Below are 71634 nucleotides of genomic sequence, written 5' to 3' on the forward strand. Positions count from 1 at the left end.
CCCGTATTCTACATCGGTACTATTCCAACATACGCTCCAAAGACTACTGTTACATACGATCCAAAGCTTACTGTTTGCTTCATTCCCGCTACAGTGAACAGTGCAAAGTTCCAGATGTTACTGTGCACTTAAATCTCCGCTACAGTAAACAGTTTAAAAAATTTTGTATAAAAACCGAGAGGAAGACTTAGACTCCTCAGGTTTTTCATTTCTCTTCTTCTCTCCCTTCTCTCTAAAAAAAAAAAAAAAACTTCTCTCTTCTTCTTCTTCTCTCTCTCTCTCTGGGAATAGGAATCTAGAATCCGAAGACAAAAAGGAATTTCTCCTGTCTTCAGATTAATTTCCCATTATTTCCCTTTCTTCTCTACAAAGAAAACCATTCGATGGTGGTTTTATTTTGAAGTTTTGTTTTTGTGGTGAATTTTTACTGGTTGTAAGTCCCGTTTTAGGATAAGGATTCCGCTGAGGGCTGTAAATCCATACCTGTAGCCATTCTAACCAAACCAAAAATAGACCATAGGGTCTTGACCATGAACCCTCTACTCGGTAGAATATCGTCCTTTTCTAGCTCTTCTTCCGGGAAGACTAGTGATTCAAAGCATGTTGTGAGTTCAGAAGAATTCGTTATTGAGAACTTTGATAAAGCAATTGATTGTTGGGAACTTCCAAAAATTTCCAAAGAAAAGATTTACAAAACAAAAATGCTTGATATTTTAAAACATGATTATATTATAAAGACTGAAGAACGTGACATAACTCTTTCAGAGCCTTTTGAAACAATTTATTTGTTTTCAGAAAAATCTTTAAAGAAATTAAAAGAAAAGAATTTCAAATACATTCACATCGGTCTTATCCAAGTCGGAATAAAGCCTTTAACAAAAGAAGGTCTTGACACTTCCATTTTAGCTGTCTTAAGAGATGGACGATTCATCTCTTTCGATGATTCATTGCTAAGTAGCATCGAATCTAGTCTCTGTAAAGGTCCAATTTCTTTTGATTGTTATCGTAATATAACAATTTCTCTTAAAGACAAAAATATTTTAAAAAGCATGATTTTACAAATCAAAACCCATAATTATAATATGGTCAAAGGATCTATCCCAGTTGCTTTAATTTTTAAAATTTCATACAAAGCTATGGTCTCTGCGTTTAGTACGCAACACAAATTCCAGTCAAAAAGAGATGAAACACTCCTCTTGCAGACTGACTTGTCTAAAGCAAATACTGTAATTCCGAAGCCAATCCAATGGAAAGATGTCAATCTTCCAGAGGAATGGATTCTTGAAGGAGCCGCCCTACCGGCGATTCCAAAACAACTTGAGCCCAATACAGAGTTGCAGAATGTAACTCAGTATTCCGATGGTAAAGTCAAACTATCATTCAGAAGGTCTACCTCATCCAGATTTTCTGATAAAGAGTCGTGTTCAAGCATTCCTTCACTAGAAAGGAAATTCACGAAAATACCCTCTGTTATAAATCTCCCTTTTCAAAATACAAAGAGTCAACCTAGGTTTTCTACTTCAGATATACCTAGTACCTCCATTCGATCAGTTGATTATACCACTAGCGTTCCTCATCCGATCTACACTAGTAATCAACATGTACAAAGTCAGGAAGAGAAGGAACCTTCTCCTCCAACATCACCTACGTTTTCTGCAGTTACAGAGAATGTCATTAATGTCATTGAAAAGGAATTTGAATTGGATAAAACTCTTCGGCATAACGATTTTTATTCTGATTTGAACAAAGAAAAAAGAATTTGGTTCTTCAAACATTTTTTAAATCAAAGAAAAGAAATCCAACAAACTTATTATGAATTTGTGAATCTTCATAAAGTTCATATATTGTTTTTTGATTGGTTCGAAATATATTCTTCTGATAACAACATCAATTACCCTTTTAAAGAATCAAATCCTATTACAATTAGGAAGAAAATTCCTGAATGGAAACTTCTTGATAGTGATAGGACTATAGAGTCAGAACACCCACCTCTTCGGAGTGTAACCGTTGACTACGGTGAACCTCCTGTCCAAATTCGAGCTTCACCTTACAAAATTCCAAAACCAAATGATTCTGAGGCAAATTTAAGTAGTATTATCCAACAGAATAATTTCTGTAATACTAACTTAAATACAATTGGAAAGCAGTTGACTATGATAGAAAACCAAATCCAGAAGTCAACCATTACTGTTCCATCAATTTCTCATATTCTAACAAAATCGGATTCTGACAAAAAGCTTAAGGAACCTATTTTCAAACCCTTTCAGGTTTCGAAAACTAGTCAAAAGCTTATTCAAGAGTCAAAATCAGATTTTGCTAAAGCCATTAGAGAACAATTAGATAGGATAGAAGCTGCTTCTTCCTCATCTAGCAAAGTTCAGATAGCCCCTGATACTCCTCAATCTAGCAAGATTGGAGTATTAGAACAAGACCAAATGTCTATAGCCTCTTCTGATATAGAAGCTTTCAAAGAAGAACCACCTACTCCCAAAGCAAACAAAATTCATTGGGAATTAGCCCTTCCCACTGTCAAGACTCCACCAGATCTAGCAATAGATAATAGACCAAGTGTATTAAATCAATCCCGATACAATGCATCTTCAGTCTATGAGTGGAATATTGACGGTATGTCCGAATACAATATCCTAGGATTGTTGCAACAAATGACAATGGCAGCCAATGCCTATAAAACCCAAGCAGGAACTTCTGATCGTGCTATATCAGAGATCCTCATTGCAGGTTTTACTGGTCAATTAAAAGGTTGGTGGGATCATCTTCTCACTAATCAGCAACAATTAGACATTCTAAATTCCATTCAAGTCGATGAAAATGGAGCCCCTATTTTTGATGAGTTCAACAATCTAATTCAGGATGCTGTTGCTACTCTAATTTTAACCATTTCCCTCCATTTCATTGGTGACCCTTCACACCTTCGTGATAAAAACGCTGAGTTACTACATAATTTAAAATGTAGGAAACTTAGTGAATTTCAAAGCTACAAAACCTCATTTTTTACCAGATTATTTTTAAGAGATGATGCAAATCATACTACTTGGAAAGAAAAATTTCTTGCTGGATTACCTACCCTTCTAGGTGAAAAAGTAAGAAATTCTATTAAAGCCTTTTATAATAACCGTATTCCTTATGACGAGCTTACCTACGGTGAACTTGTCAGTTTCGTCAATAAAGAAGGTTTAAAGATTTGTCAAGATTTGAAGTTACAGAAACGTCTTAAGTGGGAACTTAAGAAGTCTAAACAAGAGTTAGGCGGTTTCTGTAAACAATTGAATTATGGCCCCTTTAAAACTCCTATCTCCAAAGATTGTAATGGTGAGTGTTCTACTAAACCTCGCAGGAAACATTATAAATCTAAAAATTTTAGGAAATCCTTTCGTAATTTTAGAGAACTTCCTTATAAGAAACCTTCGAGGCCTTATAAGAAACTCAAATTCTCTAAAAAAGAGTTTAAAGCCAAACCAAAGACTCCTTTCAATTACAAAGAAGCTATATGTCATAAGTGTGGCATGAAAGGTCATACTGCAAATTACTGTAGGATGAACAAAAAGCTTCATGAGCTTGACCTCGATGATGAGATCCTTTCCAAAATAGCCCCCCTTCTTGTCGAATATTCTGATTCAGAGTCTTCTATGTCAGGAGACAGTGATCCATATCAAGTTGATGAGCTATTTGACTCAGATGACTCTGCATCTAGCAGTAGTGAATCTAAATCTGATTCATTTTTAAAGAAAATCAATGTTTTGACTAAAGACAAAGAAACCTTTATTGAACTTGTAAAGCATATTTCTGATCCGAATCTTCAAAAAAAAATATCTTGATAAACTTTTGAAAACTTTAGATTTTAATAAAGCCGAGACTTCTAAAATCCCAATTGTTAAAAAGAATTCTTATGATCTTACTCAGATTTTGGATAAAAAGAAAACAAAAAAGTCAACACCCACAATTCAGGATATTCAAAAAGAAATCAGAGACATTACTCTTTTCTGGTTTAATACACATATATATATATATATATATATATATATATATATATATATATGTTTATTTGTTTGTTTGTTTGTTGCTGAAGCAGTAGACTCAGTTGATCATAGAATCTCTTGATTAAAGTATTGCATACAAGTTGGGATGTCTTATCTTGTTTTGATTTGTATGAACATTGTTAGAATTTGTGTTATAATATGATTAATACTACTAGTTGTTTATTTATTTTTTAATTTACTTGTTGATGTCATTTTTGTAGAATTTTATTATTAGAGTTTATGTTCTCATTTATTAAGAAATAATGATTTTCATGATTAATCTTTATTTTAATTTTCTAGTAATCTTTAATTTAAAGATGAAGTTATTGAAAATCTATTATTTATAATTTTTTATCCCCTATATCTTTTTCATGTTTTAATATTAATTTAATAATTATTATAATTTTGATATAATTAAATTTATCAAAATAAAAAAATATTTTAATCATAAAATTCAAATCAAACCCAAATGGGTTGGTTTAGGTTGAGTTAAAAATATTTGGCTTGACCCAAACTTTTATGGTTTAGTTTGAATTGACTTAAAACCTAGACCAAATCGACTCATGCCTACCCCTAAACTGAATGTTGATGTTATTAATGGGTGAGTGGTTGAGCATAATCACAAGGGTAAGATAATGGTGTTGGGTATTGACAAAAGGATTTATTTGGATAATGTGGTTTACGGTGAGACTTAAACCATACGTTCTGGCTTACAATTCGTCTGTGAGATTGAGTTATCGCTGTTGATAATAGAGTTAGATTCTTTACATATTGTAAAATTAGTTTTAAGTCAGACTAATACTTGTAATTTTAATTTATTATTGAGATTACACTTATTTATGCTGAAGTAAGATTTTTGAATTTATTTTGTTTCAAGTGTTTGTAATTAGACAACTAATATTTTAGCAAAATGACTTCTATTATATTTAGCTTGTAATCTTTCAGATTTGATGCTCTGTTTCCTTTTTTGGGAAAAAAAGTTAAAATAGTCTCTCACCCACGAATTAAAGTCGTTTTTAGGTGTTTTTAATTAAATACCTTTTAATAGTTATAAAATTATTTAAATACCCCTTCCTTTTTTTAATTTTCATAGATACCCTAACAAATGCGTATAAAGTCTGAAATGCTCTTAATGAATACATCAAATTCACTCAATTTCACTGTCTTTATAATTCTTTCACTCAAATCTCTTCTTACAGAAATTCTCTCAAAATCTCTCATAACTTCTTACACAAATACAAGTATGTATTCACTTCTTTAACTCCCACTCTTTTTTTAATTGAATGAGGTGCATTGCTCATTAAATAACCCAATAAGGTATGTTAATGTTGTTAGGTTTTAAGTTTTTTATTTTTTAGGAAAATTTAGAAATTTTCCTCACATTATAATGTTTCATTTTCAATTATTTTCACCATTTTTCCTTATATGTAGAAATATATGCAATGTAGGTTGTTTAATTATTTTTTTCAACAATATAATTTATTTATGGCGAAAATATTTTACGCCGTGCATTCATTTTGACATCGTGTATGTCATGTAGTCAGTCGTATAGATCATGTAGTCATGTAGGTCGTGTAGGTCATATAGGTTATGTAAGTATTGTAGTCATGTAAGTCGTGCAGGTCGTGCAGTTACTTGTATATGAAATTTGATATTGTTATTTTTATTGTATCAACAAATATGGTTTTGGTACGTGTGTATATTCTCTTCAATGGTGAATGGATTGAACAAAATGACAAGTAAAGTTCAAAAGTTCTAAGACTAAAGGGATAATGATATCACAATCGACAAAATATGCCGAACTTGTGGAGAAAATAACTCAAATTATTGATATAGATACTTCAGAATTGGAAATCAGAATTACCCTCATTTTCAATAAAGAGAAAGCAAACTTAAGTGATTTCATTTAAAATGCTTCTCTTTTTAGTCAGTTTACAAGTTCTAGTTTTGGGCAAGCATGTAGACATTTCTTAGTTCTTGAGTTTCACCCTAATTAAGAATAATTTCAACTGTCTAGCAAAATTATATCAAAGGAAACATTTGCAATCATCAAAGAATAAACTGATCATGTATGAATAAATTAATAAATTGATTATTAATGAGTTAGTGTATAGTGTTGCGACTTGGATTTAACAAAAACTATATAAATATATGGTATTTTATTTTGGTAAGTATGACTTGTAATGGAATCTAACAAGAACCTCAGCTGTACTCATGGTTAATTAAAAATATGTGCCTACACTAACCCATTAATTATATATGGCTTACCATGGCTTATATTTTTCCAGTCACCCCAATTGTACATGAAATGAAATCTAAAATTGCAACAAGTTCACAAAATTTACATATCTAACATTTCTAGAAATGATTAGAGTAATTAGTATAAACAAACAAAGTTCACTTGAGATTTTTCAATATCTTGATAGGATACACTAATGAACATAGCATTTAAAAAGATTACAACCATTTTATTCTTTTTTTATTTTGAAAGTGCTTTCTTCCTCTGCCCAAGCATATATGTATACATATGAGGACTGCCTGCATTTGATAATTCCATGAAATCAATTAGGAAAAATGCATATCAATGAGAGGTAAAAAGCATATCAATGAGAGGAAATTGATTAGAATAATACATGAAGGTCGTGAAAATCGTGTAATACATGAAGGTTGTGTAATCATGCAATACATAAAGGTCGTGTAATAAACAACTGAAGGTCCTATAATACATGATTGAAAGTCGTGTAATATTACAAAAAGTCGTGTCATATACAACTGAGGGTCGTGTATTACATGAACTCGTGTAGTGCACAACCTTGAATTCTCTGTTATATGACCTTACACAATCAAATTGTGTGTTACACAACCAAATCGTGTGTAATATGATCAAATTATAATCGGCACAATCCATTAATTTTTCACAATGTGCATGCAGCAAAACAGCTAGAAATTTATTTTTGAATATGTTATGAGAAACCCACAACTAATTAATCTATTTTTTCAATATAAAACCCTAAATTTTTTATTTTTCCCTAAATATTAACAAGAAAACTAATTACAAAGAATTATTCACCTCAAATAGTTAGATTATGGCAAACTAGGCTCAGTTGTGACAGCTTCCCCTTCTTAGGCTTGATTTGCTCGTGTTGATGTTCGACTTAGTATGTATGGAGTGTGAGTGTTTGTTTGAGGAGAGTAGTTATGTTTGAGTTGAAGTGTTTTAAAGTGAGGATAATTTAGTAATTTTATATCAAATTTTAAAGGGTATTGGTAAAAAATTTGGCAAATTCAGTTTTTAGGGTATGAGATAATTTTCAAAGTACCACGGTGCTGCAATTTCCTCAATTAAAGTATCGTTCAAAAACTGTCTAAAATCTGTTTATTTGCTGAAACGATGTCACTTCGGTTCTCGTGCTCATACGCCGCCAACGAAGACTGAGAAGAAGATGGGGAGTGAAGAGACGAAGAAAAACCCTAAAACCCATTTACAACTCAATCCCAACTGGGCTCAACTTCAACTAGTAAGTTGTACTCTCTTTCTTTATCAGTGTCAATACATTCTTTTTCTCTTTAACTTCATTAATTACTTGTTTTTATTTTTATTTTTAATTGTAATTCGTTTTGCAGAAGGTGAAAAGCAATGGCCTTAACAAGTCTTCAAAGCACACAAAAAACCCAGAATCGGAAACCCATAACTCGATATTGGGTAACTATAATCCTGCTTGCTTAGTCACTTTTGATGCTTTCACAGGTGAAAGAGAAACAAAATCCTTTTGCAGTTATAATATTAGCTTTCAAGTGCAAAAGTTCAGCTATTGAGTGGTCTTCTTGTGCCCCATATACTGCTTGATTATTATTTTGGAGTTCGAACTTTGAACACACTTTCTTGTTTTGGGAAAGTAGGATAAGTATTTTCTGTTATATTCTCGTATTCTCTGTTTCTACGCTGGTGAGCTTTGTTATGGATTTGGCATGATTCTTTAGCATTTTGGAGGGAATTTTTTCTGTTTCTATGGGCTGAAACTAATGTGCCTTTTCTCTGCAATATTTGGGACTGTTGAAAGAGAATTGCTTTCAATAGGTTGATCGAAGTACAATGCTTCAATTTGTTTGTTTTGTGTTAGCTCTTTAGCATACTAGCATTGTCTGATTTTGAGTGGGATGTTTCTTCCATACAGGAAAGCGAAAAGAGAGGCTTGAGGCAGAGTCTGATGGTTCTAAACCTAGTCCTTTGACACCAATAAATGATGATTTCAGGTACTTCTTTCAAGTCTATATTTTCATTCGCTATTTGGTGGCATTTGTGGTTGTCAGGGACTTGATATTTTTCATCACTTGTCTCCTACTGTAGGGAGCATAATAATCAAATTGTACATATGAAAAGGAAAGACCTAACACTATCAAGTTAGCATTTTTCATCATTTGGGTAGCAGGAAAAATTAGATTTTAGGTATTAAAAAAATGTTATATTTGAAGCTTTACTTGAGCTTTAATGTGATAATGTTGCAAATTGTAGTCTTTTCATTCTTTTGTTCATTATAAATTTTCAGCTACCAAATGGTGCTTCAGAATTCTGCAAATCAACCTGTTAGATTATGAAGTAAATAATTTGGATTTAGATTTTCTTTTTCCACAATATAGCAAACTTCCTGGTTTAAAAGTTCTAAAGGGGTTCCATAAACAAAGTCTTCCTCCTTTTAGGAACCCACAGTGATAAGTGATGAACAAATTATAAAGAATATTATTTGTTCATAATCTATCTTAGGTGTGATGGTGCTAGTTGAGTCAGAAAAATTTGAACATTTTGAATTGAAATAATTTTTTTTTTTTCAAAAAGGAAAAGAAAAGGAACTTCAGATACAAGGCCTCCATCTTGGTTTATGTGGTTTTGCTAGGATAAAACAGGATTTTACCTATCCTATAAACTAAAACAAAAAAAAAAAAACCTACCTTAATATATTATGTAGTTGTCTGCAGAGCTATAGAGATAAACCATGGAGTTAAGAGATCAGCAACAATTGTCAGATCTAATAAATTTCATATTACTTCGTGGTGTGTTTAGTATGGTCATTTTCTTGTGTTATTGGCACAACAGCAGAGCTTCATCTCGCAGCCTCGTAGTTCATAACACTTTGTTATGGTTGTCCATTTTCTATTTTTTTTACCTTTTATCTGAATGCAACAAAGCCTAACAAATTATTGATTTGACAGTTTGACAGATGTGGTAGCTATGGATTGTGAGATGGTTGGCATCAGTCAGGGAAATAAAAGTGCTCTTGGAAGAGTTTCACTGGTATTTACCTATTCCTGCACTAAAATTCTTAATTGTTTACCTATGCACTGTGAAATGGTTGTCCTTCTGATACTATAGAGATCTTTTGGCGTTGACTTTTGGCATTCAATGGTTGGATGATTTCATGTTAAGGAGAACTATGGCGTCTTCTTATAAAAGGATCTTTTAATGTAGCAACTTTTGGTATGTGGCAGCTAGCTGGTTTTCAGGTCTAGGTTGATTTTCAAGTGAGCAAATCTTTCTCTAGTTCCCTCTATGATGCAGTTTTTATGAGATTTATGTGTTCAAGAATCAAGTAGACATAAAGAGTTCTCTATATTTTGCAACGGAGATTTCATCCATGATTTATAAAACTTCAAATTTTTTGACTGCAAGTTTACATTTATATATATTTCTCTTTGGAGGTCATTGATCACTCAAGTATTAAATTATGACAGGTAAATATGTGGGGAAATCTGATATATGATGAGTTTGTGCGCCCACTGGAACGTGTTGTTGACTTCCGTACAAGAATAAGCGGTATTCGACCCAGAGACCTGAGGAAAGGTCAATATTATCTTTGCTTATGCTTTTTCTTGAACTTCTATACATTTGAGTGCACTGCATGCGCTGTGGGCCATTTTCAGGTTCCGAACTAGTAGTTCACAATCACAGAAGGCATATTTGTTTTGTGTTAGCCTCCACTTTTTGATGGCATATTTTATTGCTGAAATATTCTGAAAAATTGAAATTCTTGTTGTCATTAGACAGTATGAGTTAGTGTCTTAAATGCTAATTTTGAAGCTATCATATTTGAAAGTGCATTGACAGTCTTAGAAAATTTTTTGCATGCTTTAATGTGTCTGCAGCAAAAGATTTCCCAACAGTTCAGAAGAAAGTGGCAGAGTTGATTGAAGGAAGGATTCTTGTTGGCCATGCCTTGCACAATGATCTTAAGGTTTTGCTTATCAAGTTTTTCTTTTTGTTGGTTGTTTGGAGCATAAACACAAGGTTTTTAAGCAAGTTGTCTTCTTGACAGGCATTACTTCTAACACATTCAAAGAAGGACTTGCGAGATACCTCAGAGTATCAACCATTCTTAAAGTAGCGGTTACCCTTCTAGCTGAATTTGGGACTAAATTTTGCAGTTTCATTAATTTTATTATTCATACTTATGATGTGTCCAACTAACTATACTGGTGAAAAGCAGGAATGGCCGTAGTAAGGCGCTTCGGCATCTTGCAGCAGAAATTCTTGCTGTTGAGATCCAGAATGGGGAGCACTGTCCTGTGAGTTATTTTTTACTTTATTGGTGGATTGTTTCTGTGAGTTGTTTTACTTTATTGCTGGATTATTTCTGTGACGTTCATTTCAGATTCATAGCATAGTCTTTACTGACATACAATAACTAGAGACAGATAGTTATGGGGGTAAGGCTATTGGTCATGACTCGGAGTCTAGACATTGATAACTGACAGGCTTCCGTTGTAGTTGATGGTGTTATCTCAAATTTATAAAAGCTACATTTTCTGGAAAATACTATGTCTGGCATTTTAACCATTATGATAGGAGTTGCTGTGCCATTTTCTTGATGATTGAGATGCTACGGGAGCTCTCACGTCATCCCGACTGATGATAATATGTTAAAACTCAATAGTCACTGAAAATTTGAGAAAATGTTAAGGATAGGGTCTCCTGCTCTCCCTCTTATCTTGTTTCTAATTTTGATTTTGGAGTATTTTTTACTGCAACTTCAATTCACTTCCCCCAGAAACTCCTATATTATCTCTGTTTGTCTGTTAGTTTTATTTCATCTCTCAATTCTTTTGTAGTCTCCTTTTTTTTTGGGGGGGGGGGGGGGGGGGAAGGGGAGGGGTGGGGAAACAGAACATGGACTGTCTAAACTCTTATATATATATATATATATTTTTTTTTTTGATAAGCTCAACTCTTATATTTTATTACAGATAGATGATGCTCGCGCTGCAATGCTGCTGTATATGAAAAACAGAAAACAATGGGAGAAAAGTGTCAAGGATCAAACAAGGCTTGAACAGAAGCAGAAGAATCGAAAGCCAAAAAAGAAACCAAAATTGAAAGATGCTGCGATTGTCAAAGCTGCTGTAACCGCATCATAGCAACACTTTTGCTCGTATATCTGTTGAAGTTCTTTGGGAGCTACCATACAGGAAAAATCAGGCAAAATAACATACTACTCATTTGGAGAGTTGCTCTCGACGGTAAAATGAAGAAGCAGACAATCAACATATGGGTAATTGCTTTAGCCGGTGATCTCATGTTAAGATGATTCCTCCTTTCTCGTTGCAGAAAGGAACTGCATTACTGCATTTTGTCGGCCATCCGGCAAAAGTGCCTCCGGAAATTGGTATTGAATTGAACCATTCTTTGTATTTACCATTCTTTTGGAAGGCATTGATAAACCCAAAAACAGGATTTGTTCAATATTTTGAACATGCCCTTTTCTTGCTCTTGTATCCATGTATAATGGAGTTTGGCACTAACAAAACTTCAAAACTTGAGAGTGATTTTAACGTGCACTAGTGCTACGAGATTTCACTTATTATTGATGTCTCTCTGAATTTTTTTTTTTTTTTTTTTAGCCAAACTATTAGCACGATTCCAAAATCCTCTTGAAATCGCTTTTTCAATTATAATCCATCTAATGCCAAAAATACCTTTTTTTGCAAATAAACACTTTTTTTCATTTATAAATCTTGCAATTTCTAATAACTTTCTCATTTTTTAGTATTAATAATTGTATTCTTTTCTTCAAACTTTCATTATTATTTAATTTTAAAAAAAAATATCTTAAAAAAATAAGAAAAACCTTAAAAAATAATAAATATTTTATGGGTTTAATATGATTTTATCGTGCCTATAAACTTTGTGTGCAACAATTAGTTGAGAATCTTTAAAAAATTACTTGTAGTGAGATGAATTTTTTTTAAATTTATTTTCTCACTATGTTGTATCCTAATTTTGTTACTATATATATTACAAGAATATTATTTTGACTTAGATGATTACTTCTTAAATTTGGATTATTTTAATGATAATAAAAAAAATTATATTGTGCAAGTAAAATAAAATTGAAGAGAGAAAGAAAATATAAATGGGGTTAATCCTATTTATATTTGCTCTTAAATGTAATTGTAATATAACAAGAGTTTTATAAGATTAATGAAGGGGTACTAATAGTCCAGATCTTTTTTTTTTTTTTTATATGTTTGTTATACTTAATATCCTCATTAAATTTCTTGTCTTTTTGGACCCATTGATAGTTTGAGATATTTTTTTTTGAAATTCTTTCCACTTTTATTCCTTCTTTTCCTTTTAATTAACATTATTTTGTTTTTATTTTTTAAATATTAGGGAGATACTAACCGGACCATAGTACAGTTGAAAACATTAATTAAAAAAAATTATGTTACTCCATTAAAAAAATTAAGGTATTTATTTTGACATTTTAAATTTTAGTTTATTAATTTTTAGATGTCAAAATTTTGAATAAATATGAATTTGAAAAAATAAAAAGAGATTTTAACAGCATAGAAATTTATGGAAAATATCTGTTATCACAATTTTCAATAAATTTGAAAGAAGTTTCAAAATTGTTCAAATTCATCCAGACTTGAGGCTCCTATAGCGCAATCCACGTGCGGAGGAGATGCCACGTGTGGATCGGACCGTTCAAAATATAGTGAATATTAAGCGCGGCAAATCGCTTTTATGTAGCGGACGTTGCTCAATTTCCCAAAACCAAACGCATCCTTCTTCAATCACGAATTCTCTCTCGATCTTGATTCTTGAAGCCGTCGTGATTCAATTTGGTAAGCTTCTTCATATTCTCAAAAGAAAAATCTTTACAGAATCATTTTCCTTTTTTTAGTTATTACTCGGTTTGAAAAAATGATTAATCTTTGCGACCTTCTGAGTTTTTTCAGGGTTTTGCTTTTGCTTTTTGAAAAAATTACCAAAATCTTGGTCCTTCCGGTCTCTCTCTCTCTCTCTCTTCATATCAACTGTTTGATTCAGGTATGGTTTCGATTATTTACATTGCTAATCCTGTTGTTATCATCATTGTTTTTCATTTTCTTCTGATTAATTGATGTCTAGGGTTTCAATTGTACTCGTTATTTATTTATTTATTTTTTTTGCGGGATTTGTCTGTATGGATACGTTGAGTTGGTATAAATTTTGATTTGATTTGGTTCATGATTAGAAGTGAAATAAAAGTACAAGTGAAACACAATTAATTGCAAGGAAATAGGAATTGAAAGTGAAACAGCCCCCCCTTGAGAAATGTTTTACACGTTCTGATTTGTTTGCCATGTTCTTTTTGGTTGAGGAAGTAGAAGAGAGAAGAAGATAGGGAAGATTAGGAAGTAGAAGAGAGAAGAAGATAGGGAAGATTAGGAAGTAAAGAATAAAAATTACAAATGGGAGATTCCGAGGGAGGCAATTTGTGTTTTATTCTACTTATATTTGCAAATTCAACTTACAGTTGCTAAATCTCATGCAATTTAGTGAAAAGTGAGAAATCATTTGTGTTTTCCTTTCCTTTCCTACCTGTCAACCAAATGGATCAAAGGAAGGAGTTGGTCTCTTTCCTGTCTCCTTCCCCCTTTTCCTTTGCTTTTTCCATGGTGTTATATTTGAAAGTTTTAATTTTAGTTGAGCTTATCAAAACGAGTAAGAATGCTTGTTACTTGAGGAGACATTTTTTATTGAAGAATCCAGTCTAACTTTTATTTGCATGCTAATATCATATTTATTATTGGTCAAAGCCTGGAGTGGGTCTTTTTATTTTGTCATCCTGGTGCAATGCCCTCAAATGTGGCTTATTTTAGTACTTATTGTCATGATGAACTAATGAAGTTGAAATTTTTATGTGAGACAGGCTTGAGTTGACAAATGGGGAAAGAGGAAGTCAAGGGCAAAGCCAGCCGCTAAGAAGCGAACAGATAAACTTGACACTGTTTTCAGTTGTCGATTCTGCAACCATGAATAAGTGTTGAATGTCGTATGTAAATTCCTTTGGTCTCCTCTCCTTTATCTTTGTATATGTGCTTGGATGAAACATAAAAATTCAGTTGAGATGGCATCGTCTAATGAACCTAAACAAATGGTGCTGTTACGTAACAACTTCACAGTTGTTGTAATGCATGCACATCATTTCCTTACTCAAACTGAGTGACAATTACAAAACTAACGTTAATGGTCGCTTACCCTTGTACTGTTGTTTACATTCACAATACGAAAGTGCTGATATATTTAAGTTTCGATTTCTTTGTACTGCCATGGATGTCTAGAATTATTTGATTAAAAATTTTGAAATTGTTATTGTGGCATGCTTTCCTTGATATCATGTGCCTCTTCCCAAAATGAACTAAATGAAGAACTGGTACAAGTTTTTTCATGATTTAGTTTGATCTTTAAACTAGTGAGGATGGTAAATTAGTTTACCTCCCATCCTTTGTTCCTCGCTTTAAGTGGTTTAAGTCTGGAACTAACAGGAGTGAAATATTTGGTTGTAGTGACATGAAGAACTTGATTGGTGAGCAATATGTGGGATTTGCGGGGAGAGTTTTAGTACAACCATCACAGCTATGTGTTAGTTTGTTGTTTTGAATTGGTATTTTATGAACTATCGATTGTAGGGCTTCAGCATTTCAATTTTCAGACTTTAAAGGTTTTTTCAGATTGCAATAATAGGAATTGCATTCTATATGAACATGTTTATCTATCTCTACATGACATTCTCAAGTTGTACATTTTCTTGGTGAAGTCTTTTATCATAATCAGAGTTGAACTACTGTTTTTCGTGTTGTGTTTTGCAGCTTTAACTGAAGCAATCAACTTGTAGTTATAAATGGATAGCCCCGAGTCCCCCATTAAATAGCTTTTTTCTAAATATATGAGCCCCCCCCCCCCCCCCAAGTGTAATCTTCTGACTTCTGCATTTCAATTTGTCCACAAAAATTTTATTATTGAGCTAATAAATTCCAATTTCTTTCCTTTTTTTAATTTAAATGCATTGTTATCATGTTGTTGATATATAATCAATAAGTTTTCCTTTGAACTGTCTCTAATAGATGACATGTAGTAACGAAACTGCAAAATGAAATGAATTTATTCACCATAGAGGGATTGTTTGTTTGGCTTATAATAATACTACTGAGTAAATTTTTGGCTCCTGCTAAATATAGGTAAGAGCTAACAGAATTAGAATCTGTTTGGTAGATGGCTGATATAAATTGAATAGTAGGTGCAAAATAAAAATAAAAAATTAAATTTTTGTAGTATTTTTGATGAGGTAAACCATTTCTAGCCCTCTGTGGATTCTTGCTAGTTGCTATCAAATTCGTGTGGGTCCAAAAGTTTTAGAGCTCCACAAAGAAACAATAATCAATATGCTACAATGAATATTGAATTTGGTCAACCAGTTAGATGCAAGATTTACTATTTTTGAGGCTTGATAAACTTTTTAGTAATCAGGAGAGCCCGATGTTTTCATTTGTAGTGCCTCGACGTGACATGAGCACCTTCATCTAGAAATTATTTTATAAAAATATATTTCTACAAGGGTATTTGTGTAATACGACATAATACAAATTGAGATTGCCCTTCGTCGGTGTAAACTCATGCCGTCGCCAATCCAATGCTCAAGGAATTAGTGTTTTTTTATTATTTTTTCTTAATATTTTGGTACAAGTGGCATTTTATTTGTTTTTATAAATAAGAAAATCTTAAACATGATTATTTGATATTTATATCGGTGTAAATCAAAATAAGAAAAGGGATTAGGTTTTATAGTTTAGGAAATAAGTATATTTAATATAGATATTTTAAAGATATAATATTTACTTCTCATTCACACAAAAATTTCATTTTTTCTATTCGGATGTAATGTTTGATAATCAGACTGAGTTAAAAAACAAGCAAATTTTGAAAAAAATCTAAAATTAATAAAAGTATACACTTCAAACGTTTAACAAACAAGCTCCAAACAAGCTCTTAGGCTGGACAACTTATAATTTTATTTTTTTACTTAAATTTAGACATCGAAATCTGGCCGTTCATTTACTTCAAATCTGAAGGTTAAGATAGCTGTTTATTTGGCATTAAAACCCTATTAAATATGTAACAAAAAAAATGAGGTAGAATATTAAAACTTAAAAAGATAAAGAGAGAGAGAGAGAGTCATGATGGGTTGATAAGCTCCCATTTATCACTTGTCCGTGCCCTTGAACCATTTGTTCAGCATTAAGCTAATCGATTGAATAATTGGTCCTTAAGATGTTAAATTGTCCTAATGATACTAAAAGCATGGTAAAGATAAATAAAACACAAGGTTTCACAGAATTCCTACAGAAAATAAGAATTTTATTCAAAAGGTTGATCAAACATGTCATACAAACACTTAGTTTATATAGTGCAAACCTTCTTGTCTATGTAATCTTAAATGTAGAAAAAAGATCCTACTTAAATAAGAAAATAAAGACTCAATTTTTATAGTAAATATGACTTTAATAAAAAGGACTCCTTAAAATAATTAAACTTCATAATTTTGTCCTACATCTGTCTCCTCCACTTGAAGAAAAATCACCTTCAAGTTTTCTTTGACGAGATCATGGATTATCAGTAAGAACAAACTTGATAATAGTACGTCCACCTTCAATTTCTTTGTATGAATCAACCTTTGCTGGAATTCTATAGATAGCTGTAAGAACCTATCTCTCAACACAATTACAGGAAATGACATCCCTAGTTGAGCACAATAGGGGTGGACTTCATTGGACCGATATCGACTGGGAAGAGCTAAATAAAATATATTATGGTGGTTGTCGATTTGTTTTACCAAATGGATTGAAGTTGAGTGATCAAAAAATTAACTAAGAAATAAACAACAATTTATCATTAGTAATGAAATCCATTTTAACAATGACAATTTCATGAAGTCTTAGGATCAACTTAGGCATAGAAATTTGATTCAATTCACCTTCTCGTCCAAAGGTAAATGGATAAGTGGAAATATCAAGAAAGACTATAAATTAGGTATTGAAGAAACGCATATGTGAGCAAAAGGGAGCTTAGGTGGATGAGCTCCTAGAAGTGTTGTAGGCCTATAAAACAATTTTAAAAACATCAACAAGGATGACTTTATTTTCGTTAGTCTTCGAACAGGACAAAGTATGATGAGAAAGTTAATGACAAATTACTTGATGCGAAAGTTGATAATGATAAGCCGACTTTGGATGATGGCATATGTTCGATTGTTTATCATTCTCCCATTTTTTGGACTGTTTGCAAGTCTTTGTATCCTGCCTTGTAATCTTCTGTCAACTTCCTTCTTTTGGTATGTATCATCTCTAGCCACTCTATCTTTTGGTATGTATCATCTCTAGCCACTCTATCTTGCTCATTTAAGGAATGTCTAAGGTTACTTTCATCCAATTCTTTCCTAGAGCTCGTTCTAAAGGAGCCAAAATAAATTAAATTACCACCACATAAGTTCTTATTTTCCTCATATTGAGCTTAGAATTAATTTCACATTATAATGAAGTTAAGCTAACTAATTGACTTGTTATTGAAGTCAAAGAACACGAAGTTCTCCTTGGTATCTGATATGGCAATGTGGGTTCAGTTAAGGATTTGGAGGAGGATAGATATGCACCGTGTCATCATCGTCCGAATCTCGTTGTCATCTCTTTCACCAAAAGAAAACTTTCTCATCAACTGTAGAACTTTCATAATTCATCTCAAAGTTATAATACTCACGGTTTGCATTTATGCTTGCGATAGGGGTTTCAAGACTTTTAGTCAGAAGTCATTATAGACAACGTCAATTTATTGGTACAAATTCTCTTAGTTGAACAATGATGAATTTTTCCTTTAGGCTGATCATAATGGGCCTTTGATTTTCAAGCCTAGTGGTGCTCCTTTAAGTTTTATCCTAAGAGTAAATACCCACTTAGATTTGACAAAGATGAGTTTGCTTTGATAATGCCCTACAAAGATAAGAAAATGATCAAAGGACCAGCTTTCTTCGTGAAAATTACCAATGGTCGAGGCAGTCACCAGATTTTTAAAGAGTAAAGTTTAGAGTAGGTAAACTTAGACAGAGAAAGTCATCATTTCCCTTTTGAATATTTTTACTTCCTTTGAACAAGAATGAAGAGCTTATATATAGATGACCTTATTTTACTTGAGTCCTATTTTGTTTGATGACAAATGTCATTGTTTTTGTGCCACTTAGCAACACTTGTCTTCTTATGCCTATGTTGAGTGATACTTTGATATGCAATCTTGTCAAATGCGGAAGTGTCTCTATCCTTTTCTTTTGATGCATTTCTTCTATCCATGCATCCTTGTAAGCAGTGTTCATGTCATTGCTATCCACTGCATAAGCTGAATCTTTTAAATTTGCTACTTAAGCAAAATTCTCATTTCTAAGCAGTGCTTGTGTCACTTCTATCTACTGCATAAGCTGAAACTTTTAAATTTGCTACTTAAGCAAAATTCTCATTTCTAAGTAGTGTTTGGGTCACTTCTATCTACTAAAACAGCCACCACAAGCAGCTCGCCAGTGATTGTCTATTTCCATGGTGGAGGCTTCATTCTTTTGGCTACAAACTCAAAACGCTTCGATGATCACTATCGAAGGCTCGCCAAGGAGATCCCCGCAGTCGTCATCTCTGTCAATTACCGTCTTGCTCCTGAGAATCAATACCCGAGTCAATATGACGATGGGATTGATATGTTAAAATTCATCGACAGTAAAATCTCAACAGTCGAGCATTTCCCAGCTTGTACTAACCTCAAACGTTGTTTTGTCACTGGCGATAGTGCCGGCGAGAACTTGGCGCATAACGTGGCAGTGCGAGCTAATGAGTGTAAATTTTCCATGCTGATGCTCCTTCGAGTGGTACTGATTCAGCCATTTTTCGGAGGAGAGGAGAGGACTCAGTCGGAGGAAGATCTTAATGATATAACTCCATTGGTTTCATTGAAGCGTACTGACTGGATGTGGAAAGCTTTTTGGCCGGAAGGGTCTGATCGCGACCAATCAAAGTTTGTTTTGTTGTACTGAGTTGTTTGGTTTCTGAGAAAATGATAAAGAAAGCTCAAGAAAATTTACTGAAGAAAAACTCTTATTCAACATATTTGAGAATGAGATTACATTGCTTTCTATACAAGTATCTAGAATCATCTGCACACACAATGCACGAGTGAAGAATAAGAAACAAACTACAACAAACTAACAAATTCTAAAAGCAAAGCTTAATAACCCTTTAACAGCTTTTGCTGACTCAGCATCCAGCTCAGCATAACAAACTTAACTATCAATTACCTTAACATCCCCCCTCAAGCTTAAGGTCGTGGGACGACATTAAGCTTGCTGCAGAGATAAGCAAATTGGTCAAAAGAAAGAGGCTTGGTAAGAATGTATGCAATCTGCTCAGAGCTAGAAACATGACTCACAGTGAGTTGTTTTTGAGCAACATGCTCCCGAATAAAGTGAAGATCTAATTCAATGTGCTTGGTACGAGAATGATACTTAGGATCACTAGCTAAAGCTTCAGTAATTTGATTATCACAATACAAAATTGGAGCTTGGATAAAGGATACTTTGATCTCCTGCAACAGATAAGTGATCCAAAGAACTTCTGATGTAGTTAAGGCCAGAGCTCCATATTCAGACTCTGCGGAGGACTTTGAAACAATATGCTGCTTTTTGGAAGACCAAGAGACAAGATTATTGCCCAAATAGACACAATATCCTCCAATGGATTTCCGATCATTAGGGTTAGAACCCCAATCAGCATCAGAAAAAGCAATGAGAGATTGTGACCCTGTGTTGAAGAATTGGATAACAAATGTGCTGTACATTACAGATACCTGAGAGCCCTTTTACATGCCTGCCAATGATGAACTGTTAGAGCTGCTAAAAACTGACTCAACTTATTGACAATGAAAGCAATATCATGTCTGGTGATAAGTACATATTGTAGAGATCTTATAATACTTCTGTATAATGAAGGTTTGTCAAAGACAACCCTTTTATCCTTATGAAGTTTATCATAAATATTCATAGGTGTGTTGTAACCCTTGCTATCAAGCATATTATCTTTTCTAAGAATATCACCTATGTATTTAGTCTGAGACAAATGCAGCCCTTCCAAAGTAGGAGTAACTTCAATACCAAGGAAGTAATTGAATTCCCCTAAATCTTTCAGTGCAAATTCAGAATTTAAATTCTGAATAACAGACTCAATGTGCTTAGAATGAGATCCAGTGATTAAAATATCATCAACATATATAAGGACAAGCAAAATATCCTCACCAATATATTGAATGAAGAGTGATGTATCAGATTTGGATGCCTAAAATCCCCAGTGATCAAAGAGTTCTTCAATCTATCATACCATGCTCTTGGAGCTTGCTTTAGACCATACAAGACTTTGTTGAGTTTACAGACGTATGATGGATGTATAGAATCTAAGAAACCCTCTGGCTGATGCGTGAATACATTCTCTTGAAGCAAGCCATTAAGAAAAACATTATTTACATCAAGCTGTCTGATTGGCCAATGCTTCATCACTGCCGAACTTAAAACTATTATGATTATACATGGCTTCACAACTGGACAAAAGGTCTCAAAGAAGTCAATCCATTATGTTTGATGATACCCATGTGCTACTAAACGTGCTTTATATTTGGAGATGCTACCATCAGGATGATATTTCACTCTGTAAACCCATTTATTCTCGACAATTTTTGAAGCTGTTTCAAGTGGGACTAATGTCCAAGTGTGATTTCTCTGTAAAGCTTCAAATTCCTCCTTCATAGCCAGGAACCACTTAGGATCTTGTAGAGCAACTTTAACACTAGCTAGTTCTAAATGCTTTGTAACAGCAAGATAGGTTTTGAGTTTAAAAATACCAGCTTTTGCTCTTGTGATCATAGGATGGATTGGCTGAGGATTTGAGGTAGAATAGGAAGGAAGAGTAGAGGATGATGTAGAAGAAGGAAGCTGTGCTAATCCAAACTTGATGTTGAAGACAAAACTGGTACAAGAGGATTAGCTGAAGGCCCTTCATTGCTACTGTCAATGGAAGAGAATTTGTGAAAGAAGACAACTTGGTCTGGTGTTGAGTTATTGACATCAGAAACTTTAGAACAGCACTGTGTAGGAAATAATTCTGGGTAAGGAAATTCAGACTCATGAAAAGCAACATGTCTAGCAACAAATACCTTGCCAGACTTATCTATACACTTATACCCTTTATGAAGAGGGCTATAACCAATAAGAACACATTTTTTAGTATGGAAATCGAGCTTATACTGATTATAAGGCCTGAGTAGGGGAAAACAGGCACAACAAAAAACTCTCGAAAATGTATAGTCTGGTAAATGATGATGCAATTTCTGAAATGGAGACAAGTTATTTAGAATTGGAGTAGGCATTCTATTAATTAGAAAAGATGCTGTGTGGAATGCTTCCCACTAAAAAGAAAGAGGTAATTTGGACTGAGCTAGAAGTGTCAAGCCTGACTCCACAATGTGTCGGTGTTTCCTTTTAACTACACCATTTTGGTGATGTGTGCATGGACAACTGTATCTAAGTAAGATACCTTCTTTTTTAAGATAAGATTTGAAAGCTAAAACCCCCCACGTCTGATTGTATAGCTTTGATAGGAAAAGAAAATTGTTTTTCAACAAGAAGTTTAAAATGTTTGAAGGTTTCAAGGGCTTCAAATTTGAGAGTAAGGGAAAACATCCAACAGTATCTAGTAAAGTCATCTACAAATGAGATGTAATATTTATATTCATCCATAGAGTGTTTAGAAGCCGGTCCCCATAGATCAGTGTGTAAGAGTTCAAGTTGAGCTTTTGACTTAATTTCAGTTGATGCATTTTCCCACATTGACAAGCATCACAAAAATTAACAGATTACTTAGGAATAGAATTCAAAGTAAGATTCCTGAGAATTATTTGTAAAGCATGTTTGTTTGGATGACCAAACCTATTATGCAACAACTTAATTGACTCACTTCTAGAAGTAAGAAAACTTGCTAAGACAGAACTTTGATAAGTTTGATCAACAAACATTTGATTATTTGACTCTTGAGAAGAGTTTACATCTTTATTTTTTAAAAGAACTGACAACATAGAGCTTGGTTTTGAGATATAGACAGCAAACTGAAGAGAGGAGTCAGAATGAAGAGAGGAGTGATCTAATGGCAGTAGCTTATAAAGGCCTCCTTCAACAATCCCTTGTGCCAGCAGAGTTCTCTTCATCTTGTCCTTTACAAAGCACATATTGGAAGAAAATTCATTGTTGTCTAAAAGAAGTTGAGATATGCTAATAAGGTTCTTTGTAATGCTGGGTACACACAAGACATTATTTAGATTTAGATGAGTTCATAAGGATGTGTAAAAACAAATAGAACGTGTGTGTGTAATTGTGAGTCCTTGACCATTTCCAACCAGCAATAACTGTGATACCAAATAAGGCTTACCTTCAGTTAGAGTTTGCACATTATTTGTAAGATGATGGGTAGCCCCACTGTCCAGGTACCAGCCTTGATCAGCAACTCCCTCAGAAGCCATCACATATGCAACCTTAGATGCTTGATTCTGCATAAGAAAGTTGGGAACAAAATTCCTGTTAAACTTGTCCCTGCAATCAGTAGCAGAATGATTTCGTTTGAAACAAATTTGGCAGATTATATTTCTTTTACCACCTCCTCTGCCACCATTACCAGAAAAACTACCATTGCCTTGAAATCCATTTCCAGATAAACCATTGTTACCACTAAATCTATCACCAAAGCCATTTCCATTGAATCCACTGCCATAAAAGCCATTATTACCATTAAATCTGCCACCAGAACCATTGCCAGTAGATCAATTTCCATTATTATTAAATCCACCAGAAAAATCATCTCTACCTTTATTACCATTCCAACCTCTTCCTGAATTTTGCCATATAAAACCACCTCTACCAAAACTATATCCTCCCTTATTGTTATAGTTATCATTCCAATTTCCATTTCCATTTTTACTCACAGAATTTTCATTCCAATTTCCTTGAGCATTGTTATTCCATCCAGCAATATTTCCTAACTTCTTTTAATTGTTACCAGATTGAGCAATGTTTGCCATATAGTTTGACTTAGCATCTTTATTAGCATTAGATTGAGCATTTTCCAGCCTAGCTTCATAAGTCAACAACATAGAATATGCTTCATTGATGCTCATCTTAAGAACATTTGCCTCAATATACACTACCACAGGGTAATAAGGTTGATCTAATCCAAAAATTAAGTGTGTAATGAAATCAAGAGAACAAACTGGACTACCAGCTACTGCCAATTCATCAATAACAAATCTTAACTTGCTAAAGTACTCTGTGATTGACATAGATCCTTTCTTAAGATTGTTTAATAACATCTTTAAGTGAAATTTCTTAGCTGCAGTTTCAGATCCAAATTGTTGTTCTAAGCTAATCCAGAGTTCATGAGAAGTTTTAGAGTTTACCACAAGGCTTAGAATCTCAACACGAATGGATGTTAAAAGCCAGCTCAACGACATCTGATCTTACTTCTTCCAAACAGCATAAGCAGGATTCTCTAACGTCACAACACCAATACCTCCTGATTCATCTGAAGGAAATTGATCAGGACAGATTCGTGATCCATCCAGCAAGCTTTCAAGATCATTTGCTCTAACAGAGGAGAGGATCTGTGATTTCTAGATCGTATAGTTTGACCTATCAAGTTTGATCGGTGTTGTAAATGTAAAAGTTGAAATTGAAGAAGAAACATTGATATTGGAACTCGAGGAAGCCATAAGCATTAAGATTCGATGGCTCTGATACCAAAACAAAGTTTGTTTTGTTGTACTGAGTTGTTTGGTTTCTGATAAAAGGATAAAGAAAGCTCAAGAAAATTTACTAAAGAAAAACTCTTATTCAATATATTTGAGAATGAGATTACACTGCTTTATAACCCTTTAAAGCTACAACACGAGTGAAGAATAAGAAACAAACTACAACAAACTAACAGATTCTATAAGCAAAGCTTAATAACCCTTTAACAACTTTTGTTGACTCAGCATCCAGCTCAGCATAACGAACTTAACTATCAATTACCTTAACACGACCATCCAGCGGCGAATACTTTTGGGAAGAATGCCTTTGATATTTCTAGAGTGGACATTCCAGCGACGATTGTAATTGTTGGTGGGTTTGATCCTTTAAAACATTAGTAGAAGAGGCACTATGAGGGATTGAAGAGACATGGCAAAGAAGCTTATTTGATTGAGTATCCGAATGCAGTTCACAGTTTCTACGTTTTCCCTGAGCTACACAAGGGATCTTTCATTGATGACGTCGGGAATTTTATATGAGATCAATCTGCTAAATCATGAATGAAGGAAAATTAATCACTCTTACACTCTTTGTTTAATTAAGTAATTAGCATTCAAATTGTAATCACATGTGTGTACACTTTTCTTTTCTAATTGTTGTAAAATTTTCATGCTTTTAGCTATAAATGAGTGAGTTATCTCTTTCTCAAGTTGTTTGAGGTACAGAGCCATGAAATTAAACAATAAATAGTCAATGAGATATCGAATTCAAAATTTTTGTAGTTTTGCCTTTTGGGGAAGAAATAAGAAAAAAAAAAGTGGAGCCTATTTCCACAAATATCGGTCTTGAATTGTGTGAACCATTTTGATTTTCTAAAATGATACTTGCCTATGTCGTTTTTGTGGCCTATGTTTTGTGAAATTGGAAAAGATCAGTACGGGTGCGATTTTTGTGGTCCTCTTGTGCCTTTTATGGGTAAATATCATTGACGGTTTAATTCAAGAGTCCAACTGTTGTGCAGTGGCCATTAGTTGTAAAGTGCAGCTGTCACAAGTGTTTTGTTTTTTGTAATAAACATTTGATTATGGGTGGGGTTATTTGCACTCTAAAATTTAATAAACAATTTGTTGGAGAAAAATCAGTTTTTCTAATTTTTTATAAAACTTTTTAAGATCGCTCTCATACAATATATAAAAATTTATAATCTAGAATTCGTACTTTGAAAATCTGATTTAGTTTTTTCTGCTGAAGTGATTTAAGCTCCCAGATCACGATCCGTCACCACCACTCCTGTTAGATCACGATCCGCCACCAAATAATCTTTCAAATTATAACATAAGTTTGATCTACACTTGACGTATGGGCGCCTTTATCACCACTAAAGCAACTAGTACGGGAAAATTTTTCTCTCAACAATAGAGAGAAAAATATTTTTCTCTGATCTATACAAAGTGGCTGCTCCATTTTTCTTTAAAGAAATTAAGTCTTTTTATCTCTCCCTTTAATGAAAACCCTAGACTCCAAATAATAAAAATCAAAAATCACGTTACTTGCTTTTTCTATAAGGGACCCACCTTGTAAAATAATATAAGGCCCCTTACACACAAGCAAATTAAATGGAGCCTCCCACTAAATGATATATTTAGGCTTTTGACCCAAATAGCTAGTTATCTTACTTATTAATTTAGTATTGGTGCAGTCAATTAAATGAGCTAACCCGGGGATCATTTGGGAACATACAATAGTGGCTACAACAATTAATCATGTAATTAAATAAGTCTAATCATTTAATTCCAACTCTACTCCACTATAAGATTGGAACTGACCTCCATAATTGTATGTTTGAATAATAATTAGTCTCAAGCCACATTGATTTCTTTACTGCATAATCCTTTGTACCACATCATTAATTAAATCGAAATCTCAACTGTCCAATCGATTTAATTACATCTTATTCCTTGAAACTTACTGATTTTCTCTAATAATCATTTTCAACATACTAAATATGTTGACACACTCTGCCCAGAGAATTTTATGATCAAGTGTCAAAAACCCATCAAGAGATGTGTTGTACAAATTCTATATTGTTAATCTATAACTTCAATACTCATAATTGCTCCCACCAAGATATCGGGTAATCTTGACCACGATTGTGTGTTATGCCCATCGGTAACTCAAATAGAATAACAATTAGAATCATGAAATTATAACTAACTCAAGATTAAGATTACAGTAAAATCAATGCCTATTAGATTTAATAAGTCTGACAATCATTTCAAGGTTAATTAAATCTCATATGTGATCTAGCTCAATGTAGTCAAACTACATCAGTAAATTCATACATGATTAAGATAAATCATTCAATGAATTTACTACAGTCTAAACATAAATAAAGCGCTCAACTCTATTTATCAACTGTGAACTTATTTTATTTAATTATAAGATAACTTGTATTTATGTCTTCTGTGAATCCACATGATGATCACATAAATACATATAATATAATTAAACGGATTTTATTCAAAATATTTATGCAATTGAAAATATCTCTAATATTTTATTAATTAGAAAATAAATTAATATACTTTAAAAGAGCATATAATCCCAACAATCTCCCACTAGCTCTTAAAGCATATATGGTATATTGCACATGCTCTAGGGCTCTAAGTGTATGTTATAAAGGTTTCCCACTAATGGTCATTGTAACAAGATCTGCCATTTAGCATCTAATATCATTTGAGGTACTGTCATATAACATTTCTACACTATTCCCTTATAAGATGATACTTTCTCTCAATTTGTTTTGTTTTTTGTGGTTCCTCGGTTCCTTAGATTGAGCTACCACACCACCATAATCACAAAATAGTTTAAGGAGTGCAATTATAACAGGTACCACCTCAAGATTTGTAGGAACTTGCGGAGTCATATAGCTTCTTTTGCAGCTTCAGTTGTGAAGTCTGTGATACAAGATTGTTTCACACTCATCCAACTAATAGCTCCACTTCCTAATGTAAATACATAGCCGGAAGTTGATTTTCTAGAATCTTTATCTGACAGAAGATCACAATTAGTATAACCTACTGAAATAAGTTCATCACCAAAATACACAAACATATAATTTTTAGTTCTTTTCAGATATTTTATAATATGCTTGACTGCAGTCCAGTATTCAGGTTCAGGATTAGATTGATATCTGCTAACCATCCCTACCGCAAAACAGATTTGATCTTTTTCAATATTATTAGAACCTATGACTCGAATTTTAAGAAGGCTCCTCCTAACCATGAATCTAGATCTTGACAAATTTCTTAATTGTACGGTAAATTTATATATCTAGTTTTCATTAGAGTCTAGATTTATATTGTAATATATATATATATAAATTCTGCTCCGTATTCTCCCAATTTCAAGAATTTCAGCCATATTTCCACACTGCTAACGGTAATTTGGTGCACTAAGAACTCATGCAAGATCCGATAGCCAATTAACATGTGCTTTGGTCTCTCAAAAAACATGTTAACTAGTCGAAGCCAATTTTTTTTTTTTTTTGGCAACAATTTTTTTGGAAAATGTGCCCCAGGTTAAATAAAAAAATTTAAAATTTTAAGTAATTATATTTAACTAACAACTCATATTAAAATTATGAGAAAGAGGTAAAGATTTGAAAAATTGGTTAGAATTTCATAGATCTCTCCATCCTAAATTTATATTGTATATTCTTCTACATACATTAACTGCAAAATTAAAAAATAATTTTTTTAATACGACATAATTCCTAATACAAACTGAAAATTTGAAAATTAATTGATAACACAGCATTCCTGATCAAACTTCTTTAACTTTCGTAGTTGTTAACAATAAATAATGGATAAATATAATTTTTCAAAAAAAAAAAAGAGAATAAAAGTATGGACGCGTTGCCCAAGTAGCTTAAGACCCCACGATGCGACACCACTTTCCTTTGGTTCCTTCTTTGATTTTACAGTTACAAGTTACTTTCCCTCCTTCACAATCATGTACCCTTTTCCAGGAAGTAGTTTGCTCGGATTGGATGGTGAGATTCCAGTGTTCCACATATGATCGAGTACGAACCCAGCAAGAACTAAAGGACAGAAAAACTTAAACCAATTATCTTGACCTTATGCTACACAGAGATGCTGGGTACAGACCAAATGGAGTATCCAATTAGTCTAAACAACAATTTCGTTAGTATGTAACGAGTCTCAAAGATTACTAGACAACATCACATTATCAATAATAATAGAAGTTTCCTCCTAAGAGGATTTCATGGTTGTTTACAATGCTGCTTAAGATTACAATACTTTCCTTCTAAGAGGATTTCATAATTGTCTACATGCTGCTTAAGATTACAGTACTTTCCTCCTAAGAGGATTTTTCATAGTTTTTTACGTGCTACTTAAGATTACAAAGCACAGAGTACAATAAAACGGAGTGAAGCATTATCACCCATAATGATATGGTAAATTTAACAATATTACTTCTAAGAAGATTTTATAGTTGTTTTAAATTTTGCTACTTAAGGGAAATCCTCCACTAGTTGTTTTATCCATGCATCGTTGTAAGCTGTGTTTCTGCCACTGCTATCCTCTGCACCAGCTGAAGCTTCTCCATCCGACTTTGATAGGTTAAAGTCAGGGGTAAGGGTTTGTTCAGTCTCTTTTCGAGAGTTTTTATCCGGAAAAGCCCTTGGGAAATTGATCGGGTGATTTACCTGCTCATCACCGTAAATTTGACTGTCAGTAAAATGACAATTATCAAAAGAACTATTAGAAAATATTAATTCTTGTTCTTGAGAAATTGGCGTCTGCACTGCAGAAAAAGAGGCGTCATTTAGCCCATTGTGGCCATCGTATGACTTGAGTTCTCCAACTAGCAGACATTGATCGTTGTCAAGCAGTTCTTTCGCCCATGCATCGTTGTCAGTAGTGTTTGTCTCACTGCCATCCTCTGCATAAGCTGAAGCTTCTCCATCTGATTTTGATGGATTAAAGTCAGGGATAAGGGTTTGTCCAGTTTCTTTACGAGAGTTTACATCCTGGAAAGCCCTCAGGGAATCGATGGGGTAATTTACCTGCTCGTCGCTGTCAATTTGACAATCAGAAAAATCACAATTATCAAAAGAACTATTAGAATACATTAATTTTTCTTCTTGAGAAATTGGTGTCAGCATTGCAGAAAAAGAGGCATCATTTTGCCAATTGGAGCTACCGTATGCGTTCAGTTCTCCAATTGGCGGAAGTTGCTCCTGAAAATTATTTTCTGCAAAATTAGGTTGATCTAGTGGTAGCTGCCGCTCCAAATCGCTATTTGGTGGTGGCAGGGGGTTTGTGGCACTATCTTCTCCACTATAATTTATTGCAGTAATAAAATGGTCACTTGGTAACTGAGTAGGTGGATAATTATTCGCAAGAGAGTACATCTTTTGTTCACCATGATTTCCCAGACAAGAAATTGAATTGTGATTTGGTAGTTGCCCGAATTGTGATTTGGTCGTTGCTGTGGACAGTGGCGGATCCAAAAACTAAAATGAGGGGGGGCTTAGCTCAAAAAATTTTATTTAACTTAGATTTTTTTAACGTTCACTTGAATACATATTAAGTATTATAAACTCAAATTTTATTACTTTTTTAAATTTTAAATAATAATAGTAATAAATTATTATTTTTAAATGCGTAAAAATATCATTTTTCGAAGTAGTATTTTAAATGCGTGAAAATATCATTTTCCGAAGTAGTTTCCACAAAATATTTTAAAAAAATAAAATAATGTGGCTAATAGAATTTGAACTAAGGTTTTGAAACTATTAAATAACACTCTTACCATTAAACTATAAGTCTTTTAATGTATAAAAAATGTGTCAAAACTTTTTTATCCAACTTTTTCAGAAGGGACTTGGGGTACATTTAAAAGAAAATTTAATGGTCCAGGGGGAGCTGAAGCCCCTCCTGGACCTTAATTGGGTCCGCCCATGGCTGTGGGTATTTGAGAGTAGTTTCTTCACTATGATTTAGTGGTAGCGGCTGGTGTGTGTGAATATTTTCACCATTACTTGGTGATAGCTGAGTTGGGGGGTCATTTGTTATTGACTGAGGATAATAAATGGAATTGTGATTTTGTGATTGCTGCGGAGGGATGGTGGGAGTGTTTTTTTCACTATGAATTCCATTCGAAATCGAACGGTCACTAGGTGATTGGTGAGGAGGAAAAACCAGTTGTTGACTTGATTCCCCTTCATCAATTGTCGAAATACCACTCTTCTTCTTCTTATTCCATTTTCGTTTTATGCAACACAGAACAAATTCCCTCTGCATAAATTAAAGGCAAAACCAAAATAAGGAATAATGCACTATCAATTAATTTTCAGATATTTGTTAGCACTGCCAGAATTGCTACTCACCAAACAACAACAGATTCATTCATCAAGTCATGCAAATGCTTTCGGACACTTATTTGTAGTTGCATTTTAAATACCGTCACAATTTCTTTCATCGTGATACGAGGATCCTACCCATTAACGTTTAAGTAATAGGCAACAAAGATGTACACCTTAAGACGGCCCGGTTAACTAATCCTATTATATATCTCCAATAGACACAATAATCTGGCATGCTTCACCAATTAATCACGTCAATCATCAAGAAGAGCTAGCCTTATTATACATCCAAAGATTTAACAGTGCATAAAAGAAATGAACTTTCAAGTGAGTCACAAAAACAAATTAGGCTCATACCTTATAACTGGCGTCGTTCTTGATATGGTACTCATGCATACCCCAGTCGGTTATGAATTCCTTACGAGGAAGACCACGACGGTAGAAGGTCAAAAACTTTTTGGTACCAGTAAGGCCATTTGTAGCTTCGATTTGGGAATCTTTACTAGTTATATGCCAGTAGCCTGCATTGGTTCTTCTGTGGGCGCCGTTTAACACAGGGGCGTTTGAAATATTTGGTAATCAAGTTATACCAAGTGCAGCTCAAGTTCTTACATTAATTAAGTGAGCAGAATTTCTGTGCAGAAGGGACATCTTTGGGAATTAAACTGTACTGTATGAGATTGAATTAATTTTCGAGCCATACATCATTGAAAAGATATTTCTGTTAGCTTTCCAATGAATTTTACTAATCTAAATTTGGAGTTTTCTACAGTAAATTATGATCAGTTAAGTGCAGACTGTTCAGTTTTGAGTAAAGAAGAATATTTCGGACTTGGATTTTTTTTAATGCTCTTTGCTGTGTTTTAAGCATACCAATGTTTTATTAATGTCTAGCTTTAATGTTGGTCTTTGAAGTCAAGTCATTTGAAGGGTTCTTTGTAGTAAATCTATGCTTGGAGAATTGTTCCAAGAAAGTTATTTAAGCTTATGTAGTTGTAACCAAAGGATAGAGATTAATTTTGGGAATTAGATGAACTTTGAGTTATTATCAAACTATGTATCTCTTTGGTGGATTCCATTGAGTGGTGAGTATTTTTAAGCCATGTATCCTTAGCTTAACAACTTTAGATGGTGAATTTTTCTGTATCTTTTTGTTGTTTGCTATGGTGGTGAGCTTGTGATTTCTTGAGTGTGTGACATTGTGTTTTCTCATCTATTGTGTCCGGTGTCAAATTTGGTATCAAAGCATTGGGTTCTGAAAATTTATGGCTCAACGACGTTGACGTAATGCAAGAGTTGCAGAGCCTCGTGTTCGTGAGAGGGACTTGGGTGATATAGAAAGGGATGATCTTAGAAGACAAGTAGAACAACTTCATCAACGATTACAACACCTTGAAGGAACTCGAGAAGCTGCTCCTAATGGTAGTTCGGAAGAAGAAGGCTCAATCAATGACGGGGTAGATTATAATCCCTTCTATCAAGAACAAAGCTCCAATAGTGAATTTTCTTCTCGTTCTCGAATTCATAGGCGTCACGATTCTTATCAGCCTTTCGACTTCAAGGTCGAAGTTCCTGAATTTGAAGGAAGAATGCAACCAGAAGAGTTTGTTGATTGGCTTAATACTGTTGAACGCATTTTTGAATACAAAGATGTGCCTAAAGATCGCAAAGTGAAAGTCATTGCCATTAAACTTAAAAAGTATGCTTCTTTATGGTGGGAAAATCTTAAGAGGCAAAGGGAACGAGACGGACGGAGGAAAATTGTTAATTGGGAGAAAATGAAAAAAGAGCTTAAGAGAAAGTTTTTGCCCGATAACTACAGGCAAGATATCTACCTTAAGTTCCACAACTTCAAACAAAAGGAATTGTCAATGGAAGACTATACAGCAGAGTTCGACAACCTAATGATGAAGTGTGATTTGGTAGAGGCGGAAGAGCACACGATCGCACGCTATCTGGGTGGTTTAAAACCTGAGATTGGTAATGTGGTCCAACTCCAACCATATTGGACTTATAGTGATGTATGCAGGCTTGCTCTTAAGGTAGAAAAGCAACAAAAGGATGCTCGTGGTGGGGGTATTCGGTTCACAGTTCGTGATGTCAATCGAGGGAGTGACTCCGTTTCTAAGCATAATTCTGGTTTGAATTCTACTGCAAAGAAAATTACGAGGAATGATATCGGGGAAGGATCTAAACAGCGAGCAAGTGATTCGAATGCTAGGGGATAAGGATTTCATAAAAAAGAATGAAGATTACCATCTTCCAACCACTTTAAATGGTTCTCTCTAAACTCCAAGTGATTTCTCCTGGCGGTCTCTGCAATTTCCTCAGTGTACAGACCTATCTTCACCATTGTTAGCAGAACCCGACTGTAACGTGAGCTTAAGATCTGTTCAGAAGAAGCAACCAATTTAAAACATAGGTGCTCAGGGAAAGGGTTCCGCGTTGAATCTTCTCTTAGAACAGGGTAGAAATACACAAGCCTGCCACCCATTACTAGAATCCTACCAGCAAGGTCAAGCAAATCATGCACACACTCAGATAAGCAGTATGGAGCTGTTGATGGTATGTGGCCAACTCTCTTGTCATCAGGAACAGTGTAAGGATCCAGGACTCCCTTTAGCAATTTACGTCCACCAGATTTACGTCCACTAGCCCGCACTCCATAAGGAGGGTCACAGATTATGGCATCAAAGACCTAATCAACATAATATAACTTTAAATGAAAATATAAGATCCAGAAAAATAACAGCAATAATCAATTTATGTAACTTAAGAGTTCCAATCAATGATTAAACTTTTACCAAATGTCACCATAAGGTTCTTAGGCAACCATCTTTCTTCTTATTTGTACAGCATTGGGTAAATTGCAGTCAACAACAGTTGAACAGACAAAAATTCATTTCTATCTGGTAAGTTCAGGCTTTTTAAAAATAAAACTGTCAATAAGCACCATCCGATACACAAATTAAAAAAAAAATTTAGTTCAACGATTTGATACTTCAAATTTAGTAAAAGTTTCATTTTTTAGTCAATAACATCAAAAAGGATATGGATGTTATGTTGTTAAGAACGCAACATTACTGCCATAAAATCCTAAAGAATTCGTCATTGCATAATGCCTCAAATTAGTAAACACGCACCAGTAAAATTTGCTTCAATTTAGTGCATTTTACTTTCATTTAAAATTTTTGGGATTCTATTGTGAGATGATGTAATATTTTCTTAACTGTCAGTAGCAAAATTACTGGCACATCATAATTGTTAAGAAATCAATTGAAAAATTAAGTAATAAAATCTACCAGAGTACAGAGAAAAGGAACCACTTATTACACAGTACACACTGCAAGAGTAAAAATCTCCCATAAATACCTCTTTCAAACCAGGACGCCAAGGTGGAAGGTTATTATCTGCCTTAGCAAACCAATAGGCATTTGTAATCCATACTGCAGAAATATGAGAACGAGTACAGTGTCATGCAATTCTGATACAATTATACAAACCATGGCCCACATTAACTTTTCAAACCTAAAGAATCAAGAATGAGCTATTAATATAAAAGGAGTATAAGTTAAAAATGTCAAATGAGTTCACAATTGCATATTAATGACAATTCATCACTGCTTTTTGTGGTGTGGATAGCCAAGTGTTTAAAGTACGTCTTAAAATAAAATATTCCATTAAAAAAAAAAAGAAATGAAAGGAAATGTTATCACACAGAATATTCACCTGCTTAAAATTGCTCCAAACATTAGTATCTGGGCCACGCCCATCGCGGACAACTCTAATGTCAATATCTGCAACCTGACATATTAAAAACTGTTAACCAATAACTAAACCAGTTTATAACAAGCACATAGTTCATAAAAACTCTGAAACAGAACTACCAAGTGCAATGTATTTCTAAGTAAATAATAGAGTAACAAGTGCTAACCATTGTCATTGTACCGAAGTGAGCTGCAGCAACAAGAATACTCCCAGTGCCGACAAAAGGGTCATAGACAAGTTTCCCAGGTTCAACCAATGCCTGGTTGGCCAGAAAGCCACTTCTGCATCCATTGCTGTGGGGCCAAGATAATTGCGGCTTTTTAACTGATATGTTGGTATTAGTTTCCTATCAGCAGCACCTATTTCTCTACCGAAAAAGATTCTCCTTTCTGCCACTGGTGGGAGCCCATTATTCACTCCATAGTCATCAGTTTCTATAAGCCAAAACTTGTGATCTGGATTTTTCAAATTAACTCGACCCTGCAACATATTGATTACTCCTTTACTTTAGAGATGATAAAGAATACATAAATTGATTGCCATTAGAACTTAGTGACATAACCTATAATCCATCCATTCTAGAACTTTTGCCTAATTTTGACTGACCAGTAGAAACTTTGAGATATTTAGAAAATCTTGAATTTTTAAATATCTGGGCTGTTAAAACTAAATAAAATAAATTATTCTTAGCACCCACTCAAAATACATTTTTTATTTTAATTTTTAAGATACCAATTATATCATTTAAAAGATGGAACTTATAAGAATGGAAAAATATCCTCTACTTTGTTGCTGCCTGTAGTGGATTAAATTTTTATTTCTTATTTTTTGTTTTTTTTATAATTATTATTTTTAGAAGCAGCAAACTCTACCACTTCAGAAAAACCATGCAGTTTACTGCCCCAAAAAGAAATTGTTGATGTAAAAAAGGGAACAACAAAATTTTGAAAAGAAAAATTAGCAACAAGCTGTTGCGCCTGTGAGATGGTCATCCTAATTGTGAGAGACTATAATGGAGACAAGTTAATCCTAGAGGCAGTAGCAGGTCTTTTCCAAGATTTTGGGAATCTATCATGGTCGTATGGAGGTAGCGAGAGAAAAAAGGCTGAACAATATCTTAAGATAGCATAAGAAAAAAGATGATTTGAAAGTACAAGAAGGTTCATATGTTCTAAATGCGTTTAACTGATGTAATGATTGCTAAGTCATATATTTTGAAGTTGAAATCAATAGAGGTGAAAAAAAAAAAAGCGCACAGCAGCTTCAGACATTATACAACCAAGAAGTGCTCAGAATGCATCATAGATGTAAATGACTAACAAAACAGAAACACGGCATGGTGTGTGTCCAAAGAAACAGAACAGAAACAGAGCACACAATCAATCACAATCATACCACCTCTTCTAAATAAGTAGAAAGATACCCAATTTGTGAAAAAAGGGAAAATAATATGCTATATGTCACCAATTGTGAAAAAAGGGAAAATAGTATTGCTATATGTCACTAACATTATTGCTTCATTAAAACACACAATGAGCAAATGGTAAGATGCAAAACAACGGACCTTGAAAGGAATATACGAAAGTCCTTTAATTCGATCATTTTGCTCCTGGAAGCTGAAGACTTTACCAAAGCTATCAACAGTAATCTTGAAAGTGGTATCAGAGCTCAAATACGGGAGCAGCTGGTCTTCTGGGTAACTTCTAATAGCCTCCTCCAATTCTTCATAACTACTTCCTTCTCGCCAAACTTCATACATCCCCTTCACCAGTATACCTATAAGACATAATTAAATTACAATTAAGTTTAAAAAAATAATAATTATTAAAAAAAAATAAGAAACTCACTTCGATTGGCAATGCTGCGAGCGATATCTTCAGAGGGAAGATTGACGAAATGGAAAGGAGAGTCAGGGTGGTGGTGTTTTGGAAGCTTCCATTCTAAAGCATCATTGACACCGAAGAGGTAAGCTAATGATTCAACTTCTGGCTTTCTGTAATCTAACACTCTGTGGAAAAACACGCACAGGTACCACATTTTTTTTTTTTTTTGGTTTTGGGTTTACTGTTTCTGTTGATCTTTCTCTTTGATATTTTTGTGCACGCCAACTGTTTGAAAGAAAGGTTGACTGAGAGAGTGACTGACTTGCCTATGTGACGGCCGGAAGAAAGACGGGGTTTCCAAGTCTTTCAACTTTGGTTGGTTAGCTTAGCGCCACTTACGCTTTGCGTTTTAGTTGCTCGTTGGCCGTCGCCTTGTTTAGGAGACCAAAACCACGTCGGTTTGAGTATTTGTGATTTGAAAATTGAAAACAGTTTAAAAATTAAGATATAATGCACAATTTTGATTTTTTTTTCTTAATACTTTTAATTTTCTTTAATGTCTTTGATATAATATTCATAAATTTTTTTATTTAAAAATATGCTTTCCAGAAAACTAATTACAAAGGAAAAGATAAATTAGAAATCCAAGTACATGTTTTTTAATATGAATGATGCAAAATTTTATTAATCAAAATTTTATTGATCATTATGTAGAATTCAATTAAAATATTGTATAAAGGTATGATTTCTTCAATTCTTGCATGAGAATAGAATTTTTTTTTTAATTGGCTCAATTTCAAATAATTTTTTTTTAATCTACCTTACATTTCTTTTCCCTTCATTTTTATCAATAAGATATTAGTAACTCAGAATACAATTATATCTAGAAAAAAAATGTTTGTTAAGAGTAGATAAATACAACTATCAAAAACTTAAACCAGTATTTAGTGATTTAGTGAGACCCATGAGTATATTATTTCGACATTTTAAAAAAATATATAATTGTTAAATTTTGTACCAATTATTCCCGTTCTTTTGGCATTGAAGTTACACAATGAGCTGAGATATGCAGATTTGAAGAAATACATTTACAAATGTTACTGAGAATTGTTCCCGTTTTTATCCTAGATTTTAACCTAAGAGATTTGTTCGAGAATGTTTTTCTTAATATATTTGTCCTAGGAGATTTTTCTTATATGTTTTTTTTGTCCTAGGAGATTTTTCTTACATAACTTGTTCTAGGAAGTTCTATCCTAAATGATTTGTTTTAGAATTCTAAGAGATTTATCCTAAATAGTTTGTCCTACGATATTCGGAGGTTTATCTCATGTCATTTATCCTAAAATCCTAAAACTTTTATCACAATTCACAAGTGATTTGTCCTAGGATCTTAGGAGATTTATCTTCAGTAGTTTATCATAAGATCCTATGATAGTTTATCTTAGGTTGTTCTATTTAAAAGATTTATCTTAAATAGTTTGTCCTAGGATTATAAGAGGCTTTCCCAAGAACTTTCATCAATTTTTTTTCTTGAAAATTTATTTATAAAAAAAAAAGGGATTGTGTGAGCTTGAGCCTGACCTTTACTAATCAAAACCTATCATTTGATAAGTCTGACGAGTCCCACAATTAAAACCTTTGGGACTTTATAATATTTAAAATAAAATTTGAAAGGATCTCTAGGTGCACTAGTTTCACATAAGCATTTCTTTCAAGGAAAGATCCATAAGAAGAGCAACATAGACACTAGCCCATCATTATTGTTTAGACATATTTATCCTTAGTAGAAGTGATTTAGAAGTAAAATATGCAGTACATTAATAATTAGTTAATCAAGCATATTGAATCCAATGTATATGCATTGATAATGGAGATAGATATAATTTTAAAAATTAATATATATATATATATATTTGTAATACACAGATAATTATTATTATATGGAAATAATTTCAGTGAGACAAATCTAAAATTGTACTATATTAAAAAAGCTATTAGTCAATAACACAAGAGCAACACAATATAAAGAGTAAAATGAGATAACAATTAGGAATGACAATTATATCCGGATCCGGATATGGAAATTTGGGATCCGCACTAATCCGGATCTGGATGCAAGTGCATCCAGAAAACTGGATATCCAGATATGGATAAATTTTATTTTAAATTAAAAATACATATTAAAAATTAAAAAATAAATTTTATTTGTGGATTTATGATGTTGTATATTATTCATGTTGAATTATTAATTGTTGGATTATGATTGAATTTTATTTGATATTATTAGGTAAATTATTGAATTTTATTTTAAATTAAAAATACATATTAAAAATTAAATTTTACTTGTAGATTTATGAGATCATTGTATGTTATTCATGTTGAATTATTAATTTTTGAATTATGATTGGATTTTATTTGATATTATCAGGTAAATTATTGAATTTTTAAATTATATATTAAATTATTAAATTATTAAATTTTAATTTTTAAGGATTTGGATATCCGAAATATCCGCCTACATCTGGATCCACATCTTTTTTTGCGAATCTGGATTTTGCCAACCCTAAGAACAATATATTATTAGGTGATTTGATTCATTCCAAGTGTGTACAAAACAAAGAAATGAGCTCTCATTTTATAGTTACATAATCACTCCATAAAATTAATGGAAACATTATGGATTATAATTTCTTATGAGATAGTGGGAGTTATAGAGAAGTCAAGAGTTACTAGTGGGAGATAGTGATAAGACCAAGAGATGTATGTTATGAACATTCATATTTATTTTAATAAATTCATAACACTCTTCCTTGGATGTTCATTACAAAAGAATATGCCTCATTAAAACCTTTGCTTAAAAAACCATTATTGGAAAAAAAATTAGTAAAGGAAAAAGAGTACATTATTCATTGATCCTTGAAACAAATAATTTTGGAGATATACCTCATTAAAACCTTACTAGGAAAAACCCTATGGGATAAAAAAAATAGTGAGGAAAAAGAATACAACATATAAAATTGGCTCCAAAATAAATTATTTTCCCCAACAAGTATACTCCCCCTCATTTTGACATAAATTCTTTAAGATTTAGAAAAAAAAAATCTTTGAGTTGACGCATCCCAATTTTGTGTACCAATTTTTTTAATGTCACGGTTGGTAGGAATTTTGTAAATAAATCTACAAGATTGTCACTTGAGTGTATTTGCTAAATATCTATATCGCCATTCTTTTAAAGCTCTTGTATATAAAAGAATTTTGGTGAAATATGCTTCGTCCTAACACCTTTTATATAACCATTTTTAATTCATCAATGCATTCTGCATTATCCTCATATAATATTGTGGGTTATTTTTAATTGATGACAATCTACATATTTCTCGAATATGTTATATCATTGATCTTAACTAAATACACTCATGACTTGCTTCATGAATAGTAAGTAATTTTGAATGATTTGAAGATGTTGCCACCATTGTTTGTTTCATTGATCGCCATGATACAACAATATTACTAGAATTAAATAAATAACCCATTTGAGATTGGGCTTTATGTGGATTATAGAGATATCTAGCATCTACATATCCAATTAGTGGTGATTTTGATCCATTTAGATTAAATAAACTCATGTCAATTGTTCCACGGAGATAGCAAAATACATGCTTTACATCATTCCAATGCCTATGAGTTGGTGTAGAACGATATCTTGCCAATAAATTAATTAAAAATACAATATTAGGTCAAGTATAATTTGAAAATACATGAATGCACCAATTGTACTTAAATATGGTACTTCAGGACTGAAAATTGCTTTGCCATCATCTTTAGGATGAAATAAATCTTTTTCCACATCAAGTGATTGCACCACCATTGGAATACTTTATGGATAGGCTTCATCTATATAAAAATGCTTAAGAACTTTTTTAGTGTATGTTGACTGATGTAAGAGTATTCCACTAGGCAAATACTCAATATGTAAGCCAAGATAAATTTTTTTTTTCCAAGATCTTTTATTTTAAACTCTTTTTTTTTATAAGAAGAAGTTGTTTTTGAAAGCTCTTCAAAAATTCCAATGAGATTTAAATCATCAACATATATTGCAACTACTGCAAATTCAATTTCAGATTTTAATAAAAACACAAGGACAAATTAGATTATTTATATATCATTCTTTCAATAAAATAGTTTCTTAAACAATTGTACCACATACGCCTAGACTATTTTAATCCATACAAGGATCGTTATAGTTTCAAAGAATATAAACTACGATGTTTAAATTTTTTTACTTTCGGTATTTTAAATTCTTTGAGGATTTTCATATAAATATATTTATCAAGCCCTTCAGAGGCTACGAGATTAACTAGAAATCGAAATGTAATTGCATCCGTAACGAAAGAATATGTCTCCTCATAATCAATGCCAAGTCTTTGACAAAAACCTTGTGCTACCAACCTTACTTTATGTCTCACAATTTCAATTTTTCATTTCGTTTTTTAATTAGTACCCACTTATAACTAACAGGCTTGACATCTTCAGGTGTTAGGACCATTGGTCCAAATACTTTACATTTTGCAAGTGAATTCAGCTCTGCTTGAATAGTATCTTTTCATTTTGGGCAATCATTTCTTTGTCAAATTCTTCCACATTTTTTGGATCATGATTCTCATCATCATTTGTGATATTAAGACCGACTGTAAATGAAAAAATATGATCAATAATTATTTCATTTTGAAACCAAGATTTTTCTATACTAACAAAACCAATCATAATTTTATCATTTTGTTTCTCTTCAAGATAAATTGATACTTCTTCAGTTGTTGGCAAATTTTATTCTTCTGGGTCAATGTGATGAATACTATTTGATTGATTAATCTCTATTATTTGATTAGTGGGCAATGACTCTTCAGGAGTGCTAATTCTATTTTATAACTTTTCTTGTGTTTTCTTCTTCTGGGGAATTTTGTCTTTTGATTTAATTGGCTTTCCACGTTTTAAACATACTTTACTTTCATTAGTTTTGTAATGTTATGCTTCAAGGATCCCAACATGTGTTGGGGCATGTTTAGCTAGAATATGTGATTCTATTATTTTTCTTGAATCAGCAAATACATCAGGAATTTGATTTGCAATATTTTGCAAATGAATGATCCTTTGAACTTCAAGTTTACATTGATTTGTACAAGGATCGAAATGAGATGATGATGCATGCTATGTAAGTTCACGCCATTCATTTATTTTTATCTTTTTTCCCCTAATAACAGGAAAACTTGTTCATCAAAATGGAAATCCGCAAATCGTGTGGTAAGATGATCTCTTGTTAAACATTCAAGATACCTAATTATTAATGAAGAATCGAAACCAACATAAATTTCAAGTTTTCTTTGCAAACCCATTTTATTTCTTTATGGGGGAGCAGCTGGGACATAAACAACAAACCCAAAAATTTTTAAATGAGAAATATCTAGTTGTTGGTAAAAAACAAGTTATAAAGGTGAATATATATGATAAGAACTTGGTCGAATGCAAATTAATAATGCAACATGTAGTGTTGCATGTCCCCAACATGAAAAATGCAAATTTGATCTAATAATTAATGGTTTTGCAATTAATTGTAAATGCTTAATCAAAGATTCAACTAAACCATTTTGTGTTTGAGAGTGTGCAACAAAATGCTCAACATCAATTCCAACAGACATGCAACAATAATCAAAATATTTACATGTGAATTCACCAGTGTTATCAAGTCTAATTTTTTAAATATGACAATCAAGAAATTTTGCTCTTAATCTAATGGTTTGAGCAAGAAATCTAGGGAATGTAATACCACAACTAGAAAGTAAAGAGACATCTGACCGTCTAATTGATGCATCTATTAAGACCAAGAAATAATGAAACGGTCCACAACTTAAATGTATAAGGTCATATCTATCCCATTGGATTCTTTCTAAAAATTTAAGAAATTCAAGACTTACTTTCATTAGAGATGGCCCAATTATTAATCATATATATCCCCTTGGATTTTTTTCTAAAAATTTAAGAAATTCAAGACTTACTTTCATTAGAAATGACCGAATTATTAATTTTCCTTGAGAATAAGTAGTACATGGACTTTCAGTTGGTAAAAGAATTTCTTGGTTCTTTAATTGATGTCCATGTAAATTTTTTATAATACAATGCATCATGATTGATCCAAGATGCCCAAGTTGTTCACGCCAAAGTTTAACAAATTTTAGATCAAAGAACTTCTGGTTCATTGTAAAGTTTATTTTTATTGTTCTTATAATTGTATGATACAACCCAAAAGAAAAAGAAGGTAGTTTTTCTAGTACATGCTTCTAGCATAAAATATTTGAAGTAATGCAAAGAAATTTAAAATTACCTTCACTAGGTTTTTCAATGTGGTATCCGTTTTGACGAATATCCTTGAAACTAAGCAGATTTTTGTTGAATCTACTGGAGTATAAAACATCATTTATTTGTAATTTTGTACCATTTAGTAACATAATATTAGCTCTTCTGGTGCCTTTAATTAAATTAGGAAGACTAGATAAGCCTTTAATTAGATTAGCAAGACTAGATATTATATTAACATTAGCCTTAGCTAATGATTATGAAAATATTTTTTATTTCGCAGAACTATGTACGTTGTCACAATATCCACCAAACATCCATCTTCATTATTCACCAAGTGATTGTTAAAATTCATTATATAACTTCACACATGGATATAAAATAAGTCAATTGAATATAAAGAATATTCAAGTAGTATAAATAAAACATTACGGAAAATGTTTTATTAAAGAAATTGAAAAGTTACACACCAAATTCTCATAATACACACAAAACAATAAACACTCTTACAATATAAACTTAAAACACACTATAACTGTAAAGAAATACACCAAAATTTAAACACTCTAATACTTGTTTTAGAATTTAAACACACCAAATTTAAAAAATAACACACTTTAAAGTGTAGCATTCTTAATCGGTCTTCACATGTCCTTCACCAATTAAATAGTCAATTTTACCATTTGGATCATCAAAAAAATTCTAAAACATCCAAATGAGTTATATCAATTAGATTTTCATGATCAATGAAATTTGTCTTAATTTCTTTTCCTTTTGCCTTTTTTGGATACTTGATAAAGATCATCTAAATATTTTGGTGTACGAAAAACATGAGACTAGTGTCCTTTCACACCACATCTGAAGCAAACATTTTCATGATCCTTTGGAGATTTCTCTTGTGGATCTTTTTCTTGTTTCTCATTACCATTATTTCACTTTGAGTGGTTTGATTGACATTTCTTGTTATAGCCACCACGGCCTCAATTATTTTTGCATCCACAGCCTCGGCCACGACCTTGATTAGCACTACGATTATTGATTGAAATACCATTCGCTTTAGGGATAGGTACAAATCCAGTCGGATGAGACTGATGGTTTCTCAACAAAAGTTCATCATTTTTTTCAGCTACTAAAAGACATGAGATTAATTCAGAATACTTTCTAAATCTCCGCTCTCAATATTACTGCTGCAAGAGTAAATTCGAAGCAGGAAAAATAGAAAATGTCTTTTCCAACAAATCTATATCAGTAATCTCCATTTTATATAATTTTAATTGAGAAACAATTTTAAATAATGTAGAGTTGTACTGACTGATATATTTAAAATCTTGTTATCGTAAGTGTATCCAATCATAATGAGCTTTTGAAAGTATAGCGGTTTTTTGGTGATTAAATCTTTCATTAAGACATTTCTAGAGGACATATGATTTTTTGATCGTAAGATACTCACTTTTCAATTATTCATGAAGATGGTGGCGAAATAAAATCATCGCCTTGGCACAATCATGGGTTGATGCATCATTTTTTTCTTTAATAGTATCTCCAAGATTCATTACATCATCAAGATCGATTTCAGCATCCGAGACCCATGATATATAATTATCACCAGGGATATCAAGTGTCACAAATTTAAATTTCTTGAGATTCGATATTTTCAGATAGCTATAAAACAATACTAAACAAAGATAACTAATTGATTCATTATTAACAAGTAAATATTAGATATGTCGTATAATCACTCATGGTAATATAATAATAGAGTTCTAATAATCACATATTAAACTATTCACGTCATAAATTTTACTTCAAATCTTATGCCATCAATTATGTGTATTTCAAGAGACACAATGAAGACAAGTAATAGACGTGCATTCTTTAGAAGTTAATCTTATTACAAATACAAACATGATAATAATAGCTAATATGATATGTTACTAGTGATGAACAATTATAGTTATATAATAATTAAAATTGCTAGATATAAGAAACAAAAGAATTAATACTTGATCAAAGTCCTGTGCTGATAACGTATTAGAAAAGCTATTAATCAACAACACAAAATAAAAGAACAACACAAAATAAAGAGTAAAATGAGAGAGCAAAGCTATTATAAAATGATTTTATTTATGACAAGTGTGTACAAAACAAAGAGACAACTTTCGTTTTATAGTTATATAATCAAATGGAAACATTATGAATTATAATTTTTTGTGAGATATTGAAAGTTATAGAAAAGACAAGGGTTATTAGTGGGAGTTAGTAGAGAGTTCAAAAGATGTATGTTATAAATATACACATTTATTACGATATATTCATAAGGTAATCATAATTTTTTTTTATTAAATAGAGATTGCTCATATTTAAAATATAACTGTACATAAGTTTCATAGACTTTAGAACTTAACCATCGTGGTCAAAGACAAAATAAATAGGTTTAATTATACGGAAAAGAGTAAAAAAGAGAGAGAAGGTGATTGGTGGTTGATTTAAAATTAAACGAGGGCATCCCATCCCAAGTCCGACACTAATTGGTTCATATATTCAGATCAAAAATCCAAAGTCACAGCACGGGATTCACCTGACTGTCTGATTCATCCATTCGGCTGTTTTTGTTTTTAAGACAAAATCAACTTGAATCAGATTTTTTTTTTTTAAAAAAAAAATATATATCCCTTGGGTTCAACAGCACGCACTTGCCACTTGCCAAAAACATTATTAACTTTCTCTTTTTTTTCTTTTTCCCCACTTATTCGATTACAAATTTCTTTTTCAAGTGCTTTTCTCTCCTTCTGATAGTTTCACGAGATAGAGAAACAGGGAGATGGGTCGTCCTCCGAGTAATGGAGGCCCTGCCTTTCGCTTCAATCCTGCTGAGGTTCAAAACTTTTCCCTCCATTTATTTTGTATTGGAGATATTATTGCATTTGCATGTTCAATTTCTTATATTACTGTTGTAAATATTTATTGGGTCGATTATTTTATTTTATTTTCTCCTTTTTTGCGTTCCTATGTTATTTTAAAATGTGCTGCATGTATGTTGAGACTTTTTGTGTTTTGGTTAGATTTTAGGTTTTATTTTAACGACTTAGTTTTCTGGGTTTTGATTGTAGTTTGTGATAGCTTTGCTGTGTTTTTTTCTACTGAAAGTTGCATATCTAATACTATGTCATTAAAATTGTTCAGTAATATACTTTAATTTGAGGGATTTCTTATTTGAGGATTTTGGTATGCAATTGTTGCTAAAGCTGGTTTAGTTGGCATTTAGTTTGGATTTTTAAGTTTAAGTGGTTTAGGTGTCTTATATCTCACACTTTTAAGATAGTGTTGCTAATTTTGAAGGTGAAATGGCAAACAAAATTGAGGGTGTTCTATTTGTGTTGGCTTGTTCTATTTGTGGTGGCTTGTTTCTCCTGAACATAAATCTCAAAATGGAAGCTGGAAACAATTATCTAATGATCCTGCTTGTTGGAACTTGAATTGTTGGCTGTTAGAGGGTAGTTTTGCGGAAAGAAGTTTTTAAATAAACTTCTCGCACCACTTTTATCCCTTATGTCAACGCTTTTATAGGATCTCTGTACACCTCTTTATTTTATTTTTTTTTTTTAAAAAGAAGGAAATCTAAACTATCTGATTGATTCAGTTGTATCTTAACATTTTATTCCTTTTTCTGACAATTGTAATCCTGGAAAATTCCTCAGGTTCCTGATATTTTTACGTAGGCTCTGGGTTGTGAGTTTATAATTTTATTGTGAATGCCATGCACAGAGACATCTTATGGTTCAATTGTATTTCTTTAAAAGTACTTATTTCATCTGTGAATTCCAAATGCGATGCAAAGGCATTGGAAGTTTTTTTAGAGCTGCAATGCTTATCAATCTTAAATGATTTGTGCAGTCAATGAGTTTCTTGATGTTGCTGTCGGTGGAAAATGCAAATGTGTGTTAATGAAACTTTGCTTTGTTAAAGTTAATTTATTCATTTCATAATCTGATTGGTGGCTTCTCATATTTTATTTAGCTTAATAGGCAAAATGTTATCTGTGAAATAGAAAAGAAAACTACTTTTGCAGCTGTTATGGTGTTCAACTTATTTGTTGCTCTCAATAATAAATTTTACAAGTGCATCTTTATTAAGGTCACAGAGATGGAAGGTATTCTGCAAGAGCACCATAATGCAATGCCATCTCGGGAAATCCTTGTGGCTCTTGCGGAGAAGTTCAGGTGTGCCTTTTTCCTTTTGAGAGTTCAATATATTATATAATTATTATTCTTGGTAGTTAGATTGGAATTGAATTGTTACGATGCTGACTGTAGTGAGTCTCCAGAACGAAAAGGGAAGATTATGGTGCAGATGAAGCAAGTAAGTCTATTTTACTGCCCTTTTGAACAATGAGGATTCATTCCAAATTAGTTTGTTAATAATTTTATTATAGGTTTGGAACTGGTTCCAAAATAGGCGGTATGCAATTAGGGCAAAATCAATTAAATCTCCTGGGAAGTTAAATGTAACACCTTTGGCTCGAGATGATTCCACTCCGGGGAGAAATGTTCCTCAACCTGTGGCTGCTCCAATTCCTATTCCTATGTCTGCTTCTGTGCCCCCAACCATGCCTGCTTCTGCGAATGTTCCCTCAGGTAGAATGGGCTCTGTTCTAGGTTTACAGTGTTTGAACCGCTTGTTTCCTTGTTTTTTCCTTATTCTTATTTTTATCTTTTAATTTTGTGTTATAATTACTGGCATTTGCTGGTTTCTGTCCAAGTGTCATCTGTCTGGTATGCATTCTTATTTACACTTGTGCCTAGACTACTGTTGCTGCATGGTTGAATATGTTTCTCAATTACTCATGTCATATACATCTTTTGAAAATACCTGAAGTTATTGGCTAGTGTAAGCTTGGTGTCCGTATGCTAATGGGCACTTGGGTCAGAGTTCGGTGTTTGATTTTTTTTCTCTTAATTTTTTTGAGAACTCAATGTTTAGAATTTTGTTGAATTGGCGAAAAGTCATTTATACAAAGCATTCCCTTTTTAATTGACACCTGAAGTCCTGAGAAGTCATTTAGAAGCCTCACTAGTCAGGATTTAGAACAGAGCTGATGCAACAAGTTGCTTGTTTGAATGCACCTTTCTTTCCTATGCCTCATATTCATATTATGCTTCTTTTCATTACATAACCTTAGGAATTATTTTACCCATATTTTTTTCCCTATATTTTGCCAGTTTCTACTGCAGGGAGGGCTGCATCGGAAAGTACTTTTATGGAGTTTGAAGCTAAATCTGCAAGGGATGGTGCATGGTAAGTCTACCCAGCCACTCACATCTGGAATCCTGATGGCTCTCTTCTGTGCTTCCTCTCGTCCTACTTGATAATTATCAGTAAATAGTCTTAATACTTGGTCCTATGGACTCAGGTACGATGTTTCTGCCTTTCTGGCCCAGAGGAACTTCGACACAGCTGATCCAGTAAGATTTTGAATTTGTGTTTCTGCATCTGTCAATACAGGCCTAGTTATTCAACCAAGTTATTTTCTACCCAGTTTACCTAAATTCACACTTACAATTATCAATATATCATATGTGAATAAAGTACAATATCTAAGGTTTTATTTTGCCCTCATTTTTTTTACCAGTATCAAACACTTGTTTCTAAACTTAATTGGTGTTACAATTTTACTTCTTTCTCGTAAACAGAAATTAAGTTATGTGTTTGTAGTTTGTCTGACTTTAAACTCTTTCAAGATCTAGCTCCAGCAGTAAGGAGCAGCCATTCTAGAACTTAGTTTCTGAGTTCGAACTCCAATGGGTGCATGAGTTATTAATTAAAAAAAAAGTTTAAATATAATTTGCCAGATCTATCATCAAATTATAGATCCCACCTTACTTGACAAAATTGATCTATGCTCCTAAAGACATGTATACTGCTTGGTTTTTCGCCCTATTGTTAGTATTTAGGATGAACTATCAATTGTCCTCACTGAGATTTCACGGAAGAAAATGAGGACGAATGGGCTGTGATGGTCACTAGATAGAATACGTTATAAATCAAATTTCAATTTACTTAATGTATTCATCAAATGCTACTCTGAATTTTTGTAAAATTCTGATGGTATTTCTGAAGCATTACTTAGTAGTAATGATGCTCTCAATTATTTCATTTGGATTTCTAGTTGAAATATTGCTGGGTGTTTCAGGAAGTACAGGTGAGGTTTGCTGGTTTTGGAGCTGAGGAGGATGAGTGGGTTAACATAAAAAGGCATGTCAGGCAGCGTTCTCTCCCTTGTGAAGCATCAGAATGTGTTGCGGTTCTTCCAGGAGATCTCATACTCTGTTTTCAGGTGGGAATTTCCACATGTATAAGGCAAATAAAAGAATGCCTTTTATCAATCTGTTATAGAAGTTAATTGTGATTGGGTCTGTGTGCATTCTCCATTTCTAATGCATGTGGAATTCTCAGGAAGGTAAAGATCAGGCTCTTTACTTTGATGCCCATGTTCTTGATGCCCAACGGCGAAGGCATGATGTAAGAGGTTGTCGTTGTAGGTTTTTAGTACGCTATGACCACGATCAGTCTGAGGTATAAGTTGTCTGTTCCTTTTCTGGTTTTTGATTTTTAATTTTTACATAATTAATTAATTCTATAAGGTGCGACTTCTGTTGAGAGAGATTAATACAATTTGCATGGTTAGTATGATGATAGGTTGCTTATTTGCAACGGATCTCATTGGGGTCGTTACTCAATTGTAGATGGTTGACTTTTCTTTATTGTTTTTAAACCTTTCGTTTTATTTTTTAGTTTACATGTAAATTACTTGTTATGGTGGCTTTGGCCATTGTGCTGTATTTTTATTTTTCTCTGCAAATTCTCTCTTTCTTCAATAGCTGCTGCTATCATGTGCTGTTTTGTGCCTATTGCAAAGCGGGAAAAGAGAAGAAAAACCCTAGGTTTAGGTTGGGTCTGGGTGTTGGCTGTGAGATTTAGTCAAAGGTCCTGTGGATAGTTACAATCTTTTGGTGCATGTGCTTATTTTGGCAATGGGCAGAAGTGGTGAAGATGATGTTCCCTTGTCTCCTAAAGAGATCTGTTAGAAAGCATTTAGACAGTGACAATCTATTAGCCCATGTGCTTTTTTTTTTGCAATGAGTAGAAGTGGAGATGATTTTTGCTTGTCTTTGAAGGAAATCCTATTTTATATAAGCATTTAATATGATGAATTTGGCAACGGTTTCCTTTTAGACTACTTTTAAGCCTTTTGATTTAGACTAACTTAAACAATTAGGTGATCACAGAACCATGAGCTTTCGGTTACGTAATGGTTCCTACCGGAGCAAAAGCAAACATATTTTAATGTGCATAATTTTCATGGGTTTGTACATGTTATCTGTCAAATGTAAACTTGAAATGGATTTTGTCCACAATGCTATACATTTTATGATTGTAAATGCATTCATAATTTGCAGCTGAAATACACATAGTTCAACCTGCTTGTTTACTGAAAAACAATTCAGTTATGATTCATTGATAAGAAATATAATGCATTGTGTATTTCATGTTCTGCTTTGTGCTTTGTTCTTTGTGTGGTTGATCGTTATTGCATCGGTTGAATCAATCATTTTTTGGGCGGGCTTTATGATTTGTGCATGTGTTTGGTTCTTAACTTCATTCAGGAAATTGTGCCTCTTAGAAAGGTTTGCCGTCGGCCTGAAACTGATTACAGGTTGCAACAACTTCATGCTATGAATGACTCAGTAATGGTAGACCATCAGAAAACCAGTGCGGATCTTTCTGCATCTACAGCTACTAGGGTGACTGTTTCTTCTGCCGAAATGATGCATAAGCAGGTTAATGCAAACATAGCCCAAGGGGCCCCATTATCTCATTCTTTTGTTTCTGTACCTGCCCAAACTGTGGAACCCAAAAATGCCAGTGCCAGCAGTGGCATCAGTTCGAGCAATCCAGCTGTTCCTCCTGGTGGTGCTGCCGTAATAAGTGGCACTGCTGCAACAACTGCTGCGACTGGCCACCCTAGTTGAAACATACAAGGAAAATAGTAGAGCTTTATTTGACAGTTTTTGACAGTATCTTTTCTTGAATAGTTGCATAAGCTTCAGTGAAAGGAATTTTTTTTCTGTCTTGAACCATTTATATTTTATCCTGTTTAGAGTTGTGTTCTTCTTTTTCTTTTTCTTTTATTTTCTTTTTGTTTATTTCTGTCCCCATGTATTTGTGGTAGCCAAAAAGTGAACAGGAAAATGAAGGAAACGGATTAAGGAAATTTCATTCTTAAGAATGGCATCGATTATACCAAATTCTAAAGAGATGCAAAAAGGCTTCATCCTTTGCGTTTTTTATTAAATTGCATGATTGAACATCATATCTTCTTAACAGAAGATGAGGGTGTCTGCAAATGAAAATGAAAATGATTATATATATGTGTGGAATAATATTATAGAATTTTGAAAAATTTCGACCTTCCCATTTCATAAAAATTTAAAAAAACAATCACTGATTTATTTATATAAATTTGGATAATTTAGAAAATATATTTAAGGAACTTATCTAAATTTCACAAAAGCCTAATGCAGATTGTTGAAAGGGTTGTATTAATTCTATCTCCCCACGGGTTTGACTTTGTAATTTTTAAATAACTTTATCTAAAAACTTTAATTTGAGTCTTGCCCACTCATTTACCTTTAAAAAAAAAAACACACACACACACACACACAATTGTAAGTATTTTCATTTTTAATTTTTATTAATCTTACAATAGTTCATCGTGAAAATAAATTTTGAAAAAGAAAAGTGGAGAATTAGTTAATATATGGATGCCACGTGGCAAAACAGCCTTCCCTGCGGACAAAACGCAAACACGTAGTGACAGTCCCACACTCGCACTTCATTTAACTCCGGCCTACAAAAGCATCTCAAACACGCTGCTGAGTACTAGCAAACACGCAATTCAATACCAAAACCAGAACCAAAATGCAAATCCTAAAAGCCCGCAAGAGTGCTAACGACTATTTGGTTAGTCCGTTACGGTTCGTGCGATTCCTGGTTACCACTAGCTGCAGGGCAGTGGTGCTGCCGCGGTTTGGGGGGCCGGAGGTCCTGGAGGTGCGGCCAAATGTGGAGGTTCCGGATCTCAAGCCCAATGAGGTCCTCGTTCGTACCCGAGCTGTCTCTATCAATCCACTCGATACAAGAGTGAGTGAATTTTAAATTTTTACTTTTTATTCGACTTCAAATTTAAATTTTTTGGCTTTCATTTTGTTAATCTAAAAACCTTTTCTTTTTTTTTTCTTTTTTTTGACGTAATTGTTAGCAAATGATAATGTTTTGTTTTTAATGTAAACTGATGATCGTGCAGAGAGAATTGCATCAAACAGCATAAATAAACGTGATCAGAAATGTCTAGCGTTTATACTCTGAACAATCGTTGGGTCAACTTGATTTTGCAGCTGTTGATTAATAAGTGATTTAGGGTTCGCTTGCTATTGGATTTGAGTCCGATGCAGTTTATTGGTTAGTTATTAATATTTAAGATGATATGATAGTTTCAGATGAGCTGCGCAATCAGTTTGTACTCAAGTTGGGATTATCAAAATGTAATTACTAGTGGGTAGCGGGTGTTTAACGGAACCCTTTAGCTGCTTCAGTTTCAAAATTTAGGATAAGCGCATCAGTCACTAACTTGACCTTGGTTTGGGATTTTATACTGTTTTTGTCGGCTACTACAAATGTGTTCTTGAAATTGTTGTGAAAAAGTTCGGCCAGGCCTTGGGATTGTAATTTGTTAAATATTCACAATAATCATTCTTTCAGATGCGATCAGGCTATGGTCGTTCGATATTTGAACCACTTCTACCTCTCATTTTGGGTCGCGATATTAGTGGTGAAGTTGCAGCTGTTGGAGCTTCAGTGAGGTCGCTGACTGTCGGGCAAGAAGTGTTTGGTGCATTGCATCCAACTGCTGTGAGAGGCACTTATGCTGACTATGCTGTTCTGTCAGAAGATGAACTCACTCCAAAGCCAGTATCGGTTACTCATGCGGTAAGTTTTAAACTAATTTTTTAAAATCTCGAGCTGAATATTTGTTTCTTATTACTGTTTATAGCTTATGGTTTTGCTTTTAATATTGTTGGATGTACTTTGTCAGTTGTTTTTGCTCTCTGCATTAGCCATGTCTGAGTTGTATAACATTTGGCACCAAATGTGGTGCTTGTGTCTCCTTTTGGTTAAATTGAGAAGTATCAATTTGGGAAGCTTTTCTTTTAAGCTGAATGATTAAAAACATTGTTTCTCTCATTTGTTAATTGCCTTTTCCTTGTAGAATATGATTTAAATAGTTTAATGTGCTCCTGTAGGATGCAAGTGCAATTCCTTTTGCTGCACTGACTGCATGGCGTGCTCTAAAATGTGCTGCTAGGATGTCTGAGGGGTATGTTGATTTTGCAGCTCCTTAAATTTTTTTTTTTTTTTTTTTGGGTTTGGGGGGTTGTGGAAGGAGCCTATGGTTTTATTTTATTTTATTTTTTTCTGTAATTGAATTTATGCCGTTTATTCTTGCTGATGCTGCAATGAAACTGCATCAAGTTGTTTTCTATTTGGATGTTTGGCTTCCAATTTATTTTTCTTCGCTTGTCCTGAATTTTGTGGTGGGAAATTATTGTGGTGTCTCTATTTTATTGCTGCTCGTCTTCAACAGCATTCACAATTATTGGTTATGTTCCCATCCATCTGTGTGATACACAAAAAGAGAGGGGAAAATATATATATATATATATATATCTCCTGTGTAACACCCCGCCCTGCCTCCCTGGCTATCATTTGCTGATAAACTTTTCTGGCCCATTCGTAAGAAAAATTTTGAGCAACCTTTCATAACCTACATCAAAGGTTTATGATTAAAGGTTAATAGCAATTTATGAAGCCTGCACCGTCATTGATGTTTTAACTTTTAAGTGCATCCCATCTTCTAATTTCAAATCAGCAGTTACCATGTTAACTTGAAGATTATTTCCATACTTCTTTTTTTTTTTTTTTAAATTTTGAAGCTGATGAAAATTATGATAATCCCAAATCTTAAAAAATTTTATTTTATTTTTTAGTTCAATCATTATTAATTATTGTTCTTATCTCCACAGGCAAAGGTTATTAGTTCTGGGTGGTGGAGGAGCAGTAGGTTTTGCTGCAGTACAGTTTTCAGTAGCTTCAGGGTGTCATGTTAGTGCTACTTGTGGAAGCAAAAGTATAGATCGAGTACTGGCAGCTGGTGCTGTGCAAGCTGTTGACTATTCTTCTAAGGTGATCAACTTTGAGTTGCTTCACCCTATATTCTGCTTTTGATAATTTAGATTCCATATCTGGATAATTAAAGTGATTTTTTTTTTAAATTATGGTTAGTGTTTAGGATTTATTTTTCTAACCAGTAAACATATTTTATTCTCAGGACATTGAATTGGCAATAAAGGGGAAGTTTGATGCAGTTTTGGACACTATTGGTGCTCCAGAAACTGAAAGATTGGGCCTCAATTTTTTGAAGAGGGGTGGACATTATATGACACTTCACGTAAGAAATTAAAGTCTGTTCATTATTTTTTGTTAAAAGAACCTTTTAGGGTAATATATTCTACTGTTTCCACATAAGCAATTAATGATTATATTTACATCCTTCTTTAAGGGCGAGACAGCAGCATTGGCTGATCATTATGGACTAGCACTCGGGCTGCCTATAGCTACAACTGTTCTACTGAAGAAACGGATGCAAACTTGGTATTCTTATGGAATAGGTATTGGGATCTATGTACTAAAAATACCTTCTATGTACTACAAATACCTTGAGCAAGAAATATGCAATTATATTTTTATTTCTTTTGCCAAATTGTGGATCTAAGTTCCCTTTTTCAGCTAAAATACTTTTCTTCTTTTACCCTCTATGTAGGTTGTTTATAGTTAGTTGAATATGATAATCAGACTATGGTGACCTTGGATCATTGCTATCTTTCAATTGGGTTCGCAATTGCTGAGCTTAGCTGCACAATGTACATCTACTCTAGAGAACATTGAATGCAAAAATCTGGTCTGTTCACTTGTGAAAAGATGTTGGGGATTTAAGAAGTAACAACGTTTAGTCAACAAATTATCTTCTTTGCACGATATGAGAATCAATGATCTCCTAGGGCTTTGTCATCTTGTTCCCTAGGGGATAAGCCAGTTTGGCCTCTAACAGAGGAAGCGAGAGGTCAAAGGTTCAACTCCCCTCACTCCAACCTAGGATAGTGATTAATTTGATTTTGAATGGCTAGGGTGGGGCGCATGGTAACTTCTTCTTCTTCTTCTTTTAAGGTATCCCTCCCTGCCTCCTGCTCCCACGAGGAAGAGAGTTATAAGATGGCATTCTGGTGGAAGCTGCTTCCATGGCTGACCTAGGCATTGGTGATTTTTTTTTTTTTTGAGGATAAAGCCTCTACTAAGAATCTTGTATGGAGAAACTTCATGCTAGAAAATGCTCATTCTGTTGTTAGGGATCTTGATGTAGAGCAAGAAATTGAAGGAATGCTAATTAGATTGAAATTTATAATATTTAGGAATATTTTAATTAATTTGTATTCTAGTTTAATTTGGTTTCCTATTTAGAGTTTTATTGTTTATGCATTGCTTATTTGAGTTGTATTCCTAATTTAGGAATAAGTCTTGTTAAAATGGAATTTCTAGTCAAATTAGGATAATTCGTAATTATTATAAGTAAGTGTCTTTTGTAGCTTTGCAAGTAGACCTTGATTATTTGCTATTAATTATTTCTTCTAATAAACTCTAGATTTGAGTTCAATAATTTTTTCAGGTATTAGAACTTTGTGTGAGTTTTTGAGTTTAGTTAATTCTTGGCATTTTGCGGAATCAACGAGTTTTAACCCTCTAGGCTCATGGTATTCTTTCGAATCAACGTAAATTTAGGTTGTTCCTTTATTCTAGTATTCTCAAGAATCAACATAACAATAGAACATTAAACTTCCGCTGCTTCAGATCTATTATGCATTGGAACCATTTTTGTCTTACTAGAGAAAAAGACTGTTTATTTTTTTATAATTATACGGGTTGTGATGTGAAACAGAAGGATGTTGTATTCAGTTATCAGACCAATTTTGCCTTAAGACTCATTAGCATGCTGCAGTGGTAATGTGGACTTCCAGTAGCACTACATAGTACATAAGAAGAAATCATGGGGTTTGATGAATTAAATCCTTTGGGCATAAGAGTTGGAAGACTCTAAATATGTACATAGGTGGCAACTAACTAGTTATTCCACTTTCTTTTGCATCCATTTCTGGTTTCTTTGAAACACGAACAATATAAATTTTACAATTCTTTACGTTATTTATGCCTTCTTATGCTGCAAAAAAGAGGATGTTGAGTATTATTTTCACTGAGTAATTGCTTCCCATGTTAAATGTGCAAACCGTCATGCCTAGATGATTGACCAGTTCTCTTTTTTTCAATTGTTGATCCAGACTATTCATACATATACATGCGGGCTGATGCAGAAGGGTTAGAGGAGATTCGCAGGCTATCTGAAACTGGAAAACTCAAAATACCTGTTGATAAAACATTTCACATGACGCAAGTAAGAGAAGCTCATGAGGCCAAAGACAAGAGGCTCATTCCTGGTAAAGTAGTTCTGGAATTTGATTGATGATTGAAACTATTGACACCAATATGCCTTCAACATTTCTGCAAATGGTTGTAAGGTCATCACTGCTCTTTTGGCCCACTTTACTCCTTAAGCATTACCGGTATGTCTAGAAAAGTAGGTTTTGCCATTGATGACTATCAATATCCAATCGACAATCTGTAAATATTTGAGAAAGTATCGTCTGGTTTAAGCTCAAGTGGTGATAGGATAAGTGGGTTTAAATAGATCTCTTGTTCTGAAATTGCCTTGCAGAAAGAAGAAAAAGAATTCTACATTTTCTCGTATGTATAGTTGCCTTCTATTCTGGAACTATATGATTTTGTAGTTAGATGGGTATCAGTAGATAATGATCTATGGGATTTTACCTTTGTAAACTTAAGGGAACTACAGTAATTCCAGTCACCGGATGAGTAGAGTAATAATTGAAATTAAAATTGCCATGCAGCAAAGTAATGCATGGTGTTGTTTACTTTGTAATATCAGTTAGTCATCTCCACTTGTGTCGTGTGATTTCTGATAATTGATTTGCCAAAATTTGTAATAACCTAAAACATTCATTCACGTTGAAAAGTCTGCTCAATCTCTTTGTGCTTTAAAGTTTCCATATTCTGAAGTCTCTGCCTGTCGATCTGCAACACACTTTAGTCATTATCGTTCGTTAGTCATTACTAAAAAGTATATATTATTGCAATGGAGTGAGCATTCACACATGTTCAATCGGCAATGTGACTCATTGAGAACATTTTTGTTTATTGATTGTTACAGTAATTAAATAACTAGTTGGTTTTATGGTACCGTTCCAATGTCTTGGTAACATGAAACATCAATTATGAAATGTAGTGCTCTATGCTTCTGTCATTAAAAGTTAATTTGCAGAGATGTTACTGCTTGATGGTGAATATCACTAAAATTATTAAGTGACAGTAAGTTAATTTCTGGAGATGTTACTGCTTGATGTTGAATATCACTAGTATTATTAAGTTGCAAATTGTTTTATTGTTATTGGAGTGATGATATTTTGGCAATGTTGTCACTTTGTCGGGATTTTAACCTTTTTTTTTTTTTAATTTTTTGATAGCATTGTACATCTTTTAGTTTAAAGTACAGAGATAAACAATCCCTTCCTATCATTTAATGTGTAAGAACAACAAACAATAGGCCCTAAAAGCATTTTAATTATAAGGGCCAGCAACAGCATGTCATATGATGTGCAATATTCGCTAGAATTCTCCAACTGTTGAGGTTAAGGGGCAGATGCCCTTTTAATAATTGTGATTTAGTATCATGTGGCCAAGAGATTTTCATCTGGCTTTAAGCACCAAAAATCTGTGGACATCATAACACGAATGCTACAGCTACCCAGTCTTTGTATGAATGGACATTCCTGTGGTGAGCCCACTGAAGGCTAGCCCAGGCCGTGCCCAACCCTAACTCCCCAAGCCAGTGGTCCACGCATGGGTCACCGCATCTTACACCTATCTAATAGTTCGGCCCCAGTCTCTACCCAATGAATAATATCATATAAGCAGTTTACAAAAACCCAAAACCCAGTCTCTGCTGGATTTTTCCTTTTTTTTTTTTTTGAAATTCTTATAGTTTAGAGGTATATTTACTCAAATATTTATTGGGACTGTAGATAGGAATGATTGTAATACAGTCTAGAGGTTTCTTGAGAATTAGATTGGAAAATTTATTCTCGCTAGTATGCGGGGAAAAATGTGTTCTTATTTAAAAGGAATGCAATTTAGGGCAATAATCGAAGTTTTCTGGCTGTCAATTGTCAATAGAAACAAACCTCAGAGATACTGTTTTCATTCTACGTTATTAACAACAATTACTTATTTGTATTGTAATTGAAACAGATTTGCTATTACAGGTTTTCCTGAGAGCTATATATAGCTTGTAATTATTATAAGTTTGGTCATTTGTCCCAATTAGAATGCCAAAGCAACGCTCAGATCTCATTGCTTAAAGCATAATCAAGCTGCTTTGAATGCTTGTTTTTGTCCGTTTCTGGTGTGTAACTGTTTGGTCAAATTCTGCCTTTTCAAGTAACCCTTGACCTTCTCAAAAAAAAAAAAAAGTAACCCTTGACCCAATTATTATTATAATACAAATTTTCTTTCTATCATCATTTTCACTTTGAAGTTAACTTAGCAATTGCCTTCTTTCGTGTGTGCGCGCGCGCGCGCGCGTGTGTGAGAGGCCCTTTTTGGCAGTCTGGCTCTGGCCTTTCCATTAATTTAAGCTAAAAATGACATGTTCGGTGAGCATTTAATGCACACAGCACCACTCCACTGCAGCCTGACATTGATGATTTTACCCACAGGATGGCTTTTTGCCATTAACACAAGAAAAGTAATTTGTACTCTTTATGACGTTGCCACAGACCATTGGTTGACTGGGGTACTCCTGTGTGCTTTAACCCTTTCTTAACACACGCGCCCGTTTTGTGCGATTCTCAATGTAATGCATGGGAGCATAGTAGTGTTTTTGTACAAAGCATAGGTCTCTGCCAACGAGGCATTTTGTTCGTTGAATAGTTCACGCCCAATCTCCCTCCACGGTGCGTGTCATGTAACTTCATAATGATTCATTTATCAAATTTGTTTCAACATTTTAAAAATGTTCCGCCTAAGTTACATTTAACGTAACTTACGGCCAGCCTATAAAAATTCAGCTAGCCCCCCATATTTTATGTTATTTATAATATATTCGTAATGTAATAAAATATTTTAGATTGTAAAATTTCGTTTAATTCTTTATATTTAATTTTATTTTATTGAAATCCTAGAGTACGAATTTGCCCCTTATAATTTTAAATTTTCAAAATAACCTCCATTTAACTAAAACTATTATTTTATTATAATCATAAATATAATTATATTCTTTAAATAGATTATTATTTTTATTATTAATAACAAGAATAAAAAGTATTATAATTAATTAATCTATTAACAATAATTAATAATAGTGTTTCATTAGATTGTTAATAATAATAATAATTAATGACAATTATTATTAATAATTAATTTTTGAATAATAATAACAATAACAGTAATTAAAATAAAAAAATAATAATTATGATAAAAATTAATTCATAATTTTATAGCAATGTTATAATTTAACTCATTCTGATTTTGATTCTAAGACAAAATAAACAGATAAATAGTAACACAACTCATTTTAATTATGATTTCTGTAGTTCAAGTAAATAAATTATTCTGATTCTAATTCCTCATTTTGATTCTAGCTATTGTGATTGTAATTCATTATGTTTCCAGGTAAATTTGATTCATGTTTAGTGAATGCACTATAAAATTCATAATACTTATGAATAAATTGTAAATAATATAGAGTGGTCTAATTGAATAATTTATTTGCTTGAATTGCAAGAATTGTAATTAAAATGAACTTTATTACCATTTATGTATTTACTTTATCTTAGAATCAAAATCTAAATGGGTTAAATTATAACCATTTGCTATAAAATCATTCATTAATTTTTATCATAATTATTATTTTATATTTTTATTATTTTTATTGTTATTATTATTCAAAAACTAATTATTAATAATAAGTATCGTTAATTATTATTATTATTAACAATTTAACAAAAAAATTTATTAATTATTGTTAATAGATTAATTAATTATAACACTTTTTATTCTTGTTATTAATAATAACAATAATAATCTATTTAAAAAATATAATTATATTTATGATTATAATAGAATAATAGTTATAATTATAATTCATTTGATAATAATTATATTTTTATAATTAAATGGAGGTTATTTTGGAAATTTAAAATTATAGGGGGCGAATTCATACTCTAGGGTTTTAATAAAATAAAATTGAGTATAAGGGGCTAAACAAAATTTTATAATACTTATGAATAAATTGTAAATAATATAAAATAGGGGGGGCAGGATGAATTTTAACAAGTTGGTCGTAAGTTACATTAAATGTAACTTAGGCGGACCCTTTAAAAATAGTTGCTCAATCAATTTATACAAGATGAACAGTATCTTCCGTAAGTTTTGGATTATTGTGTTTACTTGAGTTTTGGATTATTTCTAGGGAGTGTTTACTTGAGGGTTTAGGGAATGAGAACGAAGGGATAAAAATAAAATTTATGTTTATTTACTAAAATATAATTTGGAAACGAGAATAAAATATGTAGGTTTCACATAATTTTGGAATAAGAAATGAAAATCTCATTCCCATGGAGAGTTGAAAATGAAAATGAGTGAATGAGAATAAAATATACGTTTACTTTTGTATCCATCTAATTTTTCATATTTATCAAATTATCCTCATTTAAATCACAATTAATTTTATTATTTTAAATGTCATTAATAATAATAAAATTATTATTATTATTATTATTATTAAATTTTATGAACTTTATTATTTTAGTTATTATTAATTATTGTTAGTATTATTTTTATTAATATTATCATTATTAACATTTATTATTATTATTATATTTTATTAACTTTATTATTTTAGTTATTATTAATTACTGTTAATATTATCATTATTAATATTTATTATTCTTATTATTATATTTTATTAACTTTATTATTTTAGTTACTATTAATTATTGTTATTATTATATTTTTTTATTATAATTATTGTTATTATTATATTTTTTATTAATATTATCATTATTAACATTTATTATTATTATTAATTTTATTTTTTAATTAATATCATTTTTATTATAATATTTATACATGTATCTAGATAATGAAAATTACATTATTTAATACTATGAGTATTTTGGTAAATTGATTTTCATTCCCATTCCTCGTTCCCATTTATTTTGCTAAGTAAACACATCAATGATATTCTAGCACATTCTCATTCCTATTTATTTTTTCCAAGTAAATATTAAAATTTCATTCTCATTCCTTATTCTTATTTCCAGTCAATTCTCATTCCATGAAGTAAACACACCATTATTGTGAAATGCAATATTTAAAATACTCTTTAAACTATAATAAATTTTAACTTGTTGTCATTTTGATAAAAAATTTGAAGATTATCATCTCATGATATGAAATTAACCCTTTGAGAAAAATTATTTCTTACTCATTTAATCTATAGAGATTATAGGTGTTAATTATTTTGATAGATAAATCTCGAATGAAACTTGCGCTGACTGCTACAGTAGTAGATTTTAGAATTCAACCATAAATGAAATCTAAAAAGTTTTTGTTCTTCTAAAAAGATGTAGATGAAAGTGATAAATGCCCAAGGGATCATTTCCTTGTATTGAACTACAAAAAGTTCAATATTCATACATTCATAATTCAATACTCTAATGTTGTTATCTCTAGGGCATGATCGGTTAGGGAGAGTGTTAAGCACGCAACATATAAGTAGCGTGGATTGAATGAAGATCGAAACTTGAAAGCTTGTACGTACGTCTTCATCATTCTTGTTTGTTGTATATGCAATGCAAAGCATCGTCACGAAACCCAAACCCTATCCCTCGGGGGTGTGGTCACGTGCGACAACCTTTGGATTCTGCTCTTCTCTGTTTTCACCCTCACGCCCCCCATGTGCCATTACTCCCAGAAACCCCATCGTTTTCGCATTAAATTTCGAGAATTGCCACTTCTCTTCTCTGCTCTTGTCTCTTCCTTTGTATTTTTATTAGTAAAAAAGAAAATAACGGCTACTTGTTCTAAGTCGTCTCTCTGTCTGGTCTTCTGGTGCGCAAAAGTGGCCACAAACAAAACGCCACACACGGATGGTGGTGATTTGGTATTCCCGATGGCCTTCCCTCCCCCCCCCCCCACCACACACACACACACTCTATTTTATATATTGTGCTTTTTGTAATTTTGCCTTGCCTCATCATTTTGCATTTGCTTTGTATCCAAATTATGATCTGCCCACGTTTACATGTCACATAAATCATTCGAGTAATTATCTTAAGTAATTATAGAATTAAAATTACTCAATTATCAACCTTTTTTTTTCATTATTACATACCATTTATGACAAGTCTGATGGAAATCAGCACAAAAATAACGAGTTGAGCCCGAAAATCAATTAGGAGATTATAAAAATCAACCCACGGGAGAATTAGTTACCTTATGTTATGATTTCTTTAATTTCACCTTCCTATTGATTTGGGGAAATTATATAAGAATTCACAAAAGATGTGCAACACACAATATTTTCATGAATTTGCTTTCTTTTTCCATAACTTTACTGGAAAAAGGAAAATGAAATAAATAAATAAAAAAGTCTCTTTTTCTTTGACTTTACACACTTTTAATCCAAGATCAAAATTAACCAACTGATATCTACGGACTACGTGTGCGCATACACCAGTCCACATTGCCCCTAACTTTTATACACGAGTGAGCATTACCTCTTTGTCACCACTTGGGAAAGCTATGTGATCGTTGGTCATGCTGTATGCTACTGCAGCAAGAGATCAAACAAACCTATCACTATTCACTAGCAAGCAGATAGGGATCCTGCTATTTACTTTTGCAATTTAAAACTCACACATTTGCACTTCATATTCCGTTTCTAATTGCTTTTTATTAAGAAAAATCATTTTCACAAGGTTGGATTTTTTTAATTACATTATAATTTAGGGTTAAAAGTCTACCAGAACTTTCTAAATTAGTTATGTAGTAGCAGTTTGAATACCTAAACTCGAAATAAATTGATCGATTTTTTAAATTACGTTATAATCTAGAATTGAAAATCTACGGCATCACACTTCTTGAATCAATTAGTAGCAATCTCAATACCTAAATTCAAAACATATAAAATCTACTTACGAAAAATAAATAATTACGAAAAAAAAGTATAAATAATAAATTTATCTCATATTTGTTTTATATTTATCTGGACATGTACTTTAATAATGTAAGTTCCAATTACGTATATCTGATTGTAAATATCAGTGTAATGTCTGTTATAATAACAATTATGTAAATATTAGTGTAATATCTACTATAATAACAGTTATAAATATTTATATAATTCATTAATAACATGTGTAATGTGTATTAAAAAAAATAATTAAAAGGTTACCAAAATCTTCTTGAATCGGCTTTATAATACTAATCTGAATATCTATGCTGAAAACATACGAAACCTTGTTCCGAAAGACTGTGGTCAATGTATGACTGTGACAATGCACAAGGGCATAATCGTCATATCCTGAAAACCATGCATGATAACACAACTGTAAAATGTTTATGTTCGCGGTTATGTCCCAAGTAAGAAAGTAAAGCAATACAATTACACACAGTGAGTGCATCGAGTAACAGAATATTATTATCATTGACTGCTAAAGACAAACGGCATATCGTCAATTCGTCATCCTCCATTGAATAAGAAAAACCCCACTTCCACTTATATCTCTCTCTCTGCATCAATCCATCTGCAAACACAGCACAAGCCCTTTACCACCCCTAACAAAAAAAATCTCTTAGCATCTTGGCTTTGGCTCTGTTTATGGCCAAAACACAGCAGTAAAAAAAAAAAAAAAAAAAAAAAAAGGTACAAGCAAATAAGAAATGGACAGTGATAGACCCCCCCATCGCAGCACAAGCAACAGCAGCAGCAGTGCAACCGCTACAACAACAACAACAACAACTAATATTTGTACTACAAACACAAGTAGTGAGCTGTTCATTTGTTTCACTTCGCGCTTATCTTCTTCATCCTCCATGAAACTCCCTTCCAAATCAATCTTGAGCCCCGGCCGTGGTAGAGATTCCTCACAAATCTCCCTCTCAACTTCTCTGAGCAGAAGGCTGAGGAACAGTGGGAGCTTAAAAGGTGGCCAGGCTTCACCCATGTTCCCGGCAACCGCTACTAATGGGAAGAAACGAGGCTGTTCTTTTGAGACCCCTGAGCCGTCTTCGCCTAAAGTTACTTGTATTGGTCAAGTGAGGGTTAAAACCAAGAAGCAAGGGAAGAAGATGAGGGCAAGATCCCGAAGGGAAGTCAGCTTCAGGAGAACAGAACAAGGGGCTACTAACATCAGCATCAACAGCACAAGCACGAACAGTAACTGTAACAGCCACAACAATCTTGATGTGAATCATTATCAAGATTTTGTGCAAGGTCACCCACAAGAATGCTTGCCGCACAGAAACCAAAGATGGGTTCATTTGCCTGTGACAATATGTGAGGCTTTGAGGACATTTGGAGCTGAGTTTAATTGCTTTTTGCCTTGTAGATCTTCTTGCATGGCGAGCAATAACAAGGAAGAGAAAGTGAACCATCACCACCACCGCCCAAATGGTGATGCAAATGCAAATAGAAGCGATAGCTCTTGTGGGGCAGTGTTTGCTAGGTGGCTGGTGGTGGGAGGAGAAGAAGAGAGGAATTGCAGCGTTGTTGAAGCACAAGATGAAGATGATATGCCGAGGAGGAGTCAGAGGAGGCATGTCTTTGAGGATATTGTGATTGAAGGAGATAAATGTGAGCTCAAAAATGAGATCTTTGGTGAAGAAAAAGAAAAAGAAGAAGAAGAACAAGAAGAAGGCAGAGTGAGTATTTGTATTCCGCCAAAGAATGCTTTGTTACTGATGAGGTGTAGATCTGATCCTGTTAAAATGGCTGCTCTTGCTAATCGTTTTTGGGAATGCCCTCCTCCTCAAGAAGATGAAGCAGCTGAAAATGAAGAGGAAGAAGAAGCAGAAGAAGAAGTGAGAAAGACAATCATTGAAGAAGCTAGAATCCCAGAAGCAGAAGCTGAACAAGAAGCAGAATTAGAAGCGCAAGCACAAGTAGAAGCTGAAAGCGAAGGAGTCAGTGAAGTAGTACAAGAAGAAGAGGAAGTAGAAGAAAAAGAAGAAGAAGAAGAAGATAAACAAGTACTGGACCAGCCAGCTGTGTTAGAAGAAGCAGCTGCTGAAAGTGATTCTTACACAGAAGCACTTCCAGATCCAGACAATGAACAAAATATAGCCCAGTTGGTGCAAGAAAATGAAAACTTCCTTGAAGATGAGACTGAACCAGCTCCAAAATTAGAGAAAAGAGAAGCTTTTGACGACATTGAAGACATAAGGCCAAGCTTTTCTTGTTCTTCTGAAGTATTCTCACAGCAAGAGCAAGAATCTGAAGTTGCAGTAGCAGAGGATTCAGCGGAAAAGAGAGAGGAAGAGGAAGAGGAAGAGGAGGAAGAAAAAGAAACGGAGACGACAAGTGAAAGATCCGAACCCGATGAACCGGAAATGGGTCAAGAGTCAAAGGAGGGAGAGAGTCATAAAGAGAACTTGCTGCCGGATTGCTTGCTGTTAATGATGTGTGAGCCGAAGCTGTCAATGGAGGTATCGAAAGAGACTTGGGTCTGCAGTACGGACTTCATTAGATGGCAGCCGTCGGAGAAAAAGCCACCGCCGCAAACAGTCAACAAAACGGACGGCTGTGATGAGAAGCCCAAGAAGAGAGTCAGCGTGGACAACGCAACTCCTGCGCCGCAGCAGCAGCAGCAGCAGAAGCAGCCCCAGTTGTCAATGCAGCCGCCGAGGTCATCTTGCTCTTTCCCAGCGGCTCCACCCTTGCCTCCGGCTCTCGGCGCGCCGTCCGTGAAAACGATGAACATCATGATAGAGCAAAAGCTCGTGGGAGCCAAGCCGTCTTCTTACGAGCCGTTTGCGCTCACGCGCTGCAAGTCCGAGCCGAGGAAACAGTCTGCTAAGCTCGCGCCCGAGACTTGCTTTTGGAAGAACAGAAAGATCGAGCCGCATCGCCCAGCTACGCTCGGGGTCGGTGCGGCTGGAGTCGGGTTTTGAGCCGGGTTAATAGAAGAATCGGGTCGGGTCAAAATTAGCCGTCAGTTTGTATGGTATGGATAATTTGTAGGCTTTTTTTTTAACTGCTCTGGCTTGTTTGTAAATTTATTTTTCATATTTAGAAACTTTTTTTTTCTTTATTATTACTATTAGTTTTACCTCTTTTGTGCGAATAATTACAAATTTAATGAAAGGTATATTATTATGATTATTCATTGAAAATAACCTATTCTGTGGAACAGAAAGTATAAAGTTGTGATGATATTATCATCTTGTCACGTTGGTTGTGGGTGTAAAGGGTTTAGCATGGGCCTTACCAGGAGCAGGGGTCAATTCAGGCCGTTGGATTGGTGTAGGGGCTGGATGCGGTTGAAAGGAATAGGACAAGGGTTTGATGGTGAAATTATTAAAGCTGTAGATTAGGTCAAGGTTTGTTGTCATGTTGTTGTCTCCAAATAATTTTGGTTTGGGTAATTTTTAAAAACCTCTCCTGAGGTTTGGGCTTGTTGCAAGTAGACGGCGAGAATTGATTTATTTGTAAAAAAACTTTTTACCGTCAGTTAAGTTTAACATTGACCGTTAGTTGATCGTGCAAAGACAATATTACTCTTAATAATAGTTTATAAACGAAAATAACTATAAAAAAAACCAAAATTATTGGTGCAAAAAGCACAAATCTTATTTTTTGACAATTTTATCCTTGTCAATTCTAAAAATTTACAATATCATAGGTAAAGATTATGACTATTTCATTTTTAAATTTTTAATTTTATCTTTCTTGTAGGAATTTTAAGGAAATATCAATAATTTAAAGAGGATTTTTTAATTTTTTAATTTTAATTTTTTATAAAAACTTTAAGAAAATATCAATAATTTAAAAAGTGTAAAATAACTAATAATTTTAGTTTTTTTTAGTTATTTTCGTTTATAAACTATTGTTAAGGGTAATATTGTCTTTGCACGGTCAACTAACGGTCAATGTTAAATTTAACTGACAGTAGGACGTTTTTTACAAATAAATCCATTCTCGCCATCTACTTACAACAAACCCAAACTTCAGGGGAGGTTTTTAAAAATTACCCTTTTGGTTAGGATGGTGATCCTCTTTTCAACTATGTCCCACCATTCAATAATAAATTTGGTGATTGATTTTAATCAAATTTCTTACTACGACATTCTTAACGTACTGTAGTCACCTCAATTTATATCCAAAATCTCACTATAAGTAACAAATCTACATGTTTCGTTTTTAAATTAATAAAGAATTTCCTATACCAGCTATATAATTCAGAGCAATTTCCAATGTCGCGCTTTAGAATTAATGATGAGAAATATCAGTAATTATTATTATTATTTTTTGAGTGGGGAAATTCATTATTGGTATCGTGTCTCTGGAAATTGGAGTGTGCTTCTGTAAGTGGCAGAGCAGAACACTGATCAAATATCATACTGTCACTAAATTTCAAGGCCAAAGATTTTTATATTTTAGTCTTGCAAACCATTTTACAGCTTTTCAAGGCCTGGACTTTTCCTTCACTAACACTATTGCACAAACTGCGTCTGTGTGCTACTGTGCTGTGTCTTTAACTTTATAAGGTGGCGACAAAAATAAAGGTAAAAGGTTAAAATAAGAAAAAGAAGCAAAAGTGAGAACAGTTCAGTGGATCAAAGATCTTGGGCTAGCTGTAGTGATTTGGGCACCTATTTTTGTCCTCAAATGACCCAATGACCAATATTGGATACACAAATTTTCATTTCATTTCATTGAATGAAATGATATAGTACAAGATTATAAACGCTGTGACAGAGATTTAAAGGACAATCATTTGAAATACATCAATGGATGGTCTTCAGTTTGAATGGGTGCAGGCTTTGGCCTACATGGAGGAAAGAATTTAGAGATGACTGCCTGGTTTCATTTCAGGACTCAAAAATTTTTCATGGGAATTTTCCCTGACAACTTAGCTGTAGTTTGCAAATAAAGCGGCAATGCATGGATCCAAATGCTAGCATGTGATTCTATGACAATATACTAAAATTGTGAAACTTCAAAACTGTTGCAGGAAGATAAATTGGCAAACCAGGAAGACAATGTATAAATAAACTGAAAGGATTCTCCTTTTAGTTTTAGTTATAACTGTCACTCTTGTAAGTTGTCATCTTCAACTAATTTCATACGAGATAAAATTTCAACGAAAGGTAAAACTAGCCTGGAATCTTATGAAATTCAGAAAAACAGAGGGCCACAAATGGTTTGGAGGAAGGAATACTTTGATGCAGGTTAAGTCACAATGCCTTCTTCACAGATGCTAAAAATTTCCTGAGACCAGGATCATCGGCAGTGAATACCACAACCAAAAAGATTGGGTTGCAAAAATTGTTGCAACTTGAGGCAAAGGACAGAGGCTTTGCATTTACAGTGATCAATGACGAAGTATCAGCTTCAACTTTCTTAGCTTTGACATCTCAAACTCTTAAGTTCTCTGATTGGGGCATGGATCAGTAGCTCTTTGAATAACGTCTTCAGAGGTACTCTTTATCTCTGGGGACATGAGCTCTTCCATCATCTCGATCAAATATATCGGCCTTCTAATCTGTTTCCTGCTGGCTTTTGGTTCTTTACTCTAATGTCTAAGGTGCACCGTCCATGCCAATTTCCTCATCAGCAAGCCAACCACTGATATTCCTGTGAACCATGTGCGGAAGGAATTGATCAGAGGGTGCTTTTTCTGGTCAGTTGGCCTGCCAGCAATCTACTTCGCCACTAATTTGCTGCTGTGGAATTTTGGTCCTATACAAATGTTTGTTGCTTCTGTCATTACAGTTGTTCTGCATATTCTTGACTCAAATTCAACTCCAATGCAACAAACAGTATGAACTGGCCAATAGTGATAACCTGTTTGGGAAGATTGATGAGGAAATAACTATAGTTGCAAGGGTAACTGAACACCACGAAAGATATCGTGAGATCAGAAGCAGAACTTCTGTCGGTGAGCTATGACTATCACCTGCTGCTGCAAAGAATGATCAAGATGAAAACAATAGGAAGTTGAATATTTCCATTTGAGTTTAGAAGCAACAAACTGAAACACAAGTAACCAAAAAGAAACAGAAAACAGGTAGAAGTAGCTAGTTCTAAACATTCCATGGGTTCAGTTCCTCCATGGCTAGCAAGCACAAAACCCCACATGCAGTTTGCTAGGTCCTGCATAATTAATATGCATATTTGTAAGCTCTGGGCTGACAATCTGTTGATTGTTCATCCATACTAGGAACACATGAATCAAAATCCTGCTGGACCACTGCAATGACATGATATCAGGAAAGTGCAACTTTTCTTTTTTCTTTATCATAGTACAGTCATCTGCAGTAGCAACAGCTGTAAACTAAATCATTTTGTAATGTACTTATAAGAAAATAATACAATAGAAGATTGACAGCAGTGAGATCAATAAGATCATTATTAGTTCAGAGCACAGTTAAAACTGACAATAAAATTTTTTATTAATTTCGATGTATATCTTTTTAAAAATTGGTTACAGAAATCTATTTCTCCATTGTCAATTCAGGTTTCCTCTTCCCTTACTGTCTGCTATCTGAGCTTTGATCCTCCTTGCCGCTATTCAATTCAGTATCTGTGGCATTCTCAGCTGTTGAATTCAGTGAGCCTGATTGCTGTTCACCTATATTCTCTGTTTCTTTACTACTACTAGAATCTTCTGTGAAAGAATTCAGGGCAAGCTGGCCAGAATATAGAAACAAACCAACTGAGTTGATGCCAAAAACAAATGTTGCAAGGTAACACAACCCATTTACAATAGTCCTGAAAGAATGAATACGCATTTAGTGGCATGAAGAAAATAGGGAATCATGACTTTCATCAATGAATTTACAGTAATTTGTGACAGATGAAAGTGGTCTTAGGAGCTACCTTATTGTTATTGTTATTTGACGCACCTGAAAATCAGGAATACAAAGTTAATACAAGCAATGGACAGTTACTACTTAATAATACAGGAAAGTCATAAGACAATTCACAACTTACTTCTAATAGCACTGTGTTCAATTAACTGGAAGAAGGAGAGTAATTATTCCAAAAAGAAAAAATGTTTTCCAGGGATTAGTATCCTACATTTTTCCGTTTCACCTAAATAATCTGATGAAAGTATTTCTAAAGCCTAGTCACCATATGTAAAAGAAAGCTCAACCAATTTGAAACAAACCATTAAATTCAAATATCAGAAAGGAAAATCGAAGAACAAACTGAAAAATTATCAGAAATAGTCTGGCGGTTGAGAGCAGCCTCAATAGTAGTGGTGAACTTATAAAGAATGATGGCAATCACACCAGCCGTTAATCCACCCAACAATGCCTGGACAGGTGAAGGAGGACCTTTAGCATCAATTGAAGATGACCCCAATGCTTTCAAGTTATCCAACGCCTCATCTTTCAACGATTTCTTTGCCCCCGAAGACCTAAATTTCTAGAACCAGAAAAATCCATTTCCTCAGAATCCAAACCAAGTTTTAGTAACAAATAAGCAAGCAACTAAAATCCTGATGTGCCAAATCAAGATATGACAGGACATGAAGATGGTACATTGGACAGAATAACAAAGCAATGGTGTAGCACTTCCTCCCATTCCAAATTTCATAATAGCAATAACATAGCAAACAGAGACCCACCAAAAAGCCCCAGTTACTCAAAATTCATATTGTAACACAAGTTATCAAATATCGATAGAAATCATTTCATCACTTATATTAAACGATGACAACGCATGATGTTGACAATTAAGAACAATCACTTAACAATTTCATCACTCATAGTGAAAGCTGAAGAAATTTTGATCGAAACAATGAACTATTATCAACCCAGTTCATCACATTGTATATTAAAGCTATACAACAACAGATATACTAAACAAACTGAAAGAATAAGAAAATTTGAAAAGTAACAGACAGATACCAGTTCTTTAGCACGCTTGGCTCGGCGTCGGAGAGCGCGAAAGAGGAAGACAGAGATGGCGCCAGTGAGAAGAACACTTGTGGCGACTTGGAGAGAAGAAGGTTCATCTGTGGTTGCAAATATAGATTGCGGCAGCTCAACAGGACCCTCTTCAGATGTTGTGGGTGCGGTTATGTTGGTGGTGGGTTCTTGAGCCTGTGCGAGACAATACGGCTCGATTAAGGGTCTTCGTCGAGGAAAGGCTGAGAGAGAAATGGTGGGCTTCTGAAGAAAGTTGAGTTTTTGGGGATGGTGAGAGACAGTGAAGGGGAAGTTTAAGGAGAGCAGATGATGAGTTTGTAACATGTTTAAGCTCTTTTAGCTTTTAGTTTGTTTTCTGTTATGATGGATGCGTTGCGTGTACTTGGTGCTTGTTTTGCTGTCTTTGCTTTTAGATTGGGAGTTGGAAGTCTGTGACTCTGTGGTGTGTTTTGAGATTTTGGTGGGGTTTTGAGAAAATATCTTCTCTTTGGTTCTGAGTTTTGGATAACTAAACAAATTGATCCTTGTATAGTAACAACGACCAAGTTTATCCAAATATTGGATCCTAGAACATACAAATTTTCTTTTGTAAAGTATAACCATTGTTTGTCATTTGGAGTAGCTTCCTTCCA

General features: G+C 33.4%; 7 protein-coding genes and 1 long non-coding RNA gene across 8 annotated transcripts; 6 read left to right on the forward strand and 2 right to left on the reverse strand.

Moving 5' to 3' along the window:
- The first annotated feature begins 7324 nt into the window (after positions 1 to 7324).
- Positions 7325 to 11888, forward strand: LOC18054007 (RNA exonuclease 4). The gene is made up of 9 exons (XM_024178645.1): positions 7325 to 7555; positions 7662 to 7740; positions 8213 to 8291; positions 9246 to 9327; positions 9765 to 9873; positions 10176 to 10264; positions 10346 to 10410; positions 10517 to 10595; positions 11274 to 11888. Exons 1-9 carry the CDS (start codon positions 7481 to 7483, stop codon positions 11442 to 11444), a joined length of 828 nt encoding a protein of 275 aa, XP_024034413.1. The 5' UTR covers positions 7325 to 7480; the 3' UTR covers positions 11445 to 11888.
- A 1143-nt stretch (positions 11889 to 13031) lies between these two features.
- Positions 13032 to 15251, forward strand: LOC112095843. The gene is made up of 4 exons (XR_002903993.1): positions 13032 to 13157; positions 13272 to 13362; positions 14228 to 14350; positions 14865 to 15251. It is a non-coding gene; the product is annotated as an uncharacterized LOC112095843 (long non-coding RNA).
- Positions 15252 to 18690: 3439 nt separating this feature from the next.
- Positions 18691 to 24744, forward strand: LOC112095672 (probable carboxylesterase 18). The gene is given in 3 exon segments (XM_024177778.1): positions 18691 to 18700; positions 18897 to 19389; positions 24495 to 24744. Coding segments are annotated over 3 exon segments (753 nt in total).
- A 4538-nt stretch (positions 24745 to 29282) lies between these two features.
- On the reverse strand, positions 29283 to 36638 carry LOC18054009 (tRNA (guanine(10)-N2)-methyltransferase homolog). Its single transcript, XM_024178567.1, is given in 9 exon segments — positions 29283 to 29307; positions 32856 to 33297; positions 33972 to 34012; positions 34015 to 34045; positions 34329 to 34403; positions 34534 to 34637; positions 34640 to 34847; positions 35932 to 36143; positions 36215 to 36638. Coding segments are annotated over 9 exon segments (1317 nt in total). The 5' UTR covers positions 36405 to 36638; the 3' UTR covers positions 29283 to 29293.
- An 8352-nt stretch (positions 36639 to 44990) lies between these two features.
- LOC18054010 (protein SAWADEE HOMEODOMAIN HOMOLOG 2) lies at positions 44991 to 50664 on the forward strand. Its single transcript, XM_006451698.2, has 9 exons — positions 44991 to 45413; positions 46673 to 46758; positions 46852 to 46897; positions 46971 to 47172; positions 47758 to 47833; positions 47949 to 48000; positions 48729 to 48872; positions 48992 to 49111; positions 50203 to 50664. Exons 1-9 carry the CDS (start codon positions 45360 to 45362, stop codon positions 50566 to 50568), a joined length of 1146 nt encoding a protein of 381 aa, XP_006451761.1. The 5' UTR covers positions 44991 to 45359; the 3' UTR covers positions 50569 to 50664.
- Positions 50665 to 51403: 739 nt separating this feature from the next.
- On the forward strand, positions 51404 to 56809 carry LOC18054011 (reticulon-4-interacting protein 1, mitochondrial). The gene is made up of 7 exons (XM_006451700.2): positions 51404 to 51739; positions 52358 to 52585; positions 52900 to 52973; positions 53680 to 53839; positions 53985 to 54104; positions 54216 to 54324; positions 56044 to 56809. Exons 1-7 carry the CDS (start codon positions 51518 to 51520, stop codon positions 56223 to 56225), a joined length of 1095 nt encoding a protein of 364 aa, XP_006451763.1. The 5' UTR covers positions 51404 to 51517; the 3' UTR covers positions 56226 to 56809.
- A 6670-nt stretch (positions 56810 to 63479) lies between these two features.
- LOC18054012 (FK506-binding protein 5) lies at positions 63480 to 66128 on the forward strand. The gene has a single exon (XM_006451701.2). The coding sequence runs from the start codon at positions 63785 to 63787 to the stop codon at positions 66011 to 66013; it is 2229 nt and encodes a 742-aa protein (XP_006451764.1). The 5' UTR covers positions 63480 to 63784; the 3' UTR covers positions 66014 to 66128.
- Positions 66129 to 69456: 3328 nt separating this feature from the next.
- LOC18054013 lies at positions 69457 to 71428 on the reverse strand. Its single transcript, XM_006451703.2, has 4 exons — positions 70982 to 71428; positions 70278 to 70496; positions 69945 to 69970; positions 69457 to 69836 (listed from the first exon to the last, which is right to left on the reverse strand). The coding sequence occupies exons 1-4, from the start codon at positions 71324 to 71326 to the stop codon at positions 69596 to 69598; spliced, it is 831 nt and encodes a 276-aa protein (XP_006451766.1). The 5' UTR covers positions 71327 to 71428; the 3' UTR covers positions 69457 to 69595.
- Between the last annotated feature and the right edge of the window lie 206 nt (positions 71429 to 71634).

Source organism: Citrus clementina, unplaced genomic scaffold (genome assembly GCF_000493195.1).
Source record: "Citrus clementina cultivar Clemenules unplaced genomic scaffold, Citrus_clementina_v1.0 scaffold_1, whole genome shotgun sequence".
In the NCBI taxonomy this organism is placed as follows: domain Eukaryota; kingdom Viridiplantae; phylum Streptophyta; class Magnoliopsida; order Sapindales; family Rutaceae; genus Citrus; species Citrus x clementina.

Excerpts from the sequence above, each read along its gene's own strand:
- LOC18054007 (XM_024178645.1), top strand. The coding sequence starts at position 7,481 with ATGGGGAGTGAAGAGACGAAGAAAAACCCTAAAACCCATTTACAACTC. Across the intron at positions 9,328-9,764 it reads CTCTTGGAAGAGTTTCACTG|GTAAATATGTGGGGAAATCT; the intron begins GTATTTACCTAT and ends AAATTATGACAG. Across the intron at positions 10,596-11,273 it reads AGAATGGGGAGCACTGTCCT|ATAGATGATGCTCGCGCTGC; the intron begins GTGAGTTATTTT and ends ATTTTATTACAG.
- LOC18054010 (XM_006451698.2), top strand. The coding sequence starts at position 45,360 with ATGGGTCGTCCTCCGAGTAATGGAGGCCCTGCCTTTCGCTTCAATCCT. Across the intron at positions 47,834-47,948 it reads TCTGCAAGGGATGGTGCATG|GTACGATGTTTCTGCCTTTC; the intron begins GTAAGTCTACCC and ends CTATGGACTCAG. Across the intron at positions 48,873-48,991 it reads ATCTCATACTCTGTTTTCAG|GAAGGTAAAGATCAGGCTCT; the intron begins GTGGGAATTTCC and ends TGGAATTCTCAG.
- LOC18054011 (XM_006451700.2), top strand. The coding sequence starts at position 51,518 with ATGCAAATCCTAAAAGCCCGCAAGAGTGCTAACGACTATTTGGTTAGT. Across the intron at positions 51,740-52,357 it reads TCAATCCACTCGATACAAGA|ATGCGATCAGGCTATGGTCG; the intron begins GTGAGTGAATTT and ends TCATTCTTTCAG. Across the intron at positions 53,840-53,984 it reads CTGTTGACTATTCTTCTAAG|GACATTGAATTGGCAATAAA; the intron begins GTGATCAACTTT and ends TTTTATTCTCAG.
- LOC18054012 (XM_006451701.2), top strand. The coding sequence starts at position 63,785 with ATGGACAGTGATAGACCCCCCCATCGCAGCACAAGCAACAGCAGCAGC.
- LOC18054013 (XM_006451703.2), bottom strand. The coding sequence starts at position 71,326 with ATGTTACAAACTCATCATCTGCTCTCCTTAAACTTCCCCTTCACTGTC. Across the intron at positions 69,971-70,277 it reads CTATTTCTGATAATTTTTCA|GTGCGTCAAATAACAATAAC; the intron begins GTTTGTTCTTCG and ends CCTGATTTTCAG. Across the intron at positions 69,837-69,944 it reads CAAATAACAATAACAATAAG|GACTATTGTAAATGGGTTGT; the intron begins GTAGCTCCTAAG and ends TCATTCTTTCAG.